The 51,200-nt window shown below is 35.7% G+C and overlaps 5 protein-coding genes across 5 annotated transcripts; 1 reads left to right on the plus strand and 4 right to left on the minus strand.

The window, feature by feature from the left end:
* The first annotated feature begins 491 nt into the window (after positions 1 to 491).
* Positions 492 to 3,538, plus strand: LOC115959739 (photosystem II reaction center PSB28 protein, chloroplastic). The gene is made up of 2 exons (XM_031078270.1): positions 492 to 673; positions 2,872 to 3,538. Exons 1-2 carry the CDS (start codon positions 511 to 513, stop codon positions 3,336 to 3,338), a joined length of 630 nt encoding a protein of 209 aa, XP_030934130.1. The 5' UTR covers positions 492 to 510; the 3' UTR covers positions 3,339 to 3,538.
* A 381-nt stretch (positions 3,539 to 3,919) lies between these two features.
* On the minus strand, positions 3,920 to 6,537 carry LOC115960756 (subtilisin-like protease SBT1.2). Its single transcript, XM_031079745.1, has one exon. The coding sequence runs from the start codon at positions 6,420 to 6,422 to the stop codon at positions 4,104 to 4,106; it is 2,319 nt and encodes a 772-aa protein (XP_030935605.1). The 5' UTR covers positions 6,423 to 6,537; the 3' UTR covers positions 3,920 to 4,103.
* A 3,933-nt stretch (positions 6,538 to 10,470) lies between these two features.
* Positions 10,471 to 11,403, minus strand: LOC115961757 (xyloglucan galactosyltransferase MUR3; the record flags this gene model as incomplete). The annotated part of the gene is given in 6 exon segments (XM_031080682.1): positions 10,471 to 10,672; positions 10,675 to 10,814; positions 10,816 to 10,968; positions 10,970 to 11,001; positions 11,003 to 11,331; positions 11,334 to 11,403. Coding segments are annotated over 6 exon segments (903 nt in total), but the record flags the coding sequence as incomplete, so codon positions are not given.
* Positions 11,327 to 12,862, minus strand: LOC115959154 (transcription termination factor MTERF15, mitochondrial-like). The gene has a single exon (XM_031077466.1). It carries the CDS (start codon positions 12,682 to 12,684, stop codon positions 11,488 to 11,490), a length of 1,197 nt encoding a protein of 398 aa, XP_030933326.1. The 5' UTR covers positions 12,685 to 12,862; the 3' UTR covers positions 11,327 to 11,487.
* A 3,472-nt stretch (positions 12,863 to 16,334) lies between these two features.
* Positions 16,335 to 39,675, minus strand: LOC115961758 (glutamate receptor 2.9-like). Its single transcript, XM_031080683.1, has 5 exons — positions 39,352 to 39,675; positions 20,422 to 21,752; positions 18,051 to 18,363; positions 17,050 to 17,456; positions 16,335 to 16,961 (listed from the first exon to the last, which is right to left on the minus strand). The coding sequence occupies exons 1-5, from the start codon at positions 39,620 to 39,622 to the stop codon at positions 16,335 to 16,337; spliced, it is 2,949 nt and encodes a 982-aa protein (XP_030936543.1). The 5' UTR covers positions 39,623 to 39,675.
* Between the last annotated feature and the right edge of the window lie 11,525 nt (positions 39,676 to 51,200).

Consider the following 51,200-nt stretch of genomic DNA (forward strand, 5'->3'; position numbering starts at 1 on the left):
ATAATTATGTAAATTTATACTAATACTATTCATTTGCACTTAATTTTTTTTATAAAAATTTTCCTTACATGAGAATAAATGAAGAAAGTAATTAATAGTTGTTGTGCATGAAGAAAAAGAAAATTAATAAATAAGAAAAAATAATATTTTAATAAAATATAATGTAAAATAAATTATTTGATGTTGAATGTTTTGAAAAGTGGTTATGGAAATAAAATAGAAATGTAATTCTTATGTTAAAATAAATATAAATTTTTGCAGCTGAAGCGAATGCTCTCATTGTAGCTAATAGAAAGTTATAGTAACAGTAAAGGATCAAGTGTCAAGCAATATTTAGTGGGCTGTGGGCAACACTTTCGTGGGGTTGGGCCAACCCATAACAGGTGCCACGTGTCCTGTTGTAGTGAATTGCCAGACTCTGCATGGTGCATACGAGAAAGAAACTCAAGAGTCTCTCTCTCTCTCTCTCTGACCAATCCATTTTGCAAAGCTAAGAATGTTTCCAAGTGAATGGCTGTCCTTTTTACACACCATACTCCCTACAAACCACACCAACTCTCTCTTTTTATAGCTTCTCTCTCTCTCTCTCTCTCTCTCACAATGGCAACCCTGCATTCTCTTGCTTTGGCCTCTCCAGTCTCACACCATTTGCTGCAGCCACGCTCTTCCTCAGGTACTCCTCTTCTTTCTCTCTTCAGAAATTTGTAACATTTTCTTTCTTGCTAGTTCATGTCAACTGAAAAGTAAGTGATCCTCACTTTTCAGCAAGTGGGTTTTATCAATGCTGGATTGTATGTTACTTCTCTACTTAAAATTTTGCTTTTTTATGCTATTTTCCTCATTTTTGTGGGAGGGATGGTGGAAGCCATAGGTGAAAGGATATTTATATGTGAAATGGGTATATGGGTTTACTTGAAATTGTTCAAGAATTTGGTAGTATATAATTGTAGAAGAATGTAATATGGAAAATTAATGGTTTATGTAACATGGGGGGGGGGGGGTCCTTATGATTTTGAAAACTGTTGTTAAGAAATGTTACTGGTTATTGGTAAATAGGAAGATGGTTGAACATCAATTTGAGTATGGCACTCAATTATAATTGTGAAATTGTGAATTTCTGGAACATTTTAGATTGGTAGATTAGTGAATTCTGTTTCTGTGAAAAACAGTTACCAATTCTAAAGACCAAATCAGGAAGAAGGAACAATAATAATGCTGGATATATAATTGTTGTTGTTCTCTCCTTCTCATTCTTCTCCTTCTGTGAGAGGAAGTAAGGACTTCCACTATTCCTACATAAGACTTCTTTCTTTGACAAAATTTTTCTCATAGGCTTGGTAGAGGGTTCCGGATTCCTGAAACTACATTAGACAAAGGGAGTAATATGAAATTTCAAATGGGAAAATATCCAAATGAATTTATGATGCTAGATTGCTAGTACAATTTGAAAATAAGATGGTACTTTCTTTCTCCTTTTTTTTTGGTGAATTATACCAACCTCCCTTACGGTTTATTGAAACGACACTCCCTCCAAACCCCAACCCCCCCCCCCCCCCCCCCCCACACACACACACACACACACACACAAACTTTTCATGAAATGACACTCTCCCCCTTGAGGTTTATTATATAAATGAAACAATTATTTTTTCATTACTAGAATATTCTCTATTTTTTTTTTAATAAAAAAAAATCCTATTAATTTATACATACCTAATAGAGGGGATGTTATTCATCCACAAACCTCAAGAAAGGGATTGTTGTTTTGTCCATAATTTTGGTAATGATTTTTTTAAAAATGACATAACTTGGTAAGAATTTATATATATATATATATATATATATATATTAAATGGAACATTTTGTGAGTGAAACCACAATTTGAAAGGGCATGGACTTATTTGTTGCATTTATGAAAACCACAAAAGGGAAACGGGGGTTGTCATTTGTATGAATGTTTGGGGGAAGTATATTTCAATAAACTCAAGGGAGGGTAACGTAATTTTACCATTTTTTAGTGGGGAGGGGGGTGTGGTGGAGAGTATGGAAATTATATTAAAGAGGAGTAGAAAGGACAATATTCGTTCTCCAAAATTAACGGTAGCATTTTGCAATGCCGAACAGTCGGAATTTAGTTCTCATACTCTCCCTTCTTTCCAAGACAAATCTTCCAAATGAAATGTAGAAAGGACAATATGCGTTCTCCAAAATTAACGGTAGCATTTTGCAATGCCAAACAGTTGGAATTTAGTTCTCATATTCTCCCTTCTTTCCAAGACAAATTGAAAAAAATGAAATATCATTTCATTTGGAAGATTTTTGCATTTAACAGGCTTGCAAATTTCATGGTAATATTTGTTCTAAAGATTTTTGGTGTTTTGTATTTGTCTTAGTATACATGGAATGCACACATCACATAATTGTCTGGCTCTATATGTTGAGGTATCTATGTAAAAATACTTTGTAATGAACTTAACATTAAAATAACTATTACATGCAAAAGAAGAATGGACCTCTCTCATGGTAAGGACAAAATCCAAGGAACAAAGCTAGGACTAGGACATAAAAGTTTCAAGGGGATTTAGGACCCTTCTATCAAACATTTTCAATATATGTAATTGATTGTGTCACGGTAATATGGTTGATCAGCCTTATTGGGGAGCATCATTTACACCCAAATTTCATGTTTAACAATGAGCATTATCGTAATATCTCTTTGCCAGATCACTCTTTGGGCACAAATGCTGAGTAGGTTATGAAAATGTTTCAATTGAGAGATTCAGAGATGTTATTAAAATGCTAGCATATATGAAATAATAGAGATGGCTATCCATGAATGATAAATTCCATACATGTTTGTTCTATTTTTAGGCATAGTATCTTGGGCTGCTGTCCATAGAAGTGCAAAGTCATTATTCAATGGCCTACCTCTTCACTTGCCTCGTCTGAGGGTAGCTCCGCTAAGACAGAACTCCCATGGATCCATTATAATGATGGTCAAACCAACAATTCAGTTCATCCAAGGAACTGATGAACAGACAGTACCAGATGTGAGGCTAACCAAGTCCAGAGATGGCACAAATGGTATGGCTATCTTCAGGTTTGATCAGCCCTCAGTTTTTGATTCATCCGGTGAAGTTGGTGATATCACTGGTTTTTACATGATTGATGAGGAAGGGGTTCTTCAGTCAGTTGATGTAAATGCCAAATTTGTCAACGGAAAGCCTGCAGGAATTGAAGCTAAGTATGTGATGCGGACTCCTCGAGATTGGGACAGATTCATGAGATTCATGGAGAGATACTCCAATGCGAATGGCTTGCAATTCATAAAAAAATGAGTCAATATTTGTCTCTTGTTTTGCTCTTTCATCTGTCATGTTGGATTTTTGTAATTTAGTCAAGTGAAACTTTGGAAGACTTGGTTCATGTGAATATGAACATACCACATGCTCCTTCTCATTCAATGAATGTGGCAATGTTTAATTCATTTATTGTTTCTTATACATGGGTTGGATATAGCACATGTTTCAAATTTAAGTAATCTGTTATAGCCTTTTATGTAAATGAAATGGTAGTTGTAAACCCTGTGTAGCTTGTTTAATGTGCTGCAGATTAAGCAACTGAATCAAAAAATTTATTGACAATCATCTTATACCTTCCAAATGCATCCCTGATGCTCAATATGTCAGCTTATATTTATATATATTGTCATCTTTTATATTTATATTTATATTTATTATTATTATTATTTGTGTGTTTGTATGTGATGGAAAACAAAGATGATAGGAATAAATACATTTTAATTTTGCAGATTTCTGCAAGTTTATATCTGCCTCTTTGCTTAACTAGGAGAGAGGACAATAATCACAATAAAGAGATAATTAAAGTGAAAACATTCAAGTTCCAAACAATCTGTAGATTTTCAGAAGACTAGAAGTTTATATAATTAATTCATCTTTCCTTTTTGGGATGACAAAAAGGCATTTTAGATGTTCTGAAAATTTCTACTCCAATTCAGAATACAATCCCAACAGCAAGTCTCTATGGTCCTGAGTAATAACAATATGTTATTCGACCTAAATGATCATAGCTATTGTAATCTACTAGTACTCCTTACCCTTCCATGTGACTGAAATGGGGCTCCTAACCCTATAAAAACTGTTGTTATGGTGCACCCATGTCAAATCCCCCTGTGCAAACCTCGTCGTCTCTGTTCCTGTGCTCTTCCGTGATATAAACCATACTTTATAACTGAGACTTTGGTTTATGTGTTTGAAAATAAGCCGATGAGGTTTAACCCTCACTTTAACACCCTCAGGTGCTGTCACTTCCAATGAGTAAATTGAATTAGGACTTCCCACGTTAGTTAGTCGCCTTTGGATCATCTTAATTCTCATTCCATGCTTAAAGGTCACAGAAATCGAGGGGTAGTTAAGGCTAAAACCTCTGTTCATCAGCAAAACTTCATGGCAGCTGACATTCCTGTGAGTGATGGAGAATATTTCTGTTGTTGTGTATCCAAGTGTGCATAGATGAGTGATATACTCATCTGGCCTGATATCATAGATTAACCCTGGATCAATGGCCTTTCCCGGGTTCACATGTCCTGCTCCAGTAGCAAAAACTCCGGCTGGTATGTCCCCATCCATGATTGGTTTTCCTGAATGGTCAGTTATATCAGCAGTTGTCATTAGTGCTGATTTAATGGCAGCAGGGGTCCATTTGGGGTGAACTGAGTGGATAAGAGCAGCAATTCCACTGACATGGGGACAAGCCATTGAAGTCCCAGACATGATGGTGAAATTCACTCTTCTAGAATCCTCTGGAAGGCCAGTAGGACCTAAGTTTTGAGGCCAAGCAGCAATAATGTTGACCCCAGGAGCAATCACATCTGGTTTGAGGATTGAAGGGTTAGTAAAACTTGGCCCTCTTGATGAAAACTGAGCTACTGCTGGACCTCTGGATTTGCCTATCTCAGTTCCCTCAAATTCTATCCGAGCCATAGGCTTCATTGTAGAGTTTATGTATGCCTTCAAGCGAACTGATTCATCAAAACCGACTGATGTTGCAGGCAGAACATGGACATCAACTGAATCCTCCTCCAGGTTTAATGCTGTATTTGCCAATATCATTGCAGCACCACCAGCTTCCTTCACAACTTGTCCTTTCTCTGCTCTTCCATTGGCACCTCGGTCACAAATTACCAATTTACCACGAACTTTGTCTCTTGGGAGAGACCTTTTGAAGCAAAACTCACTTCCCCTGTCCCCACCGGTCACATAAACCAGTTCAAGGTCTCTTCCAGTTGTCATGAAATGGTTCCCAGGGTACACGGATTCCCCATAGACGGTTTGTCCATTACCCAGTCGAACTATAGCTGGAAATCTCCGGTCAAGCGTGCTTGCACCAATGGTAGAAATCCAAGGAGCTTCATTGGAAACTGAGCTTTCAATTGGACCGTTGTTTCCTGCTGCACATATAACTGATATTCCATGCTCCATTGCTCGAAAACTGCCAATTGCAATGCTATCCTCATAAATTGGCAGTGGGAAGCCACCTAGAGAGAGGGAGAGGATGTCAACTCCATCGCGAATTGCAGCATCCATTGCAGCCATTATATCGGAGCTATAGCAGCCACTGTACCAGCAAACTTTATACATGGCAATGTGGGCACCGGGAGCCATTCCTCGAGCCACACCAGCTCCATTACCAAACACACTTGCCATTGGAACTGAAGTTCCCCCAGCTGTTGATGATGTGTGAGTTCCATGCCCATGGGAATCCCTTGGGGACACATATTCCTGAACAATATTTGGTGCTGATGACTTGGAAGCTGCCACTCGGTGACCCTCGGTAAAGAACCTTGCACCAATGAGTTTCCGGTTACAATTTGAGGAACTGAAGCTTTGCCCTTCTTGACAAATACCTCTCCATTTCTTGGGAACTGGAGGCATTCCATGATCAACAAAGCTTGGACTCTCGGGCCAAACTCCAGTGTCAAGGACCCCAATTATTGTTCCACGACCAAATCCGGACTTGTACCAAGCACCTCCTCTAGTGGGGTTTAGGCCTAAGAATTTGTAAGAATAGGTAGTGTGAATTTGGAGCCGCCGGTCAGGTCTTATTGCAATAACATCAGGCAACTTTTTCAGGGACTTGACCTCGGCCTCAGATAGCTGAGCTGCAAAACCTTCCATGGCTGTATGGTACGAATAGAGAAGGCGAAGTGAAGGGTCTTCTTGAGAAGCAACAGTTTTTTCAAGAAATGAGAGATGCCAGTGAAGCTTGGAAGTGAACAAAGAGCTGGTCATACCATGTGGGTGGAGGTGAACCATGTAGGTTTGGAGAGTGTTAGCATTGAGGCAAACTAGGCAGACAAAAAGGGTGGAGAAGAATAGCTGAGTTACGGTTATGAATTCCATAGTAAGAGATAAGTAAGACAAAGACAAAGGTGGTTGGAGTTTGATGAAGGATTTTGTGGAAGAATTGTGAGGTATTTGAAGGAGAAGAAGAAGAAGGAGAGAATTCAAAACTGGGTTTGAGTTTGAGAGGCATTTCTGAATTCTGAGTGTGAAATATGAAACTCGTGAAACTTAAGTTAAGAGCTCTCCATCACGAGGATCCTTTGTTAAGAGACGGACAGTGAGGCTCTCTGTGTGGTTCATTGGGAGAGCTAAAACTAATAGAACTTGCTCTTGCTCTTGCTCTAAGAAGCTTCACGAGATGTTTTGGTTAGATTTAATACATTTAATATAGTATAAATCCTTTAGATTCAAATTCTGTGAATCTTTGTTGGTTGTTTTTGGAATTTTTTTCAGATGGGTTTTCTTTTTCCTGATAGTGTACTAAGAAAGAGAGAATATAGTATAATGGTTGCATTCAATAAATGCATGGTTCTGAGTGAGTGCATTTATACACACGCTCTAAGTTTGCATCTTTACTTCCCTTTCCTCGTGCGGCACTACTTGCCTTTTGTTTAGTCTTCACTCCACACCACCCCTTAATAATCTCAATTCTCAAGCTCCCCTGCAATCTGCTGGAGCCTAAAAGTATTACAAATTTTACTGTGTGGAACTTACAAACTGATGTGTTATTGATTACACCAAAATAATAATAATAACAACAACATTTATTTATTAAATAGTTGAAGCCTATCAATTATACTCATTGTCATATTAGTTTATAAGCTTTATGTGGTAAAATTTGTATTTTTTTTTTTACCACTAAGTGCTCTCTGTCTCTAATAAGAAATCAAAATGTGGGACTAAACTTAGATACAATTCCTTATGCACAATATATTAAGTTCCTAACAAATTATAACACATGGTGTGTTGACTAATGAAGCAAACCCAATTTTTTCTTTTCCAAGAAAACTTAAATGCAAAGCAGACTTGTATTTGAATTTTATTGGGGAACTTAATGTATTGCATTTAAGGAATTGTACCTAAGTTTTACCTCAAAATGTTAGGGTGGTAATGTTTGATACAACCCTTGAACACGACATGAACATGACCCATGTTTTGGAGGGTTAGGGTTTAACTTTAATAGGTTTGAGCGAAAATCAGGTCAACCCACAATTGACATGATAAGCAAAGTGTTGCATGTTGACCTACAATTAACACAATTATACGCAGAAATTTATTCGTGTTAACATGAAATGACCTATTTTAATTTTATTATCCCAAAATAGGATTAGGATTCGGTGCAATTCATCCTACCATCTCTCACCAAAAAAAAAAAAAAAAACTTTTTACTTCTCTTCACTTTTTTTCTTAACTTTTTTAATTAATGGTTGAGATTGAAAGTTACTTTTTGCAATTATCAATCTCAACCATTCATAGGAATTGTATCACTAGATATTGCACCTAATCTCAATCCCCCAAAATGAGGGCATCTAAGGGTTTTAATTAATTTTCTTTTTTGGGTAAACTAGAAAGCAATTCTCTTCTCGGATAATTGTATCAACCTGGAATTTGGACACTTTGAAATTTTCTTTTTGATAAAAGAGTACCACATGAAAATTAAAAAAGAAAAAGAAAAAAAAAGGCCTTTGAACACGCACTCAATAGGCTAGTATTAATTACTAACTAATTTTCCTTTATCTAACATGTTATTATGTTATATTTTATCTTAAATGTTTATATATTTAGTTATCTTTGTAGGTAAATTAACTTTATTTCTTATTTTACAAGTGACAGGTATACTTAAGGAGGTTGATTACTTCATATGATCAATGACACCTAGTTTTTTTCCCTCAAAAATATGTTATATTTTATTTTTAAAAGTTCATATATTTAGTTATTTATTTCATATTTTATGCATGACAGGTACATTTTAGAAGGTTGATAACTTGATCTGGTCAACTGCATCTAGCTTTTCTTTTACCATTCTTTTGGGGTGAAGGTGAAGATAAGATTAGTGAAACCTCTTATATGATGGATGGTCGATGGCATCTGATAGACTGGTTTGACCCAATCTTCGTGTGATCTTTAAAGTTGGTCGCTAAGGCAATGAATTTTCTCTTCATTTGTTTTTGTTTTTTTTTTTTTTTTTAAATTTTTTTTTTTTATGGGTTGCTTTTGTTTTTGGCCACAAATAGTCACAGAATGCGCCAAATAGCAGAAGATAAAACACTTGCCTCATCTCATATGAGTAATAATTAAATATGATACTTTAATTTAGACGTATCATTATAGAAGCGTGCAAATTGCAAGGCCAGCAATTTGGCATAGGGTAATTGCTGCCCGTTTTTGTAACACTTAAATAGCATAAGATAGTCTTGCACCCAACATGTAGAGTGTGATGTGTTTAAGCGAACTTTTCTCCATGTAATATCATCACGAAATATCCTAACCTACTTGGACATGTCTCTGTAGCCATAGAGATTCAAATTGCACAGCCAGCAATTTTGCAGAGGGGCTAGAGCTTTAAGAACCAAGAACATCATTAGTGTGCAACTTATGAATTATGAAACTTAAAGAATCAGCTCCAGATCAACAGAGAACAGATATGGAGTGATGGGGATAATACACAAAGTAATGAGGGAAGAACAAGGATAACACAAAGACAAACAGAAGTGGATAACTTTTAGAGGCACAACATTGTTATCCTTAGACAATATCCACCCCCCCCCCCCCCCCCCCCCCCCCCCCAACTCTTATTGCTAAAGGGTTATTGCAAACTTGTCTCCAAGATACAATCAAGTTATTGGGTTCTATAAATAACAATTTTGGAGAATGACCATAGAATTTTTTGTGTTTTTCTCTAGCAATTCTGGAAAATGACCACAAGATCTCAACTGAACATAAGTCTCTATTTATACCCATAGGGTTATATTTCATCAGAAAGCATATATGGAGAGTCAAAATATTTCATATAATCGTTCACAAGGCTTGAAACTTCTTCAAATATTCAGAATAATAACCAAAAAGTTCTGCAGAAAACTCAGTTTTACGAGTTTCGATTGGTTGAGAGTTACTTTCAGTCGATCGAATGCTCTTTTCGAGCAATTGAACAAGAATCGAATAACGATCGAATTATCCAGAGACTCCAGGATAGATTTCCTTACCATTTTGATCGGTCGAGCAAAAGTTTCAACCAATTGAAAATACTAAATTTCCAAAACTTGAATTTTCACTTTATTGACTTTATGAAACAATATTTTGCAAACTCAAATATCATTATTACAACATATTCATGTATATACCTATGTATACAACATGAAGTAGCGTCAAAACTCATCATAAACTAGACAATATATATATGCTGGAGTAGTAAAGTATCGTAACACAAATAACTTGCATCCCTCAAATTGAGAAGGTTAGAATTTTCTCACTAAAAAATTTAAATGCATCAAACTTGTCTTTGCATTCATCTGCAGCTAATTTATTTCAGGTCACATGTGTGTTTTAATATGCTATATCAATACTTTGTCTGATATCTATTAAATTTCTTGAATTACAGATGGACCGAAGACTGAAAGCAATATTTTCTAAAATTTCAGAATTGAGACCACAACTTACAAAAACAAAACTTCAAACCAAATTTCAAGGATGAAATCTGTAGTGGTGTAATTTAGGCTAAGATTACTGCATCCGGGTAAAGTTACAATCAAACCTCTAAATCCCTATATTAAAACTCTGAAATGATCATTAATCACTCCTTACTATTTACTGTATGCATTGATGGGAAATTAAAATAAAGTTGATAATATGATGAAACCTCAGCTTTACAAAGTATCACAAACAGATTCGAAATTGCAAAAAGTAAATGTCCTATAAAAAAACATATAAGCAGTGACTATGTCTTTGTTTTGGTCCTAAACAAGGATATGGGCTGATAAACTTGACGATAAGCTCTACAATGGGTTCATGACAAGCCCTGAGAAGGGTTCATACCGGTAATCTTCCTGACTAGGTGGGCAGTGTTCTTCTAAGCTGCATTCTCTGTGCTTTAGACATTACCGTAATTATATTGACAGATCATTACCTCTTTCATGATTGAGATCTCCACTCATTCTTCCAAGAATTTTTTGTAGCTTGTGCAGATGCATCACTAGAACCCTCATCGCCATTATATGGCTTCAAAAGGAAAGGATCCCACCAATGAGGCCCCACTTCATGCTGCCCCCCTTCCAACAGAGCATATTTCCAACTTTTCTCCTCAATAAAATACCATCTGTATGACATTCAATGACATCCCTCCTCAGCTTGGTAATTTTGTCAATGACTGTTGTACAGAAACATCAAATGCATTATGCATCTATAAGAGTCTCCAATTTAGAGTGAGGATCTGCATACACCAGCCATGGAATAAGACATAACCTCCTCCCTCATGATTTTTACCTGCTCAAGAGAAATTTTAAGAAGCCTTTACTCTATGCTAACATTCCTCTTACGGATGCAATCCTTTGGAATGAACACCGAATACTTTGTATAATTCCTTGGAAGAGGCTAAGTCTATTGTGTTGAAGAAGACAGATAAGCAACCAGCTAACATGGAGACAAGACTTAAAAGCTGATCTTCTAGCGTATGATTCAGCCTGAGGTTGCAGGCAGAAAAGAGGAGCTCAGTATGATCTGCATATCCTGCTTGGAGAATGACACTTTCTCTCCCCAAAATCACATTCCAACAGCTTGCAGCCATTGGAGTTCTTGCATTGATTAACAAATTGCTCTCTAATTGACTTGGCATTGGCAGGACTCAAGGCACCAACAAAGGAGAAGAGCCACTTCCTTTCTAATTTCCTCATCCGGTCTTGCCAAATGAACACTTCAAAGTCCTTTGCCAAATGTAAGTATGTGGGATATGGAATACCAAAATCAGTAGAATCCATGGATTAGATTCAACCACAAGCATGGACATATTCTTTGCAGAAGGCAAGAACAGAAGTCTGTTACCCAAGGATTAATATCAATGGATTCTATCGGATAAAGTAACTCAAAACAAGGGAAAATTGATTCATAATGTGAGCTATATAGCCTATAATTATTTCATCCCGCTCCTTGACCGATACTTATTTTGTTTTGTAGTCATTTTTGAAAGATCCAATTTTTCCCTGTATAGCTTCAACAGGTCAGACACTTCCTCCCTATATGGTGTCACGAACTTCTGCAGGAATGACTTCTCTGAAGACTGAAAAATTGTAGGAAAGTATATATTCTTCTTCACCACCAAACCTTTTGATAGCAAAACTTCAATGACCGAAGCCCTAGGAATAAGTCGCTTTTCCAAGCTATTAGAAACGAGTTCTGGGCGTTTGACAATAAGGGAAGCCTCCAAACCCATCTTGTTGACTAAAAAATCCATTATCCGCGTGATCTTATCCTCAGATGCTAGAATACAGTGGGGGCTCGTTCTAAATGCTAAGAGAATCTCTTCCTCAGACAAACCCCACCTCTTATAAGCTTTTATCTTCCTCTCCCATTTGGATTTATTCACTCCCACCATTGCATAAACAGCATGAACGAAACGAAACTTCAAAGGATTGAATCCTATTTCCTTTACTTTCTCTAAAATTTCTTTCAATCGATATGACACAATAACTCTAGGATTCTGTTTAAGTAAGGCCCATATATTCGATTCAGGAACTCCATTTTCTCGCAGAAGATTGACATTATGAACCACACAAGTATCAAGTTTCGTGATTAAAATAGCCGGACAACGTTTAATAGCTATGCTACTGTTCTGAACAGTTCCAAGCCAATTCGTAAGGAAATCAAAAGAAGGGATTATGTGGTTTTTCAAGCTCCGTTTCAATATTTGTGGTTGTCCACACAAGACTGTAGCAATGTCAGAGCTTGTAAAGCCTTTGGATTGAAAAAACAGCAATTTGGGCAATAGGGTCTTGTGAGGATCAGATACCAGAACTGGAGGGTGTCCAGTGATGATTTTTGAGATTTGAGATTGTGAGAAACCATGTTTCTTGAAAAAGCTAACGACTAAGTCTGCTTTATCTGGGTTTTCGAAATTAACATATTTAGAGGCTGAAACAGCAGCTTCCAATGAGAACCCACATGATTTTATGAGGTATGAGAGTGTGAATGAATTTGAAGTGCTTGAAATTGAAATGCATCTAACTAATAATGCTACGTGGGTTTCTAAAGTATACAAGTTCTGAGGGACTCTGCCTCTAATGGTACAACTAGTTCCATGGATAATAGCTTTATAGAGAAAATTAAACATATTAAGCTGTGCTGAAATGAAAGAAATTACTCACTTTATAAAAGAGAATCTCAGCTGTGAACTGAGCAAGATGCTGAAAATCTCAGGTGCTCGCTGCCTTTGGGGTTCTCTTTCACTCTAGACCCTCCTTTCTGCCCAAGTGTACCGTTTTGATATCTTTTGCTATTCTATTTGTTGGCCACCTTCGGTCAAGTTATGTAGGGACAAACAATCTTTGGGGTACAGTGAAGCTATAATCTATCTGCCAGCCTTTAAGGTTTAATGTTATAATTTTCCTAAAATGAATTAGTGTTACAATTTTTCCAAAATTTTAATTCAAGTTTTACATGTTTGTCCAATAATATTGGATTTATGAATATTGCTGTTACATTTTTCATTTCAGTTCTAACACGGTAACACCCACGTAGAGTTAGAGTTCTCTAAAATTTCTAGTTCAAAATTTTTAAGAGAAATGCTATATTTATGTTCATAATATTTTCATAACAAATTTTATGTGCCAGTTTATTACTTGCTATTATTAGTGGGTAAGAAAGTAATTTCAGTTGTGAATTCAAATTAAAAACCTGTAATAACTTGCCAATTAAAATTTGTTGTGAAAATGTTGTGGACGTAGCACTTCTCAATTTTTAATATCACATTTTTTTTTTTTGAGATAGACTTCATGTTTAACACCCGCAATTATATATGATTTTTTAAGTAAAATACTATTTTAGTCTTTAAACTTTACCAAAAATTTGTTTTTCATTCATAAACCTTGTAAACAATTTTTAAAATAATTTAGACACAAAAATGGGGATGGGGGAAAAAAAAACTTTTTTCAATAGTTTAGGCAGGAAAAAAAAGATAATTCTTAAAGTTTAAGGGCAGAAAGTAAAACATTTCCAATAATTTAGAGACGAAAGATGAATTTTTCAATAATTTAAGGACAAAACACAAATTTTTTAAAGTTTAGAGACGAAAAACAAACTTTTAGTTAAGTTTAGGGGCTAAATTAGTATTTTAGCTTGAGTTATTTTATTTTTTTCATTTCCCTCCTCCAACTCCCCAAACCTCCCCCACAAAATTTTTACCAAAGGTCTTTTTGATGGTGACACAATATCGCCCATTTGAAAAAAGAACATTTCACCACCGCACACTCTTGATGCAATGGTCACTCCGCAAGTATAAGTGCTTGTAGGATGTGGGGGACAATGGCCGGGGTTCAAGTCTCCAGGATGGAGCTTTCACACACATATACACTTAGATTAGGTTAGAGTAGAATTTTTATCTTGTATTAAAAAAAAAGAAAAAAGAAAAAAAAGTAAGGGTTTATAATGGGCATGAGCTGTTTCATTTTTACTTCTTTATTTATTTATTTATTTTTTAATTTTATTTATTATTTATTTTTAAGCTTCAATATTTATAGGTCAATGATGGAAAACCCCAACTCATGACTTCACCCCTGAACAATACCCATTTTATCTTTAGCAGGTTAGACTATAGGACTGGGCCTAATTCTCTTTGAATGAGCTACCCATGAGCTTTTTTAATGGGCTTTTGATGACCTTATAAATTAAATAAAAAATTTATAAAAATAATTTTATCATTTTATCATTTGTCTATCCTTTGCAATTCTCAATCCATGTGTATTTGAGTATCAAATAATTTAATCTTAAAACAATGAAATAACTTGTTACATAAATTTCGCAACTAATGTTAATTGTTATCTTCAAAGTGGTGGACTGTTCGGTATCCTTTGTATTTGATACTTATATTTGTATAAATACAATTAACTAAAAATATATAAATATTACTATAAGAAAGAAAAAATAATGAGAGATAATATAAGTTTAGAGACCTTGGGAATTGAGTTTGAATTTGAGAGATTTTTGGTGAGAGAAATGAAAGAAATATGACAGCATTAATAGATTTTAGGATACTTAAACGTTAAAAAAAAAAAAAAAAGGGCATGATTACGGTTGGAACTCCAACCATAATGGCCAATTTGGATAGAGAGGGAGGGAGGGAGAGTAAAGTACAGTTTGCCGGAATTTGAATTTTTTTTACCATTAGAGCTACCCCTAGCCAACGGTAATCATGCCCTTTCCTTTTTCTTTTCTTTTTGTTTTTGAAGGAAAGAATTTCTTAGAAAGAATCACATCATTTTTTTTTAACTAAATGGTCAAAGAGTTCAAAACCTATTTAAATTTTTACATTCAAAACTTATTTAATTTTTTATTAAGGTTTTAAATGGTTTTTTTTCTCTTTTTATCTTAATAAAAAATAGTGGGTTAATCCCACATTGGAAAATGAGTGTGAGTAAAAGAGGTTTAAAACCTGTGCTGTGTATCCAAGAGTTAGGCCCTTTTGGATATACATCACTGTAAATTTCTTTAAAAAACCTTTTCCCCTCTCCCCGTGTATGTGTGTGTCAAAAATACTTATTATTCTCAAAAGAAAAAATAGTGAGTTAATCCCACATTGGAAAATGAATGTGAGTAAAAGAAGTTTAAAGCATATACCATGTATCCAAGAGTTAGACCCTTTTGGATATACACCACTGTAAATTTCTTTAAAAAAACATTTTCCCCTCTCTCCATGTATGCGTCTGTCAAAAATACTTATTGTTCTCAAAAGAAAAAAATAGTGAGTTAATCCCACATTGAAAAATGAGTGTAACTTATTGTTCTCAAAAGAAAAAATAGTGAGTTAATCCCACATTGGAAAATGAGTGTAAGTAAAAGAGGTTTAAAGCCTGTGTTATGTATCCAAGAGTTAGGCCCTTTTGGATATACACTATTGTAAGTTTCTTTCAAAAACCTTTTCCCCTCTCCCGTGTATGTGTGTGATAAAAATACTTATTATTCTAAAAAAAAAAAAAAAATCTTAATAAAAAAAGTTACTAGACTACTAGCAAAATATATATTTAGTATGCATGATTTAGTACAATCACTTAAGTATTTTAGTGGTTAGATGTGTGGTATAAAGATTTACTCTCTTATGTCTCACATTCAACTCCTAACCTGCAATTGGGGGGCTACTAGGCTGCCATGGGATATTTGGTGACCCATAACCTAAGGTTTGGAGTCATTTTGATTTTTCTCTCAAAAGTTTCAAAATTTTGATTCACTCCATTTTAAGTTTTTAACTAGCAACCCCACTATCTATTTTCTGTTGATTTGTCTGTCAAATGATACCTCAACTTGCCATGTATGATGTATGATGTATGCTGATTGATCCAATGAAATCATGACATGTGTTGTTCACAATTCCACGTCAAATAAATAGCGTAAATCACTTTAAAGAAATAAAATAAATTCTTTAAAATTCAAAATCGCATAAATCATAAACAAATTAAATTAAAGAAAACTATTTTTTTTATCTTCAACATTTATTGGGTATCCAAACAAAGAAGACTTTCTCAACATCAAATCCAACCCAGCAACAATCAAAATTATCCTCACCTTCCTATCCAAGTTAAGAACTATAGACTAGAGTTGTTCTTAGGACAGAATAAGAGAAACCCATAAACAACAAATTCTTCTAACTGTAACTAGACCCATGAAACATAAGTTTCTTAACTAAAAATTGTGTTTACGTAATTTTCATAATAAACTTAACAAAACGTATGAACAAACTTGAGCTTATTTAGGAAACTTAATGAAAGTATATTAACAGTTTTCAAGAGCTCTTTCTGGAGTTTTTGGACTCTCTTGATTTGGGTGGTCACTTAACTCAATAGCTAGTGCTAATTGAAATGCTTGACCATTTGGATTGGGATCACCAGATTCTCTAGTAGGCATTCCGGATTCTTCTGAGAAAGAAAAGTGGGAGTTCGTGTGGACTAAAAATCTTGATGAATTTTGTGGGCAGTTAGTGTTTGTTGAGGCATCAGTTGTTCCAATAACGTGATCACTGTCTACGCCATTTCGAGGTGCACTATTCCTAAAAGCATGCGAGCTGAGGTCTCTTCTGTCAAAGATTCTTAAGGTATGATAAATTCTTCTCCATATTGAGCTTTCTGAATTAAAGCGAATCAAGATTTGTTGTCTCTCCTTGTAAAGGAACATAGAAACAGAGATGATGAGAGCAGACAAGGAAGCGATCCCCGCAATGAGGAACAGGCCAGAAAAGCTTGCAAAACTGAGGCTACCAGAAGAATCTTGGGTGTTAGAATCTGGACAATTGGTTTGTTCCCCTAGCCATTTTTTTTCAATCTCTTTCATCTTCTCTCCTTCAGTTACATTTAAGATTGCTCTTGAAACATCAGATACTAGAGGGGAACCTATTGGAAAGACCTATGACACATTAAAATAAAAGAAAACTACATGAGCAACTACACACCTAAACAAACACACGAACACATGAGAGAGAGAGAGAGCTTACAAAGCCAAACCCATCAGTTTTATATATTGATCCAACCATAGTATATTTGGAGCAATATTTTCGTTGAAAAAGCTTCATGCAAGGGGTGTTATCAAAAGCAGCAGCTATACCACCATTTGCACTTCCTTTTGATAAAAGTTCATCACATTCTTCTATAGATTTATATTCCTTCAGCTTATTTTCATCAAAATTCATTTCTTTTAGGATTCCCGAAACAAAAGAAGCTTCATGGTAGCCAACATACACCCCACTCTTAATAAGTTGGTTGACATCAGTAACAGTTGGTTGAAGCTGTTGAACTGTTAAGAGTGATGCCAAACTTGCTGTGTAACTTTGAGTGAGAATGAGCACCACAAAAACCCATATGATCATCACAAACCTAGCAAAGTTGCTTACCAATGCCTCCCCTACAAATTATATTCAAATGGGTTTTGGAAAAGAACATAATTGCATCATATATATGAAAAGTTAATATGAGATTGAGATATTATCCAAGTATACCATTAGTCTATGGGAAATGTTAACACTATTATCACTTTATTATAAAAACCTTACAAACTAACATGACATTAAATGTGATTACTGTCTCTTCAATAACATAATAAATAAATATTTGAATCGCTTTTGTGATGAATGACATATCAATTTGTAATATTTATATAGTAACATTTATACTATCACTAACATCCCTATTAGTCTGACTTGTTTTTATGCATGATAAAAGAGAATTTAAGGAATCTTAGGCAGTAATATTATAGTTTCAGACAATTTTTTGGCATTGTAGATAGGCATGCAGGATGGACAAATAGTTTACTACTTGATTGTTTTTGAAGTATGGATATTCCTTACCTTCTGGTTTCTATGAAAGAAGTTTCTAAAGCTGTAATTAGCCTACAAGAGGTGAATATATGTAGTTGATGCATTTTGCATGGTCCTTGTCCCAAGTATTTGAACTATTCATTAGTATTATAAAAAATTTGAAAATGGTGAAGGGAACTCACTCTGCGCAAAAACCATGGTTGAGAAGGAGTACCACAAGCTTGTTCCAATCTCATGCAATGGAGGCCCGCGAAATTCATCATTTACTCGATGTTCAAGAACCCAAACTACAAAGCCAATGAAGACAAAGAAACACCCACTTGTCATCCAAAGGTCCCAAGTTAAAGGCTTCAAGAACACCCATGCACTTTTCCTATTGTTGTCATTGATTGGCACTACCATTGTTACCCCAGATTCCGTGTATGGCAATGTGAAGTCGACATAGTTAGACCTGTTTGCAATAATAGTTGTATCTCCTACCACAGCATCAAATTTCTGTCAAAGTAAAATATTTATATCCGTCAATCTCAGTACTAATTAAGCACCATTGTTTAGATATAGTAGGGAATAAACATGATTTCTAGATATATTGGACATATCTTTCTAGAAATGTACTTAGTATTATTCATGTATGAAATTAATTATATTCACGTATAGCATTAGGAGTTATACATGTAACAAATAATTGTTTATACCTATGTAATCTTCTCACTTGTTGTAAGAAAAAAAAATATTGAGTTCTTAATTGTTTCTAAAACATTTGGAGTAGTCAAGTGTTTCTCATATCCCCTCTACGTACTTGTGTGTGCCTTCAAATTCCAATAAATTGGTATCAGAGCACCATATTTCTGGAAAATATAGCAATGAATGGGATGCACTTTTGGCAATTTAATACTCGGATCACAAGATGTTTGGTAGATAGTTGAGAAAGGATATATGGAGCCTGGAAATTAATGAAGCCACTTTGAATCCAACTCAGAAGGATTAACAAGCCGTTACTCATTTATCCATTACTAGATGATGCCATGTATGAGAAATTGGCAAATGCAATAAGTGTGGGAGATTCTCCAAACCTCTCACAAAGGCATCAATAAAGTGAAAAAGACTCGCCTTCTAACACAAATAGGAGAGTTTGAAGCTCTTCACATGAAGGAGCCTGAGTCAGTTTCTAACTATTTCACAGGAGTCTTGGTACGTAGTTACAAATCAAATGAGGAGAAATACTGAAGATGTCTGAGATGTTCGTATCAGTGAGAGGATTCTTACTCTTTGAAGCTAAAATTTGAACATGGTGTCGTGGCCATTGAAAAGTGAAAGAGCTTGGACAATTTCGTTTGATGAACTCATGAGGTCATTGCAATCCCGTGAAGAACGGTTAACTAGAAGTACGTTCGAGAGGAGCTATTGAGAAAGTTTTGTTAGTTTTCTCTAACTGACAAAAGGACATGCTCGACATCAGAGTCCAATAGTTCAAAGGGATCGTGATCTTGGTCGTGGTTTGTTGGGAAATTTCTGAATAACAATGGAAAGATGAAACAAGTAAATAAAGAACAAGACTTGGTACAAACAGTCTTTTCCTTACTCAATATGTGTCCCCACACCTGTTGCTAAGGAGTTACTACAAATTTTGTTCTCAAGATACAACCAAGTCTAACACTTTTGAAAAAGACCCACACTATTTTTATTGTTTCTAAGATAAATATGTGAAGTTTTTGTGTAAAATAAAAAATAAATATTATTAAAAAATTAGAAACAATTTCCCGTCATTAGAAACATTTTACATATCAATTATTACAACTTTTGGCTAAAAAACTGCGAAAAACAGCAATTTTTTCTGCATAATTTTGCCTCACACACTTCGCTCCTTCCAAGTGTCAAGCGAACTATGAAAATTTCAAGTCAGAGGGCACATAGAGTTTGCCTTTTGATTTTGCCTCTCTCTTGTGAGGCGAATTTTCGCCTCTCTTCTATGGTACAAAAAATTTCATATCTCTCGGCAAATTTTCTACTTGTTTCTTTCACTCTACCTCACCTATAGAGGTAGTCACACTTTTCCACATACACAAAAACAAGATTAGAAAGCAAAATCTAAATGAATATATATATATATATATATATATATATATATATATATAATAAAGGTTCTCCTTGAATGTTTGGGCAATCAGTCTATTAGTGACAAATTCACCCACAAAATAAAATGAAATGAATTTCTATCATCATCAGTCCTTTTTTTGGCTAATTTCTTCTTGAATAGCATGAGTATTTTCATTGTAGGAAATGGTTTAGCTCAAAACATATTTGAAGCCTTGAACTCCAACTTCCAATAAGTTACTTGTGTTCTTTCACGTGCAATGCACATAACATCACTTGATTGATTGGGCTAAATGAGTCATGTGTATTGCACATGATAAGGATTTAATGTCCTCTTCCTATTAGTGGTTGAAGCACAAGGTTCTAAATATGTTTAAAGCCAAACTTTGTCTTTTGTGGTATGTATGTACTTATGTTAGATATAATTCAAAATGCAGTAAGATGTAGTTTGTTACTAACCCCAAGATATACTTGATAGACCATATCATTATATGTACCAGCGCTGTCCCCATTAGGCTTTGCAAAGGGAATGAACTCGTAGCTAACAGCATATGGCAGTGTTTCCATTACAGCTTTGAAGATGTCTATGCTATAACCTGTGACATGTTTTGTGTTAGTGCTAGGATCATGTGTCACCTTAACAAATTCAGTACAAGCATCCTTCACAGGAACTCCTATTCTCAACTTCTTCCCGTTTGGTGGAATTTCCCAACCTTTTGGGACACACCATGAATCACCCGGCCATATAATGGGTCCTACATTTTCCTTGGAAGTAGAATACATGCTTTCGTTGGTAGAATTCAATTTCCTTATGAGTCCATTTTCTGGAGTCCAAAATGCAATCACTCTTTCTCCATTACCATTCACATTAATTATCTGAAAATTCGATGATTGTTGTTGCTCATTATGGAGACTAAACTCTCCAGCAAGGCCATTAAATCTTGTGCTCAATAATGCTTTGCTAAGTTTGGGACCATTTAGAGAGATTGCAAGATCAGTTGAGTTACTTGAAGTAGTTGTCTTTTCAAAGCCAAAATTTGTAGTCCAAGCCTTCTCAATTGCCCTTGCTAATGCTGAAGCAGCATCATATGCCCATAGACCTATAACATCTAATTCAACATTCAAAATGGTTGGGTTGTCTTGATGGAATTTCCTTTTCCATCGAATTGTAAAATTTTCAAGCTCAGATGTTTCTAAAATATCAGTCTTTACACCCAATACCCCTTGCATTGAGTCACGGAGTACTAAAGATTCTATCAGGTGAATGGAATTGGTGATAGCACTGGTCATGATCCAAACATAGCCTTCACTCATCATTCCTATCTCTTTTGCATTGGTGAAAAGCTGAGAACCAAGATTGGGTGGCATGTGCACTATGAAGACTCTAGTTTGCATTGTTTTCAACTTACAAAGTTCTTGTTCAATTTGTTCATCTGTGGCCATTGGAGGAATGACACTTCGATAGGAGATACGAGCATCAACATCTTGCAAGGCATCAATCAAGAAAGGTATTATACTTTGCCCATAGTCAGTATCTATATAGATTGGCACAACTTCTCTCCAGCCAAAGGCTCGGATAATTGCACTTATAGCTTTTAGTTGAGATGAGTCATTTTGAGCGACTCTGAAAAAATATGGACTGCGAAGGGAAGTAAGAGAAGGACTTGTTGCTGAGAATGATATAATGGGCACTTGGGCTTTCTTCCCAAGATCAATGACGAAGTTGGCTTCCATAGAATTTTGTGGTCCAATAATGGCTTCGACTTCCACAGTTCTAATCAGGTCTAGGGCTGTAACTCAAAAACAAAGAGAAATCCAATCAAAATCTAAGTTATTAGGAAATTAAATTCAAAGACAAAATTTGGTAACTATCCATTATACTTAACTAACTTATAACACGGTGCATATGCATATTGCATTTTAAAATATGCAATTAGATGTATTTTATAATTCTTACATAAGCTAAACATAGTGATTATTATATTTTGCTAACTCCTAATTCCTAAAAAAGCCTTGTAAGAATATTCTTAGTAGAAAGTACAAATTGTTCATGCTTATGTATTTTAATTTAGAAAAAAATATATTATTTTACTTCTTAACTTAATTTTTGTTATTGTGATGCAATGAATTTATTTCATGCATTCATTTTTTAAATAAGAAATGAAAAATTAACTTCTAAAACATAATATAATTTTTAATTGATATTTATATTTGAACTAGTAATAAGTTTTTGTAAGAAAATTTAGGTTTTAAATAAATTGGACGTAATTTCAAATGGAATCTAAATAGAATGAGTTAGAAATATTTTTAGATTAAGTAATTTTAGATGGACTTAAAATAATTTTATATAGGTTAGAAGTATCATACATTCAAAATTGTATAAATAAGATGAAATGACAGTTAGCACAAATTGAAACCCATTTAAAAAATAGGGACATTTGGCCTCAAATTACTTGTCTATAGTACCATCGATATCTCAGATTTGATATAACATAACTTTAGCTTTAGCTATATGGTAGTAGTTTATTTGTATTAGTAAGTCTAATGAAGCAAGCCATGCTTGCAAAGCAATTTTGGAGAATAAGCCATAACCCTTAGTCCCTTCTTGCCAAAACTTTCAAAGCCAAATATTTTCCTAGGTGCTCTATACATAATTGTTCACCTAAACCTCACCACTCCTAGTTTGGAGGAATATCATCAAACAGGATAACCCAAAACTTAGGGAAGGCAGATGGTGGATTGGAAGAGGGTCGGATATTCCTCTTAACCACCCTGATTGGTTTCCATGTCATTCACAGAACCTGCAAAACCCAAGCCTAACCACAGGCACTGCAGCTGATCTAATTGATCATGGTTCTGGTGCTTGGAAATCTGACTTGGTTAGAGCTATTTATCCTTTCCCTCAATGCCCTAAAATTATGAGAATTCCCATCTCTAAGACAGGTGCAGTTGCGGATAGACTTCTGTGGAAACATTCTAGCTCAGGGGATTTTAAAGTCAAGAATGCCTACAATTTGCTGCTTAAGGAGTCTGCTCACCCTCCCCCCAATTTAACACAGGCCAAACCAATTCCCTTCTGAGGTGTGGAATCTCATATGGAAGGTGAAAGTCCTCCAAAAAATTGGCAATTTTGTGTGGAAACTTAATGCATGACAGCCTCCCTACCTTCCTTACCTTAAGAAATAGAGGAATCCCAACTACCAGTACTTGTCCTCTGTGTAATGCAGAGGATGAATCTGCTTCCCATTTGTTCCTCTATTGCACCTTTGCTAGAGCCTGCTGGCATGGTTCTCCTTTAGCTGTCCACACATCTGAGTTAAGCAGTACATTGGTTCAAGTCTGGGTTGGTAACATCTTGATCAGATATAAGCAGATGAATAAAGATATGATGGACTATCTTCAATCCATCTTCACCTACCTTTGGACTATGTGGAATCACAGAAACCTTGTGGTTCATGAAGGCAAGACACCCAATCCTATGGAAGTAATACTAACTGCTCAAACTTGTGACAAGAATCAACATTAGGCAGCTTGTGAATCACTGTTCAGCAAATCAAAGAATTGGAGGGCCTTGGGATTTAATCATCAAAATTTCTGTAGCTAGGAGAAAAAATAAAAAAGGAGTGCCTATGCTTTTGAAGCCACTAACCTTCAAGGAATGACCATGTTCACGGGGTGTACTAGTAGTGCAGCAGCAACAGGTTTTGATGCAGCTCAGGAAGCTCTTGTGGAGGCAGCTATTCGAGCTAGGAGCCTTGGGTTTAACAAGATTTTGGTTTTGAGTAGCAGTAGAAGAATAGTCCAAGTCTACAATATGTAATGTGTACCTAGTTGGCAAGAAAAGTCTATGGTTGCCGATGTCCTAGCTCTACAGCAGCATGGTCTTGTTTTTAAAGTTCTTTTTGTTTCCAGGACTATTCTTAGTAATGTTTACTCTTTAGCTGACTTGGCAACTAGAGTGCCTATCCACCACAGCTGGGTGCACCCAGCAATTTTGCAAACTCTATGTTCTAATGCTTCCTTTGATTGGTATCCAAAAAAAAAAAAAAAAGTATTTTGTCTTTTGTCTTTTTATTTTTTTTATTTTTTTTTTAGGTTTCTGGACTATTATAGTTTGGCTTTTGTTGTTGTATTATTTGGTTTTCTTTTATTATGTCTACCTTATGACTTTGATCTGTGTTATGTTTTAGAGTTAGTTTTATAAACTATGGTTTTGATCATTATATTTTAATTCTTGATGGAGACGTTGGAAAAATAAAAAATGAGAGTTCAATTTTTTCCTTTTAGATTATATTCTTAATTTAAGTTTAAATTTTCCCTATATTATGATTTATGTTTTTTAATTATAGTTTTAGAAAGATTTCATTCTTGAATTATCTAACTCAATTCAAATTCAAAATAATACTCTTTCTATCAAATGATAAGGGTCTTTTTTTAATTTTTTTAAAAAATAAAGATTTGTCTAAATAAAAAATTTTAAATTAAAATTTCTGTGGGGTGTAGAAATTTGATGAAGTGGTGTTGCCACGTGTCATACCTAAACCCGAGGAGGCCAATTCCGTTCCAAGGAGATCACACCCTCGGATGGTAAGGCCTCGTCAATGGCATGTTGCTAGAGGAGGTCCTACCATTGAGAAAGAGCTACGGAAAGGGGGTTAGTCCGAACATGACTGAGGGGATGGTGGTTGCCTCTACATTTAATGCATCCTATCAAATTTCTTGGCTGCATTTATGTGGAGAAGACCCCTGAACAGTGTTGTCTTGGCTGCCGCAACTCACAAGGGGTTTGGGAAGGTGTTTGATGGGACAAGCACTCAAGTAGTGGCCTGAACGATCAACAAATGGAGGGCCAAGATCATCTAAAGGGAGCTATATAACGTAAGAGACCCTCCAAGGAGAGAGGACCAAAACATCTGTAGATAAAACACTGTAGCAACAAGAACTGAAATTGTACTCAAGTTTAAGAGTGATATATATATATATATATATATAAATATATATATATTTATATATAAGGACCACTCTCCTCGGATTTAGCCAAGGAAGGTTTTCTTAGTACAAAACTTATTTTCCTTTATTTTCTTACTATATTTGATTCACTGTGCGTGTTGTTTAATCCATTGAAGTCTAGCTTTTTAGCCCACTCTTTACAAATTCATTGTATTGGGCTCTATAGGCCTTAACTCATTTATCTTTTGGGTTTAGGAACCAAAGCCAAGCCCTACAATTGGCACCGTCTGTGGGGAAGGCTTGAGCTTTAGTGAGTTCAACATCCAACCATGGTAGGATTAGGGCAAGAACAGGAGGAGTCTATTGGTTCCCAACGTCAAGATCAGTTCCTCAACCTTGAGCGGAGGAAGGACCGTGAGGTTAGTGTGCACACCACGCATACTAGCAAGAGCCAGTCTCAAGGCAGGAGTCACATCTCTCACTAGAAGAATACCAAAAGCTTGCAATTGGAGATTAACCGTCTTCGCAGGAGGCTACGCCGCAAGCAATGAAGAAGGACTCCCTCAGATTTTGAACCTTCTTCCGATGATAAGGGAGATGGTAGCTACAGGCCGAGGTCCAGGACTCCTCCCAATGAGTCTTTTTCGTACGATGAAGACCATCATTACAAACAGAGGAGTAAAAGTCCACCTCGCAAAGGTCTGGGCAATGATGCTATAAGCAGGGCTCTTAACCAGATCTCTAAATCATTGTTTATGCATAGGATTGAAAGGGGAAAGCTTCCTTGGTGTTTTACTCAACCAACATTCACCATGTACAATGGAAGAACGGATCCTGTGAAGCATGTGAGCCACTTCAACCAGAGAATGGTTTTACATTCTAAAAGCGAGGACCTAATGTGCAAGGTGTTTCCATCCAGTTTGGGGCCTGTGGTGATGAGGTGGTTTGACGGCCTGAAAAAAGGCTCTATCAACTCCTTAGCTTACGTAACCTTTGGACCTCGTTTTGTGACTTACAACAGGGTTCCTCAGCCTTTGGACTCTTTGTTGTCCATGGCAATGCGGGAGGGGAAGACCTTGAAAACGTACTCCGATAGGTACTGGGAGATGTTCAATGAGATAGATGGGGATTTTGATGACATAGCTATAAGGATTTTCAAGGTCGGCTTGCCTGCCGAGCACGACTTGAGAAAATCTTTAACTAGGAAACCAATCAGAAGTGTGCATCGGCTCATGAACCGCATTGACTAGTATAAGCGGGTCGAGGAGGACCAGCAACAAGGAAAGGGGAAAGTTAAGGTGGTCCCTCAGGATAGAAGGGATTTCAAGTCGGATAGTACAATAACAACCAACCTCGGAGAGATTTTGTGGGGCATTCAGGATCTACTACTACTCAAGTAGTCAATACTGTGTTCTGAGAGCTAGTACACCAAATCCTAGAGAAAATTAAGCATGAGCCATACTTTCAATGGCCAAATAAGATGGGAGGAGACCCCACGAAGTGCAACCAAAGTCTCCACTGCCAATACCACCAGGAGCGGGGGCAGACTACTGAAGATTACAGGATGTTGTGGAGTCACTTGGAGCAGTTAGTCAAAATTGGAAAGTTGAAGCAATTCATGTATCAGCCTAGTGGGTAAGGTGGTCAAGCGGGGTCGAGAGCTTAGAGAGACGCTTCTACAAGACCACCTTCGAGTACAATTCATGTCATTCTTGTTGCTCTAGGAAGGACTAGTTCTCGACCATCCAGGGTGCTGTTTATAGCTTAGCCATCTATCAAAGACTCGCCCCCTGATTCGTAGAGGAGTAGAGTGGGGGTCTAACCAGCTTTAAGCTTTTCCGATGAGGACAAAGTTGGGACCTTGCAGCCACATGATGATGCTCTGGTGGTCACCCTTAGAATAGCTGGGTATGATGTGAAGAGAGTGTTGGTAGATCAGGGTAACAGCGTAGAGCCCTGACCTAATTAAGGGACTGAAGCTGAGGTCCAAAGACCTAAACTGCTATGATTCCCATTTAATAGGGTTTGATGGGAAGGTTATCTTTCCAAAAGGCCAAATTCGACTATTCGTTTAGACAGGGATATGGGTTGTGGAAGTGAACTTCATCGTGGTAAATGCCTACTCCCTTACACGGCTATTGTGGCAAGGCCTTGGCTTCACGCCATGGGGGTCATGCCTTCCACCCTACACTTGAAAGTGAAGTATCTGTCTGTGAATCGGGTTGAGGAGCTGGTGAGGAGCCAATCCATGGCTAGACAATGCATGGTGGCCGCAATTAAACATCAGATTGGGGGTGAGTCCTTAGCTTCTATAGGGACGGACTTTATAGCAATCAAAGGTGCTAGTGCTATCCATGGAAGTGGAGGAAGAGGGGGTGAAATGTGAGCAATTGGAAAGAGGTGTCATTGGTGACGATGAGGAGAAATTCTTTCAATTCAGAGTTCAGTTGCCTCCTCGGGAGAAGGAAAAGCTGATAGATTTCCTTTGAAAAAACATCGATGTATTTGCATGGAGCACCTACGAAACCCTTGGGGTGGATCCGGACTTCATTTTTCATCATTTAAACGTCAATCCGTCTGTCGTCCCCAAAAGGCAACCACCTCGGTGCTCATCTAAGGAACATTCTGATGCTGTCAAGGATGAAGTACTTAAACTTAAGTGGGATGGGGACATAAATGAGGTGTTTTACCCTAAGTGGTTGGCTAACACAGGAGTGGTGAAGAAGAAAAGTGGAAAATGGCGGGTGTGTGTGGCCTTCACAGATTTAAATAAGGTTTGCCCAAAGGATCCTTTTCCCTTGCCTCAGATAGTTCAGCTGGTGGATGCGACCACGGGACACCCTTGGATGAGCTTTTTGGATGCTTTCCAGGGATATCATTAGATACCGTTAGCTCTGAATGACTAGGAGAAGACTTCTTTCGTTACGCCCACAGGGAATTATCATTACAAAGTGATGCCCATTTGGGCTGAAGAATGCGGGGTCTATTTATCAGAAAATGATGACCAGAATGTTCGAACCACAACTAGGCAAAAATACTGAGGTCTACATAGACGATATGGTGGTAAAGAGTACAGTGGAGTCTGAGCACATAAATGATCTCACAAATATTTTCGAGACACTAAGAAGACATAAATTGCACCTCAATGCTACTAAGTGTTCTTTTGGAGTAGGCTTTGGCAAGTTTCTGGGTTATATGGTTACCCATCGCGGAATTGAAGTCGACCCAGATCAGATTAGAGCAATCAATGACCTGCAGCCTCCTCGAAATCCCAAAGAGGTCCAGAAGTTGATAGGAAAGACTGTCACTTTGAATGGATTCATTTTTTGGTCAACGGACAGGTATAGGCCCTTCTTCCAGTTGTTGCATAAGTGGAAGGGATTCAAATGGACGGAAGAGTGTTCCTCGGCCTTCTAGCAATTGAAAGAATATCTTTCTCAGCCACCTATTATGTCCAAACCCAAGGAGAATAAGGTTTTGTTCGCTTACATTGCTGTAGCCTCACATGCGGTGAGTCTGGTACTGGTGCGGGATGATAATGGGGTGCAGAGACCAGTTTATTATGTGAGCAAATCATTACATGAGGCAGAGGTTTGCTACTTACCACTGGAGAGGGCCATCTTGGTAGTAGTGCATGCTACGCGAAAGCTCTTAAATTACTTCCAGGCTCATATTGTTTATGGTTTTAACCCAACTTCCTCTCCGATCACTGCTTCGGAAAGTTGATTACACAAGGAGGGTTGCAAAATGGGCAACGATCCTAGGAGCCTTCAATATTAAATACATGCTTCACACTTCTATAAAGGGCCAGGTCCTCGCCAATTTAGTAGCTGAGTTTGTTGAGCCTTCGTTTGAAGAAAACGATGAAAGACCAAGTATGGATAGAAAATCAGTTGTGATGGTCTCCTTGCAGGAGCCTCTATCTTGGAAGGTGTATGTTGATAGCGTAGCAAACCAAAGGGGATCAGGGGTGGGGCTGGTTATAGTATCTCTTGAAAGGATCATCATTGAGAAATCCTTAAGATTGGGCTTTTCGGCCACGAACAATGAGGATGAGTACGAGGCTTTGCTGGTAGTAATGGTTATGGTTCAGAAAATGGAAGGAAAAGCAGTGGAGATGTTTTCAAATTCGAGGTTGGTTGTAGGCCAAATAAAGGAAGAATTGGAAGCCAAAGATGTGAGAATGCAAGAGTATCTGAACTAGGCTAGGCACTTGTAATCAGGATTTGACTCTTTTTCCTTACACCAAATTCCTAGAAGCAAAAATACACATGCTGATTCCCTTGCCACTCTTGCAACCTCCTCGGCGCAGAGTTTACCTCGGGTCATCCTAGTCGAGAATCTATGCAACCTTACCGAGATGGAGAGGAAGAAGGTCCAGATTCATCAACTTAGGGTGGGACTTGGTTGGATGGATCCTATTGTCCTATTCCTTAAGGATGACATCTTGCCCGAGGAGAAGGGGGAGGCTAACAAAGTGTGAAAAAAGGCTCCTCAATTTTGGCTGTCCGATGACCGAAAGTTGTACAAGCGCTCTTTTTCGGGGCGATATTTGCTGTGCATCCATCCTGAAGCAGTGCTCCTAGAAGAGTTGCATGAAGAGATTTGTGGGAGCCATATAGGAGGCGAATCCTTGTCTCACCGGGCCCTTACTTAGGGATATTGGTGGGCCAATATGCAAAGAGAAGAACAAAAGTATGTGAAGAAGTGTGACCAATGTTAGAGATTTGCTCCTAACATTCACCAACCAGAGGGAATTCTTAATCCTTTATCTAGTCCCTAGCCTTTTGCTCAGTGGGGCTTAGACATTTTGGGGCCTTTCCCCAAAACAGCAGGAAATAAGCAATGGCTTTTGGTCGGCACTGATTACTTTACTGAGTGGGTTGAAGCTGAGTCGCTGGCAAACATTAGGGACGTGGATGCCAAAAGGTTTGTGTGGAAGAACATTGTCACTCAGTTTGGGATTCCTCACACCCTCATCTTAAACAACGGACTTCAGTTTGATAGCAAAGCTTTTAGAAGATACTGTTATGAATTGGTATTACAAATAGATATTCCACTCTAGCTTATCCCTAGGAGAACAGGCAAGCTAAGGCTATCAATAAGGTCATAGTGAATGGACTCAAAAAGAGATTAGATGATGCAAAGGGCAAATGGGTGGATAAGCTTCTACATGTCCTCTGGACATATCAGACTACCCCTCGTAGGTCGACGGGGGAGACACCCTTTTTAATGACTTACGGGGCCGAGGCTATGACTCCTCTAGAGACTGGATTCCCAACGTTGAGGACTAGCTTATTCGCTCCAGACAACAACGACCATCTACTAGAAAAAAGCCTAGATCTAGTCGAGGAGTGGAGAGAAAGTGTCATAGTTCAATTAGCATACTATCAGCAGAAGCTCAAACAGGGGTATGATTCAAGTGTAAAGTTAAGGCCATTGGCCCCTGGGGACTTGGTACTGAGAAAGGTTGTGGATACTGCAAAAAACCCAACATGGGGGAAGTTAGGGCCCAATTGGGAAGGGCCATACCGTATCACCTTGGTGACAAGCATAGGTGCGTACTTCCCAGAAGATTTGGACGAAAAAGTTGTACTGTGACCTTGGAATGTAAATAACCTACGAAGGTACTATTATTAGTGAAAGGCAACTCTGCCATGTTTCCATTTATGACATTATGCGTTGCATCAATTACCTGTATGAATATCAAACAGAACCTTGGTCATGTCTGGCTCCTCGGACCACATATTTCGGGTAAATTAATATTCTTGATTACCTGTAGGAATATTAAACAGAACCTTGGACATGTCTGGCTCCTCGGACCACATACTTTGGGTAAATTAATATTCCTGGTTACTTAAGTGGATATTAAACAGAATCTTAGTCATGCCTGGCTCCTCGAACCACATACCTTGGGTAAATTAAAACTTCCCATTATTTCTCTCAGTATTAAACAGAACCTTGGTCATGCCTAGCCCCTCGAACCACATACCTTGGGTAAATTAATACTTCCCATTATTTCTCTAAGTATTAAATAGAACTTTGGTCATACCTTGCCCCTTGGACCACATACCTTAGGTAAATTAATACTTCCCATAATTTCTCTAAGTATTAAACAGAATCTTGGTCATGTCTGGCCCCTTGGACCACATACCTTGAGTAAATTAATACTTCCCATTATTTATTTAAATGTTAAACAGAACCTTGGTTATGACTAGTTCCTCAAACCACATGCCTTGGATAAATTAACACTCTCCATTATTTGTTTAAGTGTTAAACAGAATATTGGTCGTGCCTGACTCCTCGGACCACATACCTTGGGTAAATTAACACTTGTACTTATACAAGCCCCCTATGGAATGAAGTGCTAAGTGAAATTATAAGTATAAGGGCCTTCCTGGATTATGTACCTTGAATAGGCATGAGCTTCACTATCATTTGAGGTTAAGGAGTAAATCCAGAAGTACCCTTCATCCTTTGAACTATTTACTTGGGGTACACAGAGTTTGTTTCTTAAAGTTGAGTTACTAGGTGCCAAATGCCCTGAATAAGGTAAAGCTGTCCAACCACACTACTAATCACATGAAAGACAATAGTTGGACTGTTAATTGCATGACTAACTGTTAACTTAAGGGGTCAGAATATATCTTAGTCAAGGTGATGGTCATCCTTTTCACTGTTTACACGGGTTTAATTCATTTGACTTAGCAAAAATTCATTACTATTAACTTTTGTTAAAGTATGGGTATTCACCCTTAGAAGCAACATCAATCTAAAGCCTCAGCAAGGAGTAAAAAAATAACTACAGCCAACCAAAGACAAATATTGCAAGAAAAACAAAGTCCCACAAAAGCAAAAGTCTATGTCTTTTCATTGATTAAGAAAGGAGTTACATCTCAAACATGGCAAATTGCCATAACAAAGGAAAATTATATACAAAGAAAAAGAAAAAATAACAATAAGTAAAAGGAAAAGATCCTAAAGCTATGCCTTGGTTGGAGGAGGGTCATATTTGCTACCCGGCTGGGAGACAGGAGGATTGGTGGCCTTGGGATCAACTTCCTTGGATTGGGGATTAGGTTCCTTTGCCTTGGGAACAACATTCTTGGCCTTGGGAGCGGCATCCTTGGGCTTGAGGGTAGCTTCTGAACCCTTGACCTCTGGCAAGGGCTTGACCTCCTTGTCCTTACCCTTGTCCTCTGGTCAAGAACCACCCTGGCCAGCCCCTTTACCTTTAGCCACCTCAGTCCCCTGGCCTTGGTCACCAGCCTTGTCAGGTCCTTTGGAGACCTCAGTAGGAGGAAGAGAGGCTTAGGTGATGAAGGGTTGCTCAGAGGAGGTTGGTGTAAGGGCAGCGGGAGGAGGGAGTGTAGTTGGAACTTCACGGATGTCTGTAAGGTAATAAATGTTCTCAACCTTCCTCCACTCGGAAGCAGCAGGGACAGCTACCAGGTTGAGCGCCTCTACCCACACTTCTTGGTAATAGTCCCTACAGACCTCCGCTAGCTCCTCCGCCAAATGGACCTTGGTTTCTTGCACCCCACGGTCATAGGATGCCTACTCCGAAGCCCCTGCAGCTTCCTTGGCCGTCCGAGCAGCCTACTTGGCCTTCTCTAAATCTGCCTTCAACTCTTGGACCTGCTGTCTGGCGTTGGCCAACTCTATTTCAGCATAGTGAAGCCTTTTGTGCTGCTCCTCAGCTTGGTCCTAAGCATTCTTCAGGCTAGCCTCAGCGCTCTTTCACTCCATCTCCTTAGTTGTCAACTTCGCCGTGAGCTCATTTTTCTTTTGCTCAGCGACGCCTAGAGCCTTGTTGGTCTGGCACGGGGGTTGGCCTCGACCCTAATCTCATTTTGGAATACCCTCACCCATTCCTCGGCTGTAAACACCTCTTGGATGGCCTACACAGAAACGACAGATGAGTATGTTATTAAATAAGAGAAAAATGACCTGACATGATATTAGTGAGGCATGCTGAGGAATTTACCAAGGCCAGATCCCTCTTCAAGGACAGAAAGAGGTATGGTTGCCTCATATTCTTCAACGCAACCATGTCCTTTGGTAGAAGGAGAGGCTTCAGGGCCTCGACCAGGTAGTGGGCGTGCCCTTTCTGAAACTCCCTGATGGTGGAGTTCCATGGAATGGCTGCCTCGTCTAGCTCCAGCCAAGGGCCCCAAGCGGGATTTTAGAGGCCCACGTCAGTAGAATGCTCGGCCTCCTTACTCTCAACTGAGGAAGCCCTCCCCTGGCCCTTGGCTGTCTTCTATTACTTGGGCTCCTTTTGGGAAACCACCTCCCCTTTCTCGGTCACCTCCTTCTCCTTCCTTTTCTTCTTCAGATTGGCAACAACAAATGGGTTTACCGTAGGAGAAGGAGGGGGAGGGGAGAGTAGGAAGAGGCTGGGACCCTGAGGTGTCCTTGGGTGCCAGCCCTTTATTCCTTTCCGCAAGGAGCTCCTTTAGGCCTTTCTTCCTATTCAGGGCCATTTCTTCTTCCTCCTCGAAGCTTTTGTCCACTTGGGCAATTATGAACTTGGGGGAACGAACGATGGAGGACCTGCCAAGCTCGCCTTTCGAATCAGAGACCTGAATCACAAGCTCTTTTTGCTCCTTTCCCTCTTCCTCGAGATGAAACTAGCCTATCTCCACCTCAAGTGACAGATGCGAAGAAGCTATTTCTTCTTTCGGAATTGCCACTTCGAGGGGAGCGCGATTGGAGGGCAGCTCAACGGGCATAATGTCTTCTCGGGCCAAGAATCCAGGCACCGAGACGTCAATTCGTGCTAACCAGGGGTCACTCGCTTTGATCGCGTTGCCCACGTCCTGAAATTTGTCAGACAAAGGCTTGAAGTTGAGGATGAGATGAACGGCTCACAACTATCTGTCCTCGCTCACAAACACCTCGGACCTCAGCACCTTGTTAAGATCAGAGACGTTGACAAAGTTCAAGTTGGGAGCCACGTGTCTCTTATCTGCAAAAACCGTTGAGAAGCAAAATCACGGTTAGAAAGACGAACTCGCAGTCAGAAGAAAACAAAAGTGTAAAGGAACCAGAAAAAGAAAAAGAAAAAGAAAATGAAAAGAGGGCGGACCATAGAGTTGAGCCCTGTGTCAAAGGACCTAAACCTAAGGCACCCCACCTGGTTCCCCCTCCTGGGTTAGGCAGTGAAGATTGTCATGCCATTCACCGGAGGCGATTAGGTACTCGTCTTTCATGCATTTGTTGGATTTAGGGAGACACGAAACGAGCCTAACGACAGAAGACGTAGACTTAAGGTAATACTCCAAACCTGCGAGTAGATGGCACTCGTACATCCAGACGACGTCGTGCTAGGTGAGGTTCAACCTCATCTGCTCATTGAGAGCATCTACACTACCTAAGACCCTAAACAAGTTAGGCGCACATTGGTGGGGGCACAGCTTATGGGCGATTAGATAGTCCCTAGTCACACTACCTATGGGAAGCCTTATTCCCCCTTCTATGAAGGCTATCATGGGAATGACAACCTCCCCTTCCCTTTTGTGGGTAAACCACTCGCCCGGAGAGTAGTATTGCAGGTAAACGCCTCGGGGAATGTGGTACAAGGCCTTAAACCCTTCCATACATGCGGGGGTGTCAACTAAATGAGTGAACCTACCTATCAGAGCAGACTAAAGAGAAATGAAGGAGGTATTTGTGAAGAAGAAACAAAAAGTAGAAGGCCGAGGAGTAAAGACAAGGGTCACTTTTGAAGCTTCTTGAAAGTTTGAGGTTTGTGAAGTCTTAAAAGATGGAGGATTTGAGAAGCCTTGAGAGTGCGACGATTTTGAAAGTGGGGGAAATGAATCCCTCAGGCGCCTTATATAGGAGGCAGAATTGAGTGGGAGTTATCCCGCCTAAAATTTGAGGAGAGATGCCAGTCGTAGGATCTCCATCTCACCGTAGGACGTGGGGAACAAAGCGCCTCCTGGAGCATTTAATGAAGACGTTGCAGACTCCGAAGCACCAGAACGGTTACGAGGCACGAGAAGTGACGTTCTCACGTGTGGAATTCAATGAAGCGTGTGGAATTAATTGTCCAGGGTCAAAACCCCACTTTCCTCCTCCGATGAGAGAAAAAACCGGAGTTTTGAGGGGCTATTATGGAGTGTAGAAATTTGACGAAGTGGCGTTGCCACATGTCATACCTAAAGCTGAGGAGGCCAATGCTGTTCCGAGGAGATCACACCCTCAGACAGCAAGACCCCGTCAATGGCATGTTGCCAAAGGAGGTCCTACCGTTGAGAAGGAGCTATGGAAAGGGGATTAGCCCTGACATGATTGAGGAAATGGTGGCTACCTCCACATTTAATGCATCCTACACTGTTCAGGGGTCTTTTCCACATTTAATGCATCAAAACATCTATAGAGAAAACACTGTAGTAACAAGAACTGAAATTGTACCCAAGTTTAAGAGTGATATATATAAAGACCACTTTCCTCGAATTTAGCCGAGGAAGGTTTTCTTAGTACAATACTTGTTTTCCTTTACTTTCTTGCTATCTTTGATTCACTCTGCGTGTTGTTTGATCCATTGAAATCTAGCTTTTAAGACCACTCTCTATAAATTCATTGTATTGGGCTCTTTGGGCCTTAACCCATTCATCTTTTGGGCTTAGGAACCAAAGCCAGTCCCTACAATTTCAATATGCTATAGAATTCTTATATTTAAAAAAGAAATAGTTCTTATTAAAAGTAGTGCCACATTTTAATATGTAATAAGTGATAAATACTTGCACCAAAATTACTAAATTAATTTAATATAATTGGATTTTCTCTCAACTTTAGAGAAATTCTAGAGAGACAACATTATTTTTTATAATAATTTCACAAGAAGTCCTATGTGGAAATTATTATTGAGAAGGAAAAGGTTCTATCAATGGTGGGTCCAAACAGTGGTGGGTCCAAGAATTTTTTTCAGACACATTATTAAGAAATTTAAATTTTTTTTTAAATTAATAAAAAAAGACTTCAATATATCAAGTTATCAAAAAAAAAAAAAAAAAAAATCAAATACATGAAGTCTTACAATTTCTTTCTACTAGCTTTCATATTTTGAAATCATTACATAATAGTTCGTTATTAGTTTGCATTATCTATTGTCAATGTGGGTGGCTGTGACCATTTTATTTTGTTAAGTTTGTCTAAAATTTATATTTTTATGCATTCGTTATTGTCTATTTGCTATTTTTTTTATAAAGCTATTTTAAATTAAATGACAAAACTCAACATACTTGCACTGTATTACTTATTGACCCACACAACTACACTCATCAATACATAGATAATACACTAAGGGCACGTTTGGTAGACTGTAATGGTAATTACATAGGAATAAGAATAGGTGTTACAAGGAATACAATATGTTGTAATGTAATACTTATTACTATTCATTGGTTTGGTGATAATAGAATAATAGAACCCCGAAGACAATGGAATGAAAGCATTTTAAATCAAACTTAAAATATATTTTAGGAAATATCTTACTCATATAATTATATTTCCTAAGAAATAATATTTTTTTAAATTTGAAAGAGAGCTTAGTTTTTTTTTTTTTTTTATGATTTTTAATTTTCATAATTATTATGTACATGTGGAAAGTTTGTTTATTTGGAAATATATTAATTTTAAAAATTAATGCACTCACTAAAATAGTTATTACAATCTTTTTAGAAATAGTTATTACAATCCTTTTAGAAATGAATAGTTATTCCTCATTTTAAAGAATAGCTATTCATAAAGAATGATTATTCCCTGTAATAAAAATATAACTAAACTACTAAATAGCTAAATCATAGAAATAACTATTACATTACCGTGTCTATTACAATCTGCCAAATGTTTGAACAATGACTAAATTTTCTATTACAGTCTAAATGTTTATTTAACCAATCAAATGTTTGAACAATGACTAAATTTACTATTCTTTTTCTTTAATTACTAACTATTTAACAAAAAGTTATTATAACATGATAACAATGGACACACATGTAACAAACCCTTTATATTTCCTAATTATTAAATTATATAAAGTTATATTATATTTATACTATACATGCACATATTCACACACATCACAATTCACAAAAATAATGTTATAATGAAAATAAACAAATTATAATACACACATTCAGTATCAGACACTCTCACATGCACACGCAAGCGCGTGCACCTACACACACATATATCTATATATAATAATAATAAACGAAATATTTAACTTTTTATTGACATCTTCTAATTGCACCATGTGGCTACACAAATTTATACCACGTTTACATTTAAAAACGTCAAGGAATTGTGTATTTTCATTTTTGGTTACATACAATGCAGTATCAAAGTGACAATTGTTAACTTCTACGGCATAGATGAAGAATAAGGTGAGAGTTTGAGGTGGGGGGAGAGAAATAGTTGTTGTTCTGAAGCCATTGAATGGCTTTATGGGCTTGAATTCAGTATCACTTTTGAAATTTTTCTTCTTCCCATGCTTCATGACTCTATGTACAATTGTCCAGTTTCTTTTAAGAATTTCAATTCCTATTCATAGTCTTCGAAATTTTTTAGGTAATATATTCTTCAATTTTAATTGCCTATTATTAACTACTTCTTTCCTTTTCTGCATTGTTTTTTTTTTTTTTTTTCCTTTGATAAATTCTTAAATTTATCCAATAAATAAGATTAATTAGGAGAAGACAAAAGCGATGCTGCCATTGAAATTGGTATATTTCTTTCTTTTCAAATATTAGTGGTGTCTTAATATGTTATATTAACTACTCAATTGAAAACTCCCCAAGATGTTATCCCCCTAACAAAGAGTATGTTTGAGCTGTGACGACTCTTCCTTCTTTTTCTATGACGTCATTCTTACCATAAACAAGTTTAAATAATGAGCATGAACATGAAGATAACTCTTAGGAGAAAGTTTTGTTGTGGAGAAATTTGGATAGTGTTAATGTAAGATTAATTTAAGGTAAATGAGAATATTATTGATATGGTCAATATATAAAAGTCATGTATGTATTGTGATTTTCATTTTAGCACATGCACACTTGTTTACTCTAAATGGTAGATTAATATTAGGCCAAAATACACTATTGATTAATAAAGTTTACCTAGTTAAAGTTTATTTAATGGGTGTTAATTGTCCTTAAGTTTCAAATGAGCACTATCAATTAACCATTTTTTAAAAAATAAGTAAACAAAATGTTCATTTTGGAGAAGGACAATGGTCTCTCTCTCAAATAGGTATGGGTTTAAATTTGGGGAAAGTATGAATGTTTTCTAGATTTGGGCTTGAATTTGGAAAAAAGAAATGGGTTTGGGTCTAGATTACATTTGTAATTTTGTTGGGGAAAAAGGTTTTTTTCCCCCTTTATATTTGGGGTAGTTCACAATCCTCCCTCTTATCTTTGAAACCAACTAATTTCCTCATTTATGTTTGGAAAATGAGCAAATTCTCTCAATCCTATACTTTTATAATTAAATCTAATGGAATCAAAATGATTACAAATGCAATCCAAAAAAATAATAATGCAATTCTCAACTTTTTCTCTTGCCATGGAAGACTAATTATTTTTTTTAAAGGTTTCATTGGATTTAAATGAAAAAAAAAAAAAAAAAAAAAAGGGGTAACAGATTTGGGGTATTCGCCCATTTCCAAAACATAATGGGGAAAATTGGTTGGTTTCAAAGATAAGGAGGAGAATTGAAAACTATCCCAAACATAAAGGGGGAAAGTTTTTTTTCCCAATATTTTTTAACAAAAATTTTGCCACATCATTGCTCCATTAGATACATAAGCAAAGAAACTAACGGAAGTCAATGAAAGTATTAATAGCTCTCATTTTTTAAAATTCAGGGACCATTATTTGAAACTTTAGGGATGAAAATCGCTTACGAAGTAAACTTTAGGAAACAATATGGTATTTTGGCCTAAATTTAATGAATGGTATATGCCTTGAAAATTCTGAGTTTTTAAGTCATGCAAAGTCCTTAACTCATAGCTTAGTGTCTATTTGTGTCCAACTTATTTTTTTAGTTTTTAGCAATTATGTATAGTTTTTTAAAACTATATTTTTTTCACCTTTTCAAAACACAAATATATTTTAGCAAATTTTCAACAAAATGCTAAATAAGTTGGTATCAAATGCACACTTAATCAATGATTCGATCACAATAAATTCATTAATCCGCTACTTATTTTATTGAGCTCAAAATCAGATTTTTATAGTATTGTTAATCACTTAATCCGTTAATCCCGGCCCATAGCTACAATTTCGAAGGGCTAAGAGGAAAATATTGGAGAGTGAATGATAGAATAAAGAAATAGAAAACGAGACTTATCATCTACCACGAGACTTAACTACAGTCTGGAATGAATTCACAGCGAAGAAGAATAAGGTAGAGAGAGAGAGAGATAACCTGCAGCAGCTGCTCCAACAACATCACTTTTGGAGTCCCTTGAGTTAAGAACTACCCTGGTTCTGTAGTGACTATTGGAAGCATAGAAGTCTTCAAGGGACATGTTGATGCAACTGAAACCCATCTTCCCATTCCATGTATCATCGTTAAGAATGACACCCACATTAACTGGGATTGTCGTGTTTTGTGTCTTGGCCAAGAAATTAGTTTCGGAAAGAATAATGAAGAAGAAGAAAAGAGAAAAAGCATTTCTGCGGGTAGGTATCTTCATGAGTATCTTGGTACTTGGAAGCTTTAAGATTCCTTGCAGGATTTGAAGAATAATATATAAGCCTATATATAAGAATAAGATATCTATGCGTTGAAGTTAAAACTTGAAAGTTGAAACCAAATAACTAAAAAATTATTATTCTTTACTCTCAGAAAGTGAGGTTCTTTTCTTTTTGAAGTTTGTTCTTGTCTTCCCAAGTTACGTGGTGCTGTAGTTTTTCTTCAATCAGCTTTGGTTTCAACGTCTTGTTTGCCTTTGAAGGTGCTGTTTACAACTATCAGATTTAAAGTATTCTTAATTATCAAATTAAAAAAACAAAGATTTAAAGTGTTCTTATCGTATGATTTCTGCGTTCCTGTCTAGTCTGTTTGTCTTGGACATCGTTGAGAGGACTGGGAAATTTCGTTGATGAAGGCTTCTTTGGAGATTAGTGTAGAGTGGCTTTGCACTGGACTACCAATTTCATCTCAAAAGTGATTCTCCAAAAATAAAAACAAAAAACCAAAACCTATTGTTTTCTAAAGTTTGTGAAATGGGGGCTGTCGCCCATTTGAAATTTAAAAAGGGCTTTTATAGAATCTATTTGACAACTTTTATAAGTTTACATTACATTAGCAATGTAAACTTACATTAGCAATGTAAACTTACATTATAGACACACAAAATGTATATAATATTTTAAAATTCAGGTTTAATCTATTTGTTTTTGGACATTATTGAAAGGACTAGAAAATTTCCTTGAAGAAGACATCTTTGGAGATAGTGTAGTGACTTTGCGCTAAACTACCAACTTTGTCTCAAAAGTGGGCCAAAATGGCCCATTAGCATTAATTTTTGAAATATTTAGCAACAGAGCACTGTTTCGGAAATAATTAGGGAAATACCACTTTTTCGGGCCCTATAGCGGTGTTTTCCTGCAAAAATTTTTTATAAGTCCCATAACAGGTTTAAGGGGCCCTATAGTGGCGTTTTTAAGCCCTATAGTGACGTTTTTGGGCCCTATAGCGGCTTTTTCCTGCAAAAATTTTTTGTAAGTCCCATAACAAGTTCAAGGGGCCCAATAGTGGCGTTTTTAAGCCCTATAGTGACGTTTTTGGGCCCTATAACGGCGTTTTCCTACAAAATTTTTTTATAAGTCCCCATAACAGGTTCAAGGGGCCCTATAGTGGCGTTTTTTAAGCCCTATAGTGACGTTTTCGGGCCCTATAGCGGCGTTTTCGGAAAAAGTGGTACTTCCCTAATTATTTCCGAAACAGTGCTCTGTTGCTAAATATTTCAAAAATTAATGCTAATGGGCCATTTTGGCCCTCAAAAGTGATTCTCAAAAACAAAAACAAAAAAACAAAACCTATGGTTCTCTAAAGTTTGTGAAATGTGCGCTTTCGTCCATTTGAAATTTAAAAAGGGCTTTTATAGAGTCCATTTGACAATTTTTATTGGTTTACATTATATTAATAATGTAAACTTACATTGTAGACACGTAAAATGTATACAACATTTCTAAGTTCAGGTATAATCTGTTTGTTTTTGGACATTATTGAAAGGACTAGAAAATTTACTTGAAGAAGGCATCTTTGGAGATTGTGTTGTGACTTTGCGCTAAACTACCAACTTTGTCTCAAAAGTGATTCTCAAAAACAAAAACAAAAAAACAAAACCTATTGTTCTCTAAAGTTTGTGAAATGTGCGCTTTCATCCATTTGAAATTTAAAAAGGGCTTTTATAGAGTCCATTTGACAATTTTTAATGGTTTACATCTATATATTACTAAAATATGAAGCGTAGCGTTTACTGTACTCATGTTGAGCCACATCAGCATCCACGTCATTATCCTTTCTCTTTCCAATTTTCCTATAATTGTTTTTTAACATTTACTTCTTTTTTTTTTTTTTAATAATTGCACTTTCTCCAACCTTTCTCATGCCTTTTCCTTTTCATCTCCCCACTACCCTCAACTTTAATATTATTTTTCATCTTTCTTTATTTTGTCTCTTCATCTTTCCCTCCCTTACCTTTTCCTCTCCCCACTACCCTCAACCTTAATGTCACTATTCATCTTTCCATTCATCTTCCTTTATTTTGTCTCTTCATATTCACACCACCTTCTATAAATTTGTTATTCTCTCTTCCATTCTTTGCATAATTTTCCATCACAGAAAGGTTGTTTCTCCCCCCCCCCCTCTCTCTCTCTCTCTCTCTCTCTCTCTCTCACACACACACACACACACACACAATTATTTTTGGAGTATTTTTTTAAAAAAATTTCCTGCATCTCTGCATAAGTTGATAAATTTTTGTGTTTGTTATAACTCTGCGTTGGGTTGGTACAATTTAGGTTTGTGTTTTAAGTTTTTTTTGTTCTCTTTGATTGTTAAATATTATACTATTGCATTATAAAAAACTTTAAAAAGATAATATATAAAAATATAATATATATTATTCTATTACATAGCATGATTTGCGTAATTTGATGTTAATGTTATATATATATATATATATATATATATTATTTTGACTTTTTTAATCTTTTCATCTTATTTTATTCAATATTTAAACTCAGTCACATCCTCCATATAATTAAATTATTTATATATATATATATATATTTTAATTAAACATATAATATTTTTTTAATTTTAAATAAATTAAATTGTACTAACTTTTTTTAACATTTACATTTTCTCCAACCTTTTTTTTTCCCTTTACATTTTCATCTCCCCACTACCCTCTCTCTTAATATCACTCTTCATCTTTCCTTTTATTTTGTTTCTTCTTATTGTTATCCTTTTAGTATAAATTTTGGCATTCTCTTTTCCATTATATGCATAATTTTTCTTCACAAAAAAATTTATTTATCTCTTTCTCTCTCAATTTTTGGTGATATATATATTTTGTATCTCTACTTTAGGTTGAGAAATTTTTTGTGTTTTTTAGAACTCTACTTTAGATTGATGCGATTTAATTGCGTTTTAAGTTGTTTATCATATTTCATTGTAAAGAATTAAAGATAGTATATAAGAATGTAATATTATAATATTACATAATATGATTTAAATAATTTGGTATTTATCTATATACTAGTCGCTAACCCGTGCGATACACGGGATAGTTAAACAAAATTTATACACATTCACTTTTATTGGTACAATCATTTGAAAATAATTCTAACTAATACACTTAAAAGGGTTAGTAATTTATAGTACTTATCCCCCACTATTAGTATACAAACACCAAGTGCGGTTGTCGTAGCCCTTTGAAAGAACCTTCCCCAATTGGACCCTATCAAAAAAAAAAAAAAAACCCAATTAACAAAATTGATCCAAAAGGGTCTAAAAAGCACACAAAATCAATTCAAAAAACAAAAATATGAGACAAAGTAATTACTTTCCGCTGCCAATGAAATCGTCTTTTGTTTTGCTTTTCCAAACTGCAGCACTTATCTCTCTAAGGCCTTCAATTAACAAAAACACAAACTTCTCTTGGAATACCGGAGTATTATGACCATCTATACACACATACACAAAAAACAAAATCAGCACAACTCACTATAACTCTATAGAAGCCTAAAAAATATAAAGAGAAATTAAAGGGGTTGAATTTGATATTTACGTTTGGAGAGAGAGAGTTTGCAGAAATTATGGCTTTATATTTCTTAACTTGAGAGAGGGGTAAGGTTGTTAGGGTTTTATTTCTTAACTTGAGAGAGGGGTAAGGTTGCTAGGGTTTTGAGGTGTTATAATGTTTTTATTTTTATTTTTATTTTTTAAATATTGTGCTGACGTGGAAAATTGTGGTGCCAGCAGAGGCTTCGGTTTTATATATATATATATATATATATATATATAGATTTTTAAATATTGTGCTGACGTGGAAAATTGTGGTGCCAGCAGAGGCTTCGGTTTTATATATATATATAGATTACTAAAAGCTAAGCGTAGCGTTTAATGTTACTGTACTCACGTTGAGCCACATCAGCATCCACGTCATTATCCTTTTTCTTTTCAATTTTCCTATAATTGTTTTTTAACATTTACTTTTTTTTTTTTTTAATAATTGCACTTTCTCCAACCTTTCTCATGCCTTTACCTTTTCATCTCCCCACTACCCTCAACCTTAATATCACTTTTCATCTTTCTTTATTTTGTCTCTTCATCATCTTTCCCCCTACCCTCAACCTTAATGTCACTATTCATCTTTCCATTCATTTTCTTTTATTTTGTCTCTTCATATTCACACCATCTTCTATAAATTTGTTATTCTCTCTTCCATTTTTTGCATAGTTTTCCATCACAGAAATGTTGTTTCTCTCTCTCTCTCTCTCTCTCTCTCTCTCTCTCTCACACACACAATTATTTTTGGAGTATTTTTTTTTCTTGCATCTTGCTTAAGTTGATAAATTTTTGTGTTTGTTATAACTCTACATTGGGTTGGTACGATTTAGTTTTGTGTTTTAAGTTTTTTTTTTTTTTTTTGATTGTTAAATATTATACTATTGCATTATAAAAAAATTAAAAAAGATAATATATAAGAATATAATATATATTATTCTATTACATAGCATGATTTGGATAATTTGGTGTTAATGTTATATATATATATATATATATATATATATTATTTTAACTTTTTTAATCTTTACATCTTATTTTATTCAATATTTAAACTCAATCACATCCTCCATATAATTAAATTATATATATATATTTAATTAAACGTATAATATTTTATTTAAATTTAAATAAATTAAATTGTACTAACTTTTTTTAACATTTACACTTTCTCCAACCTTTCTCTTTCCCTTTACATTTTCATCTCCCTACTACCCTCTCTCTTAATATCACTCTTCATCTTTCCCTTTATTTTGTTTCTTCTTATTGTTATCCTTTTAGTATAAATTTGGCATTCTCTTTTCCATTATATGCATAATTTTTCTTCACAAAAAAATTTATTTCTCTCTCTTTCTCTATCAATTTTTGGTGATATATATATATATATATATATATTTTGCATCTTTGCTTTAGGTTGAGAAATTTTTTTGTGTTTTTTAGAACTCCACTTTAGGTTGATGCGATTTAATTGTGTTTTAAGTTGTTTATCATATTGCATTGTAAAGAATTAAAGATAGTATATAAGAATGTAATATTATGATATTACATAATATGATTTAAATAATTTGGTATTTATTAAGAGATAATTAATTTGGTGTTTATTGTTATATCTTTTATTTTTACTTTTTTTCTTCTCATATTATTTTATTCAAAATTATTATTATTGTTCTTGTTGTTGAATTAATATATTAGATTGCATATTTTTTAAAAGTCAATATATTAACTTGAAAGAAAATGAAAAACCAACTATTAACCAATAATAACTAAAACAATAATATTATCACGCGCAACGCGCAGGTTTACGACTAGTTATATTAATAATGTAAACTTACATTGTAGACACACAAAATGTATACAACGCTTCTAAGTTCAGGTATAATATGTTTGTCTTTGGAGATATGCATTATTGAAAGGAGTAGAAAATTTCCTTGAAGAAGGCTTCTTTGGAGATTAGTGTAGAGTGGCTTTGTGCTGAACTACTAATTTCATCTCAAAAGTGATTCTAAAAAAAAAAAACAAACCTATTGTTCTCTAAAGTTTGTGAAATGGGCGCTTTCGCCCATTTGAAATTTAAGAAGGGCTTTATAGCATCCATTTGAAATTTTAAAAGGACTTTATAGGTATTATATTAGCAATATAAACTTACATCGTAGACACACAAAATGTGTACAATGTTTCTAAATTCATGTCTAGTCTATTTGTCTTTGGACATCATTGAGAGGACTGGAAAGTTTTCTTGAAGAAGGCATCTTTGGAGATTAGTGATTTAGTGTAGAGTGGCTATTCTATCATGTTGGTTGTATTGTTGTTTGCAAACTAGATGATATCCCACGCGATGCGCGAACTAATTTACAATTTCATTTGAAATCATTTTTATGTATATTAAAATCTACATATAATACTTAATACTTATTTTGTTGTATAATATTTATGTTTGTCTGCAATATTGTTAAATACTTTGAAACTTGATTTTTTTTTTTAAATTCATAATTTATTTTAAAAAATTGTTTAACATTGTAAGATTATAATATTTACCATTAAAAGTAGATTTTATTTTTCAAACTGATTAAATGATTTTGAAATCTACAAATAAGAATTCAAAATATAAAATACTTTTATATCCTAAAATTACATAAATTTAAGCAACCTACCAAACACTTTCTCAATCACTTTATTCTCACAACCAAATACGGAGACCTTGGTTTCTCAATATATATATATATATATATATATATGGAGACCTTGATCATAAACACCCAATTAATTATCTCAATGGAATTAAGGAAATCATTTGTAAGTGTCAACATAAAGAGAACATGATTAAACAAAGAGAAATTTGCTAAAAACATATTCATTTATCAAAATTCAATTGACTTTAGTTGGGCTTTTGTGTCCTTTAAAAAAAAGCTAAAAATAATTTTAAGTCACCATCGATTTTTGTTTTACCACTATGGCTACATACAAAGAAATCTACAAATTATGAATTCTAACACAAAATTTATTAAAAAAAAAAAAAAAAACTAACTTCATAAATAATCAATTCGAATGTTTCTTTTTCTTTAGTTTTAAAATAAAATACATTTATAATTTTTCTAAACCAAAATCTCAAACACCCAAAGACTCCAAGCGAATCATAACTTTCACAAAATCTTCAATGTCTGACTTCAACATCAAAACCGTAAGCTACAGTCATTGAATAAAAAATGCAAGCTCCTTTTCTTGGTCATAGCCTACTCATACGGGTTACAATCAAATGATACTGCAACGTTGGAGTTATGTAGGTGTCATTGAAAGGTTGAAACTAAATTGATATCATTTTTTTCTAAGTGTATTTGAGATAGGATGATATGAAAGGCTATGGACATGTGTATATAAAGGAGTAAAAGTAAAAATGATGAATGGAAATGCAAAGAGTTTTTTGTGTGTGTGAGAGATGGAAGGTCTTGAAACATTGAATGAAATGAAATAAATAGTAGTCTTAAAACATTGAATACAAAATGTAACAAAAATTAGTCTTGAAACATTGAACCAAAGGAAATAAAGAGTCTCTACTTTTAAATTTGTTCTTATCTTTAATATGGCTTAAGGGTATCTCAATTCTCTTCATAGAGTGCATCACATGGCAAAACCTCATACTCTCTCACATAAGATCTCTGCTTATATATATATATATATATATATATATATATATTTATATATATTTATATTGATGTGTACAATATTATACACATTTTGTGTGTCTATAATATAAGTCTACATTATTAATACAATGTAAACTAAGAATTTTTCATTTAAAAAATAAGTGCTATATTTCCTTTTAACTACTATTAATCTTCATGTCTGCATTACTAATGAAGCAATGACATGACAACCTTTTAAATGATGTGACAATTCTTTGTTATTAAGAATTAAACTCTTACTGGTCTAATGAGAAACCAATATAATATTCTCTAAACCAAATACAATTAAATTAGTTATGCTATTTTGTTCTAATTCTCAATTTTATTTTTTTATTTATTAATATTCATTAATAAACTATGGATCATATATAAAATAATTTTAATGACCATTGATAATTAAATACTGAGTAAGCCTACAAAATTCACAAAATGTTTAACAAAATATTATGTAGCTTGCCATTTTACACATATGTACCCCTAAAATATGACCTCTAATTTAAGTCATGGTCTAATACCAAGACATATCAAACTTTTTGAAAATTATTGTTTAACAAATTGGGACAAGATCCCCTCTCATTGAATCCTCCAATTTTCTTTAAGTTTTATTTAGATGTAAGACATGTGATATTTAAAAAATTAAATGAACGTGTCGCATATTTGGCTAATTGGAGAGAACTATCATAGTTACCTTTATTTTGTATTTTATTTTTGTTTCTGAGAGAGAGAGAGTAAAAATTACCAAATGACTTGTAGTTTTTCAAACTACAAGTTGAAATGGCCTTTAACAGCCATCTCATTAATGGGCATATACAAAAGAGCTTGAATCCCAATGCTACATAATGTTAATTTATGGGTCCATGAGAAACTATGACTTTAACCCATTTGTTTCATTGGACCAAACTCACATGAATGGATAAAATTGTGTTATTGTCTTCCAAAGTGGTGCTTCGACTGATGATATTGCCCTAAATTGAGGGTTTTACATTTGGAATTACAACTTATTTTAATTTAAGGTTAAAAAAAAACCATATAATAAAAGAATTCATCATTTTATTAATTTAAAATTTGAATTTATATTTGATAGGAAAAAAATACATTGCATTAGTCTTAGATACAATCTAAGAAAGTACATGGATTTGATTCCTAATTACATTCTAAAAGAATTAAAATTATATGATAAAGCTTAATGTACAAATTAGTAATCTAAAATTGAATATTAAGTTACGGAGTGAGAAGATGTTCAACACCCACCATGCCCAGTCTTCTAGAAGCTTTTGGTAATAGAATTTTAGTTAGACTAACATTTTAAATTTCTTAAAACTTGGACAATAAAGTTTCATCTAAACTTGGAGAGTATACTATCCTAGTAATTAATTAGTCACTCAATATTTTGGTTAATAGAGTTTCATCTAAATAAATTATTATCATAATAAAAAAAAAATCACACAATAAAAACTATAGGTATGATAGGCCCAGTAGTATATATCTATATATATGTTGGGCCGGAGGCCCAATCCAAGGACATCTAGTAGTCCGAGAACAGGTAAACGCTGTCATAGAAATCCGCATTAGTGAATGAAGAAATGGGGTCTGGTCATGAGGGTCCAGAAAGGTGGTTCGAAGAGGAATGCCTCTTCGACTAAGCAAAGCAGAGTTTAGAAGGCATGGTTTGCCATCCAAAGCAACCGAGAGATTCTATTGATAAGGATACACATCATGAAAGCATAGGACAAAAGGGAACTATGAAATATCTAAGAGAAAGCTGCTACCACCACATTGAATACTCTATAGCTAACTCTCTGGCCGCATTAATGTGGAAGTGATATCTGAACAGTAATTTTCAGCCTTATAGCTACTCCCAAAGACTTCAGGAAGGTACTGATGGAATAGGGATCAACACCAAAAACCTGGTCTACACGTGGAGGGTGGAGATGAAAGAAGGAAGACAATATAAAAGAGAAAGAATACATTGAGGAGGGGGGATCGAAAAAAAAGGAAAAACACTGTAACAACAGGAACATGACTTGTAATCAAATTCAAAAGAGGTATATATAAGAACACATCTCCTTGGATTGTGCCAAGGACGATTTTCTTTGGATAAAACCTGTTTAGCTTTGCTTTCAGGTTATCTAGACCCACCATAATTGTTGTCCAATTCATTAGAGCCTAGTTTTCTGACACACTCTCTACAAATTCATTGTATTGGGCTCTTTGGGCCAAGATTCTTTTGAATCTTGGGCTTGGGACTCAAATTGGATCCTTACAATTGGTGCCATCTATGGGGATTTCTTGTGTTGTAGTGAGTTTAACGATTAGTTATGGTAGGTTCAAGTCCGAATCGGGAGGAATTTATGGGGTCCCATTGTCAAGATCATTTTCTCAATCTTGAGCGAAGAAGGGATCGGGAAGTTAGTGTGCATACCACCCATACTAACAAGAGCCAGTCTCGAAGTGGGAGCCATGTCTCTCATGAGGAGAATACTAGAACTATGCAACTAGAGATTGATCGTCTGAGAAGGAGGTTGCGTCACAAAAGACAAAGACAAACTCCTTCCAATTCTGACTTCTCTTCTGACGATAATAGAGATGGCAGTTACAGGCCCACGTCAAGGACTCTCCCCAATGAGTCTTTCTCATGTGATGAGGATAGCCACCATGAACGCAGAAATAAGAGCTCGTCTTGCAAAGGCTTGGGAAATGACGATATGAGCAGAGCGTTAAACCAAATTTTCAAATCGCCTTTCACACGCAAAATTGAAGGAAAACTCCCTTGGTGGTTTACTCAACCAACATTCACCATGTACAATGGTCGAACAGACCCTGTAGAACATGTGAGTCACTTTAACCAGAGGATGGCTGTTCACTCCTGTGAGAGACCGCGCCCTTGGCCCCGTTTTATAGGATTTTGGGCCAAACCCACGTGAATGGGTGGAGTTGTGTTATTGCCCCTCAAAATGGAGGTTCAACTAGTTATATTTTCCCTTTTAGATTAAGGGTTTTACAATGGAGTCGCCACTTATTTAATTATTGGAATAAATAAGAAAACCAAAATTGAAAAATTCCTCATTTTATTAATTTGTAATTGAATTTACATTGATCATAGGAAAATTACATGGCTTTGGTCCTAGATACAATCTAAGATAAAGTACATGGCTTTGTTTCCTAGTTACAATCTAAAAATCGAAAATTACATGGATAAGCATTTAATTTACTAACCTTTGATCTAAGCTCGGAGGCTATGTTGCAAGGTGGAAAGGTGTTAGGCACCCACCTTACCCGGTGAAACCGGTCTTCTAGACTATGGTGGCCAACATTCATATCATATCATCCAATATGTCAATCAATTTATATGTTGAATTTAATGTGTGTGCATGTGATAAACCCTAATTCAATTTATTAAGCATTGCATTTGGATTAAAAAATAAATTCTAGTGAATGTGTGTGGATGGTGATAACCTAAATTCAAGGATTTGAAAGAATTATTAAACAAACATGTTTTTCATATTTTTGATGTGGATTTAAGATTAAATCTAGTGATATGCATGAATATGTGATGAACAATCAAGAACATGTAATGAACACATAAGAACAATTAAGAACATTCAAACATATTCAAGGGAATTATCATGCTTTAATCTTAAATTCTAGTCATAGCAACATAAAAAAACCAATTAAGGAAAGGGATTATACCTTCATGCAAGATCCATATGGTGGAGGAGGAGATTCTTGATGGAGGTCCTAAGGGTGGAGGAAAAGAAAAACTAGGAGAGGGAGAGTGAGTCTCACTCAATACCTTAAGTTTCAAGAAGACCAAGATATGACAAGACTACTCAACTTCACTAGAACTCAAGAGAGGAGAAGAGAGGGGGTTTTTGTGTCTTGAAATGAAGGAGATGAGGGGTTTATATAGTAGTGGTGGAGGAAACATAAATGGAAGGTCATTTAATGAGGTTTGACAAAGAATCATGAACCTAGACCTCATTTTAGCCTTTGGGGAAATTTGGTGCATTAAATGTGGAGATTGATAAGAGTGAGGAGTAAGCAAAGTTCGGTTTTCCTGTAGCTGTTGTAACAGCCTGTAGAGCCAATTTCGAAAAATCATATCTGATTCAATTCTGATTGGAATTGTTTTATTCTTGTGCTCAAATTGAAGCCCCAGATGTCTAGTTTCTGGAACAATTAACCTCATTTACAGATTCAAAATATTCTGAGAGATATTGATGAAATAGTGAGCAGAAGTCATTTGTTAGAAGGCGAAAAACACATTTTCGTCCCTACATTTTCACACGA

Source organism: Quercus lobata, chromosome 9, assembly GCF_001633185.2.
Source record: "Quercus lobata isolate SW786 chromosome 9, ValleyOak3.0 Primary Assembly, whole genome shotgun sequence".
Lineage (NCBI taxonomy): Eukaryota > Viridiplantae > Streptophyta > Magnoliopsida > Fagales > Fagaceae > Quercus > Quercus lobata.

Bases quoted from the DNA above. Each gene is read 5' to 3' on its own strand.
- LOC115959739 (XM_031078270.1), top strand. From the start codon at position 511: ATGGCTGTCCTTTTTACACACCATACTCCCTACAAACCACACCAACTC. The intron at 674-2,871 runs GTACTCCTCTTC...TTCTATTTTTAG, and splicing joins GCAGCCACGCTCTTCCTCAG to GCATAGTATCTTGGGCTGCT.
- LOC115960756 (XM_031079745.1), bottom strand. From the start codon at position 6,422: ATGGAATTCATAACCGTAACTCAGCTATTCTTCTCCACCCTTTTTGTC.
- LOC115959154 (XM_031077466.1), bottom strand. From the start codon at position 12,684: ATGTTTAATTTTCTCTATAAAGCTATTATCCATGGAACTAGTTGTACC.
- LOC115961758 (XM_031080683.1), bottom strand. From the start codon at position 39,622: ATGAAGATACCTACCCGCAGAAATGCTTTTTCTCTTTTCTTCTTCTTC. The intron at 21,753-39,351 runs GTTATCTCTCTC...TTTGAGTTACAG, and splicing joins TGTTGGAGCAGCTGCTGCAG to CCCTAGACCTGATTAGAACT. The intron at 18,364-20,421 runs GTTAGTAACAAA...TTACTTTGACAG, and splicing joins TCTATCAAGTATATCTTGGG to AAATTTGATGCTGTGGTAGG.